The sequence below is a fragment of the Pleurodeles waltl genome, chromosome 9 (genome assembly GCF_031143425.1).
Source record: "Pleurodeles waltl isolate 20211129_DDA chromosome 9, aPleWal1.hap1.20221129, whole genome shotgun sequence".
NCBI lineage: Eukaryota > Metazoa > Chordata > Amphibia > Caudata > Salamandridae > Pleurodeles > Pleurodeles waltl.
The window spans coordinates 1,131,096,714-1,131,168,802 of record NC_090448.1 but is presented as its reverse complement, the minus strand read 5'-3'; positions in this window follow the sequence as shown (position 1 = coordinate 1,131,168,802).

Genomic DNA, 72,089 nt, shown 5'->3' with positions numbered 1-72,089 from the left:
AGCCCTGCTCGGCTACAAGTCGCGGGAGGCCTCGGTTAAAAAGTTACCTTCTGACTTAGTCTTTATTTTGAAGTTTTTCTTCACCGGGACGAACCTGCCAGTTGAATCCGACCTCCTGGAGCCCTTGTCCGGATACGCGATGTGGGTTTCCTCGGTGGAGACTTTTACCTTTGGACTTAGTCGTTTTTTCGAGATGAAAATCCTTCGACCGGGGTAAACCTGGATCTTGATCCGACGTCCATGGAGCCCTTCTCGGATACGATGGCTGGGAGGTCCCGGTCAACTTTTTACGTTCGGACTTAGGCCCATATTTATACTTTTTGACGCTAAACTGCGCTAACGCAGTTTAGCGTAAAAAAATTTAGCGCCGTCTAACGCCATTCGGAAGCGCCATGCGGGCGCCGTATTTATGGAATGGCGTTAGCCGGCGCTAGCAGACCGGCGCTGCCTGGTGTGCGTGGAAAAAAAACACGTAGACCAGGCAGCGCCGGCGTAGGGGGAAAATGGCGTTAGGGCGTCTTAAAATGGGGCAAGTCAGGTTGAGGCAAAAAAATCGCCTCAACCCGATTTGCGCAATTTTTTTCGACGCCCAGACGCCATTTAAATGACTCCTGTCTTAGTAAAGACAGGAGTCATGCCCCCTTGCCCAATGGCCATGCCCAGGGGACTTATGTCCCCTGGGCATGGTCATTGGGCATAGTGGCATGTAGGGGGGCACAAATAAGGCCCCCCTATGCCACCACATTTTTTTTAAAAAAATAAAAAATTATACTTACCTGAACTTACCTGAATGTCCCTGGGATGGGTCCCTCCATCCTTGGGTGTCCTCCTGGGGTGGGCAAGGGTGGCAGGGGGGTCCCTGGGGGCATGGGAGGGCACCTGTGGGCTCATTTTGAGCCCACAGGCCCCTTAACGCCTACCCTGACCCAGGCGTTAAAAAGTGGCGCAAATGCGGGGTTTTTTGACCCGACAACTCCCGGGCGTGATTTTTGCCCGGGAGTATAAATACGACGCATTTGCGTCGCCGTCATTTTTTTAGACGGGAACGCCTTCCTTGCATCTCATTAACGCAAGGAAGGCGTTCACGCAAAAAAATGACGCTATTTGCCCATACTTTGGTGCTAGACGCGTCTAACGCCAAAGTATAAATATGGCGTTAGTTTTGCGCCGAATTTGCGTCGAAAAAAACGACGCTAATTCGGCGCAAACGGAGTATAAATACGGGCCTTAGTCTCTTTTTTGGATGTTTTTCTTTACCGGGACGAACCACGAAGTCAGGCCGGGTCGCGGTTGAGGCAAGCCGGCTAGAATTTCCGCGTCGGGTCAGTCACTTTATGGAGCTTTTTTTCAAAAATTCTCCAATCTTTTCCAAACTTCTGGGGCTTCACCCAGATGTTCTTTTAAGGTTCTTTTGGGGTCCACAGCTCACCCCAAGGGTCCAGAAGTTCTGTGATGGTCCTTGGGGGGTGCGGACTTCAACTCCCAGAATGCACCTGGCGCAAACTCCTTTTTGGCCACTGGACAGTGGTCAGCTGGTCGCTTTCTTCAGGAGTTGGTGCAGGGGACTCTGGTTTAGAAATTTTTCACCTGTAGCAAACAGGGAGTCCCTCCTTGAACCAGTTGAAGCCAGGCAAAGTCCTTCTTGTGGTGAAGCCCAAGTGTGCAGCTGGTGCAGTCCTTCTGAGTGCAGAGTCCAGGTGCAGGCCAGGGGTCCAGCAGGGCAGTCCTTCTTCTTCTTTAGTTCCTTTCTTGTTGAATTCTGGAGGGGATCTGTGGCGTGGGTGCAGGTCTGCCAGTTTTATCCTTGCTCCTGCGTGAAAAGCAGGGGGGCCCTGGTTCTCCAATCAGGGACAGGGTCGTCCCCCTGTGATGACCACTTCCTGGGAAGTGTGGCAAAAATCCATCCCAGAAGGCAACAGTCTCTAAAAATCCAAAATGGATGAATCTGATTTTTGGAGGAGAGATCTGGCTGAGCCCACCCCCTGGTGTGGCTAAAAATCATAAACACACCCCTCTCCTGCCCTCTCCTAATCTAATCAAGGGGGCACCTAGCTGTCTGGGGTTGCAGGATGTGGGGGTGTTGTTGGGTGCTCCAGATGTCCTTCTCTGCCTTTGAAGACCAGTTTGGCAGCCCTCCCCCTTCCTGCCTCACCATCTGCTGAGGGGAGATTCTCTCCCCCAAGCACATTCCTTTGTGTGAAGCCAGGCCACTTCACACCTCATTAAAGTAGCCTGGCAGAAGCTGCTGCAGGCTGGCCAATCAGAGCACAGCAGCAAAAACAATGCAGAGCTGAAATTGGCAACTTTTTAGGTAAAGTCTAAACTTTTTACCTGGACAAGTTATATTAAATCCAACAACTGGAAGTTGTGGGATTTATTACAACAATCAATTTGATACCAAATTCTTGGTATGTAACATTTAAGGAGACTTTAAAATTTTAAATAAAGTCTGCCCATTCTAGCCTATGAAGGCCATTTACTTCCATGAGGGAAAAACGAATTTGGCTGTTTTTACCTCACCAGGGCTTATAAATCTATTTTTATAAAGTCCCTGCTTATAGTTACATGGCACCCAGCCCTAGGGGCACATAGGGCACACCTTAGGGGTGACTTATATGTAAAAATAAGGTAGTTTAAGACTTTGGAAGTACCTTTAATTCCAAAGTCGAATTTGCATATAACTTTAATTTAAAAGCAGCCAGCAAGGCAGGCTTGCTTTTAAAATGACACTGGGCACCTCAGCAATGCACCTAGGTGTGCACCACCTATGCTGTGGTCCCTAAACCTACATGCCCTACCATATACTAGGGACTTATAGGTAGGTTAACTTAGCCAATTATAATTAGCCTAATTTGCATATCCATTTTACACAGAGCACAGGCCCTGGGACTGGTTAGCAGTACCCAGGGCACCATCAGAGTCAGGAAAACAATCCTGTCAATGCGTGCATGTACGAATGCAACATTGAACCCCTCAGGGCCGACCTGGCTGCCTACCATTGTGATGTTGCTGCTATTCTTAAGAATCAGCAGATCCTCCTTGCAGCAGTACTGCCCTTAAGACCTTCACAGGTAGCAGCGACCGGGATGTCTGACTCCACGTCTTCTAACACTGAGGTGTGTGTTGCCCCTTCACAACCACCACCACCAAAAAAAGAGGAGGCAACACACACATCAGAAGAAGAAGATATGGAACAGATTACCTTCACACGGAAAAGTACCCGAAAGCACTAGTCCCTGCCACATGGCCAACTATTACCAAGGTCCAGCGTTTTGTAACATGCCAGTCTTACAACAACTGTACTCAATGACTGTTCTGCAAACCACTGTTTATCTTGTCATCCTGCCCAGTGATTGTCTCTCACTTACTCATTGGCAAATCCTGTCCCTCTGCACTGTCTGACACATCACCCCAGCATGCCAAAAGCATTTTCCTTTACCACTTGTGTAGGATCACAATGGAAGATGTCACTATAATGGACTCACAATCATGGACAATGTACATATAGCACTACAGCACTTTTCAGTAAGTAGCACTTACACAACAAATTTGTCTCTGTGTAATGTGACACATCAACTGTGCAGTAGATAACTGAAATGTGCCTCCTGTCAAATTACGTAGCTTGTCAATACAACTGTCCTGAAATTATGTAGTCAGATAACTTTGCACAGTGGCCTGGATTGCATCATACTCTGCTCTTCCGGAGGGTAATATCTGATGAAGAGAGAAAACATACACCATCATGCTGTGTTGGACAGAATAATGCTTCCTCAAGGGATATCTAAGTCATCAAATAGAGGCAGCTAAATGTTGTCACCATGCAATACTAACACATATAACACTGCCCACAAATATAAGCAAACACTCCAAAAAATGCATAAATGAAGGTGTCTGAGTTTCCATCGAAATAAGTGATCATGCTGAACAGTGTCACAAATGATGTCTGTGAGTCATGAAGACGATACTACAAGATTGCTTACGACTACTCACCTATAAAGGTTTCCTTGAATATCACACTGCAGTCAGACCAAAAACAGTTCCCCAAAACCAAATCTGGAAGCACTGTTTGTGACTTTGAAAACATACTGACTGAAAAAAACACGTTGGGATCCATATTAACTGTGATTGGTGGTTGCAATGAATGGTGGAATCTTTGCAAGGTAGCTCTGGGGTAGCTGCCAATCTTACAGCTCAGTTGGGATTTGTTTGTTGCATAGGACACAAATGTAATAGAACAAAATTCATGTACACGTATGCCAAGGCCCTGATCAACAAGCATTTAACACATACTCTAAAGGGTTCACTATATATTTATTAAATAGTAATAACAGTAGAGGAAACTCGGGGAAAAGTCTTACCTACCCTAATCTACCCTAACTACCCACAACTGTCCCTAACTAACCTAAGCTAAACTTACTTATCACATGTAACGAAACGTTCTAAACATCAACCCCCCACCCCCCTTATAAGACGGGACACATGGAGGACAACAGATACTAACCTAAACACAATATCCTATACTAAACAAATATATATATTTTTGTATTTTTTTATATATATATATATTTTTTGTAAACACACAAGAACCCCAACATAGCCGGACACTTACCCACCCACACACTCAAAAGGAAAAAAATAGAAATAATCAGGAGCCCCCACCCCCCCCACTAACACTAACTAAACTAACAGCCTATACTAACCTAACACTAAGGCCCCTAAGCCCGCTAAGTATAAGAACAAGGAAAGAGGAGGGAGGGGAGGGAACCATGTCCATTTTAAAAGTCTAGAGGTTGGCCCTCCGGAGGGTCCGCTTTATGGACCGCACACGCCTGTTCAATGGCGAACATCCCGCTGCAGGTGACTAATTTTCCTTAGGACACGGTCCATTTTGCGTTCCATTTCCTGAAAAGCTGCAGGGTCAACTGTAGCAGCTGGGGCGGTCTGGGTACCAGCTGAGGACGTGTGTGGGCATGTAGAGTCTATGCCTGTGGGCTGCCCTGAAGGTGTTCCACTGCTAGGGCCTGGAGCAACTGCAGACGTTGTTGGGACAACAGTCCCAGCTGTGGGTGGTGCCACCTGGGTGGAAATGGTCGTTGTGCTGGTGGTGGCTGTGGTGGGCAAAGTAGGGCCACCCTGTGGGAAAGCCCTCCATGCTCCGGAGGCCCGTTCATTCCGGTATCTTCGGGCCATCCGTCTGAACCCCGACTCTACCAGCAGGATATGCTGGTAACGCATTGCCCGCCTCTGGAACTCACGGACCTGGATGAGTGTCATGTTTGCAGCTGTGGAAACAAAGGCAAAACATTTACATTAGGAACTGTATTGTGTGAAATGGCACAAGAAGTAAATCAGACAGTTCATCTACTGTACTTGTAACAGCTCCTATCATCATATAGATCATTGAATGTCCCTGAGGAAGTAAATGGCAGGCCAGCCTACAAAGGTCGTATCACAACATAGCACATCCAAACCCTACAAGATGGGTAACAACTGGCATTAATTTGGCATCAGAGTTCTGACAGTTGTCAGCTAACAATTATGCAGCACATCCTGCGCCAATGCCAGGGCTACAAATGTCAGTGTACGGGATGGAAATCTAGGGCCACATGATCTGCAAGTTGTAAATGGACTTGCTAGTATAGTACTCATGTGCTATACCTGAGTGTGTATACTAGGTTCCGACCAAACATTCACTGATTTACATGTCTGTGTAACATACTTGTATCATCAGTCCTAGGTACACGATTCACAAACCCATGCCTGTGTTTGAGGGTGGTGGGGAGGATAAACAACTAACAATTTCAAACAACATGGACACCCAGGAAGCTATAGAAAGCTGGACATGTGTTTGGCTCAACACACACACCACAGGTAAGGTCTATCAACAAATAGGAGACAGAAAACCCTTGACCAATCCCAGCGCCATACATGTCTGGAAATGCAGACCTTTGTCCACATCATCTACTTCCATTAAGGCTTGACTTACAACAGACACAGAGTTGCAAGAACATCAATGGTCATGATTTGCATGCACGCCTAGGCCATTGCACTCAAGTGCCACATACTTGTAGCCCTACATGTGGAGCTGCATGCTGCTAGGAAGTTCACCCTATAGTTTCATAAGTACTTTGGTGAATAGGGAAGCAGAAGTCTGTGGGTAAGCATTTTGCAGCCCCATTCTGGGAGAATGTGGGTCTGACAGGCAGACTAAATCTGAGATTAGTTCCAGTGCGACTCTTGTTGATACAAGTGTTATCCACATGACTCACCCCAGTTCACATTGCAGGGCCTACAGGAATGACCTAGAATCCCTATATAAGACAATAGGATAAGCATTGGCAAACTCCAAAATGCTTAGAAAATTAAATCCCACTCATGGAACAAGACAAATGATGGGCCAGCGCATCATACCTTGCTATGTGTTCAACACATATGAGTCCATCACACATCACTAGCAAACACAACACATAACAGACATATCAACACTTACTGGAGTTGTCGGGGTCCTGAAGTGAATCCACCTCACCCGCAGTGTAGGGTGCAGGTCCACCTGTAAGGCATGGAAGGAAGAAATGTGCTCAAAATCTGTGCACTGACCAACAATTCCAAAGACATTAATTATGTGTAAGTTGACATAAGTAAGTAAATCCACTCAGACATGATGATACTGCACCCGATATAGCACGGCTAACATGTACATAGCATGGGTCTCCTGTGACAATTACACACATATCTGCACACATGCAGTGGCCCTAACTATCATGTGGTGGCAAACATGCCCCGTCATTAGTGAGCAGACATAATAATGGCGTGTATTCGTCTCATCATGTGCATCCAAGAGAGACATCCAAAGCCTGGTTACTTGAGAACTGCATTACCAGTCAAACAGCCTATGTGGCCATGACCCATTTATGACACATAGGTACAATGTACACAGGGGCAGTGACTTTTGTAAGCCCTCATGTTGTTACAGGTTCTTCATTTGATGTGGCCCAGCTATGGTGATTTGCACGAACCATAGAGATATGAACCCATGTGCATACCTTTGGCCTGCCATCCCTAAACGAAAGGTGGAACACCAAATACCAGTGTAGGATGTTAGCTGAGGGCACCTTACACCTTTTCCCTATGTTTCCAAATCCAGATCTGACATGTATCCAAAATGATGAAGGACCACAATAATCCCTAACATTCATAGAACTTCCAAAAACGCTTTCCTTACACACTCACCAGACACACATGAGACATATGCCTGGGCCACATTGCTATCATCAATTGACGTGAAGCCAGCACTCAATTTCTGCATCACGTAGTGTTTAGAAAGTCAGTCCAGCCATTGCGTCAACAAAGGTTGCCAATATTTTAGAAAATCTATACTTCATTGCCAAATGTGACCTATATAGACATGATTGGCTCCTAATTTGTGTTGCTGTCTGACACAAAGGCGGCACCAAATAACATTAAGCAAAAGTATTCTGTAAGTTTGCAGAGCACGTGCTTCCTGACAGCTAGCAATTGTGGTCCTCCACATAGTCCATCAATGACCCTGTATGTTTCCGAAGCATTCCACACAATCAGCAACTTAGCCAGCAGATATTGTACAAATCATCTGATGTCACTGCAGAGCTTTTAATTGTGCACATTTACATGATTTGTACTCACCAACAGGGCTATCAATCACTATTCCCAGGTGGTCCATCAGATCTTGCTCCCTGGTGATGAGGTCAGCCCAGTGGTGCTTCAGCTGGTGGTCATTCCTCTGGCTCCCATACACGCGCTGCAAGTGATGCAGGAACTTTCCCCACCGGAGTCGTCACGCCTCGGTGTGATACCCCTGTATCACCCTGCCTCCTGCCTCGATTATCAGTGGGAGCAAATGGCACACCAGCCATATAAACCCCCCAAGCTCCTCCTCACCCATCCTGCCAAGACGTGGCCTACCTAACATCTCAGCACTGAAAACGGGAATAGGGGATAAAGAAGAACAAAGGAGAAAAGGGGGAAAGTAGAAGTACAAAAAAGTAAACTTAACAACTAAAAGAGCCAAACTATCCCCAAACTAGCACTACCCACAACAGACTCCCTCAAACAACAAATACAATACAATACTGGACAATTGTACACAAAACACACTCAGACAGTATACAACAACAATATTTATTTTGCAAACTAACAAGTAATGGAGCACACAGGAGACAAAAGCACAATTTGACTGGACAACACCCAGAACACAGCCACACAGTCTAGAAGAATCACAGCCGGAAAAGTGAAAGTGAAAGTACACCCACTGTACATAATCTGTAAACAGGATATCATATTACATCACTTCCTGCATAAAATGGCCGCCGTTTTTATCGTTATGCGTCATATTTTTTCACTCATACAGTATGTGCGTCATTTATTCTGACACCCAGGAGTAAAAATTAGGCCGCATCCATATATTTGTAAATAGTCTTGACACTTAACCAATTTTCTGGGCATTATGCGTTGTTTTTCGGGCATAAGCGTCATTTTTTTGACTCTTGTGCGTCATTTTTTGACGCGTATGGGTCAAAATTTCAGGGCAAAACTGGTTTTGGGTATTTTTTCCATTTTTTTGTAATGTTACATTTGGGACACAACTGAGATAGGCTGATTGCACCCACTTTGGTGTTGATGGGGTATGTTCACATGTGAGACATCATACTGCTGCGGACCATGACCCGCTACCCCCTTAACAGGATTCTCATGCTTGGCTGACGCACTAGATGGCCATGTGTGTGGCCTACATATATGTATTGCACAATTTGGGCATGTTTGGCATCAGGAGAGGATAGCAAGGTGACGCACATGAGTACAATACCTCAATGCCTATGGCTCAATGTGTGTGCAGTGGCTACTAATGTATTAGTCGACCCAGTGTGTGTGTGCATCACAAGATGCATTATTGAAACTATGCTTGTATGAATGTGAAGTCAATGTGTCTAAACCTTAGATGCAAGGCATTGTGGAAATGAGAGAGGACATGTGTTAGTCATACACATAGCAACATCTGTTGTATGCACTCTCAAGATTTTGGGTAACTTAGACACCACAAATGACAAAGCATGGACCGGATAGATGGCAGACGCTTGTTCATGTCAATGGTCCACAAGTTGGCCATCCCATGTCCTAGAATTTTGGTAACTGCTTCCTAGGCACTTGTTAGTGAACCAACAGTGAGTCAGGCACATGCATAGACGAAGTGGGTACCATGTCATTGGCCTAGACAGCCAAAGGTGAACCACAAATGTAATATGACGCCACAGTTGTGGTCAAATGACTGAGCCACAACTCCAGTGGCAGTGGTGGACTAGCAGATGAGGCAGCACGTGTCCACATATTTCCAGTGATCAATTGCACAGAGGTGTCTTGTTCATGTGTGTGGTCCAATGTTGATCCTGTATATTTTTAGGGGTGTATGTTGTCACAGTTACATCCAGGTCTCATCGTTAGTCAGTGGCAGCTATTCCTGTATCTACTGAGTAACCTTCGGAGATCAATGTGAGTAAAGTGGATGAGGACATGAGAACCTACATGGGGATGGTCCCACTGTGTCACTGAAGCTGTGTAATGAGACTGTCAAGAGGGAAACATTGGTGTGCTGAGTGAGATAATGTCTCAGGTGTCATGTTCCGGCAGGTGTTATTACAACAGTTGTACACAGGTTGGCCTGTGAAGTTCCCACTGCATCTGGGAACATCATAGCCTCTGTGTTGATGAATGTAGCAGCTATTCAGCATGCACAGGCCATCAATATGTTGAGAGCAATGTGATTCAGCATGTGAACTGTCAGGGTCCTAATATTTGTGGACTTTTCATGGACATTATCAGAGGTAGCTGGTTCTGCAGGAGGCACCATACCCAATCCCTGCATAAGGCCCTGGTACACTGTCACACTTTGTATTTCATGCAGACATGAGACCCAGACAAGGGATGGGCCATGATTTTGGTATTCAAAGACAATTTTACTAATATGGTAAATTAAAAAGCAGATGATGCTGTACAATGTATTTGGGTATGCATTGATGAAGCACATGACAAAATACCCTCTGAGGAATGAGAGGTTTGCTAAAGCAAGTGTGGTACATAAGTAGCCACAAGGAACCTTTAGGGTGACGCACAGACAGGTGCCAGTCAGGCTGACAGGATGCAGGGTCAATCTGGATCAAGCAATTTCACAAGGTACGTGTTGGAAAATGGGTTATTGGTAGGGCAGGTAGGTACCTACACCTAGCAACAAGCCACTAACCTCCACATAGGTACAGTTAGGTCTCAGTAAATTAATCCCAGCTCTACCCTTGGTAGCTTGGCATAAACGTCAAGGCTTAACTTAGGAGACAAAGTGTAAAGCATTCAAATATCACAAAACAGTAATTAAATAAAACACAGGAAACAGTTTAAAAATCCAAAACCAATTTATAAAAATAGCTTATATTTTTATCTTTAAAATGACACAAAAACGATTAAAATCGGTTCAGGGGAACCGGAGATATGAATTTTTAAAGTATTATTATTTTCTAGCGCTTAGAAACAAAAAGCGCCAATCGGGTCATCTGGTTGCACCAGGACCGGGGCAAAGTCAAACTTTCAGGCCGACCGCGATGGAGCCCTGCTCGGCTACAAGTCGCGGGAGGCCTCGGTTAAAAAGTTACCTTCTGACTTAGTCTTTATTTTGAAGTTTTTCTTCACCGGGACGAACCTGCCAGTTGAATCCGACCTCCTGGAGCCCTTGTCCGGATACGCGATGTGGGTTTCCTCGGTGGAGACTTTTACCTTTGGACTTAGTCGTTTTTTCGAGATGAAAATCCTTCGACCGGGGTAAACCTGGATCTTGATCCGACGTCCATGGAGCCCTTCTCGGATACGATGGCTGGGAGGTCCCGGTCAACTTTTTACGTTCGGACTTAGGCCCATATTTATACTTTTTGACGCTAAACTGCGCTAACGCAGTTTAGCGTAAAAAAATTTAGCGCCGTCTAACGCCATTCGGAAGCGCCATGCGGGCGCCGTATTTATGGAATGGCGTTAGCCGGCGCTAGCAGACCGGCGCTGCCTGGTGTGCGTGGAAAAAAAACACGTAGACCAGGCAGCGCCGGCGTAGGGGGAAAATGGCGTTAGGGCGTCTTAAAATGGGGCAAGTCAGGTTGAGGCAAAAAAATCGCCTCAACCCGATTTGCGCAATTTTTTTCGACGCCCAGACGCCATTTAAATGACTCCTGTCTTAGTAAAGACAGGAGTCATGCCCCCTTGCCCAATGGCCATGCCCAGGGGACTTATGTCCCCTGGGCATGGTCATTGGGCATAGTGGCATGTAGGGGGGCACAAATAAGGCCCCCCTATGCCACCAATTTTTTTTAAAAAAAATAAAAAATTATACTTACCTGAACTTACCTGAATGTCCCTGGGATGGGTCCCTCCATCCTTGGGTGTCCTCCTGGGGTGGGCAAGGGTGGCAGGGGGGTCCCTGGGGGCATGGGAGGGCACCTGTGGGCTCATTTTGAGCCCACAGGCCCCTTAACGCCTACCCTGACCCAGGCGTTAAAAAGTGGCGCAAATGCGGGGTTTTTTGACCCGACAACTCCCGGGCGTGATTTTTGCCCGGGAGTATAAATACGACGCATTTGCGTCGCCGTCATTTTTTTAGACGGGAACGCCTTCCTTGCATCTCATTAACGCAAGGAAGGCGTTCACGCAAAAAAATGACGCTATTTGCCCATACTTTGGCGCTAGACGCGTCTAACGCCAAAGTATAAATATGGCGTTAGTTTTGCGCCGAATTTGCGTCGAAAAAAACGACGCTAATTCGGCGCAAACGGAGTATAAATACGGGCCTTAGTCTCTTTTTTGGATGTTTTTCTTTACCGGGACGAACCACGAAGTCAGGCCGGGTCGCGGTTGAGGCAAGCCGGCTAGAATTTCCGCGTCGGGTCAGTCACTTTATGGAGCTTTTTTTCAAAAATTCTCCAATCTTTTCCAAACTTCTGGGGCTTCACCCAGATGTTCTTTTAAGGTTCTTTTGGGGTCCACAGCTCACCCCAAGGGTCCAGAAGTTCTGTGATGGTCCTTGGGGGGTGCGGACTTCAACTCCCAGAATGCACCTGGCGCAAACTCCTTTTTGGCCACTGGACAGTGGTCAGCTGGTCGCTTTCTTCAGGAGTTGGTGCAGGGGACTCTGGTTTAGAAATTTTTCACCTGTAGCAAACAGGGAGTCCCTCCTTGAACCAGTTGAAGCCAGGCAAAGTCCTTCTTGTGGTGAAGCCCAAGTGTGCAGCTGGTGCAGTCCTTCTGAGTGCAGAGTCCAGGTGCAGGCCAGGGGTCCAGCAGGGCAGTCCTTCTTCTTCTTTAGTTCCTTTCTTGTTGAATTCTGGAGGGGATCTGTGGCGTGGGTGCAGGTCTGCCAGTTTTATCCTTGCTCCTGCGTGAAAAGCAGGGGGGCCCTGGTTCTCCAATCAGGGACAGGGTCGTCCCCCTGTGATGACCACTTCCTGGGAAGTGTGGCAAAAATCCATCCCAGAAGGCAACAGTCTCTAAAAATCCAAAATGGATGAATCTGATTTTTGGAGGAGAGATCTGGCTGAGCCCACCCCCTGGTGTGGCTAAAAATCATAAACACACCCCTCTCCTGCCCTCTCCTAATCTAATCAAGGGGGCACCTAGCTGTCTGGGGTTGCAGGATGTGGGGGTGTTGTTGGGTGCTCCAGATGTCCTTCTCTGCCTTTGAAGACCAGTTTGGCAGCCCTCCCCCTTCCTGCCTCACCATCTGCTGAGGGGAGATTCTCTCCCCCAAGCACATTCCTTTGTGTGAAGCCAGGCCACTTCACACCTCATTAAAGTAGCCTGGCAGAAGCTGCTGCAGGCTGGCCAATCAGAGCACAGCAGCAAAAACAATGCAGAGCTGAAATTGGCAACTTTTTAGGTAAAGTCTAAACTTTTTACCTGGACAAGTTATATTAAATCCAACAACTGGAAGTTGTGGGATTTATTACAACAATCAATTTGATACCAAATTCTTGGTATGTAACATTTAAGGAGACTTTAAAATTTTAAATAAAGTCTGCCCATTCTAGCCTATGAAGGCCATTTACTTCCATGAGGGAAAAACGAATTTGGCTGTTTTTACCTCACCAGGGCTTATAAATCTATTTTTATAAAGTCCCTGCTTATAGTTACATGGCACCCAGCCCTAGGGGCACATAGGGCACACCTTAGGGGTGACTTATATGTAAAAATAAGGTAGTTTAAGACTTTGGAAGTACCTTTAATTCCAAAGTCGAATTTGCATATAACTTTAATTTAAAAGCAGCCAGCAAGGCAGGCTTGCTTTTAAAATGACACTGGGCACCTCAGCAATGCACCTAGGTGTGCACCACCTATGCTGTGGTCCCTAAACCTACATGCCCTACCATATACTAGGGACTTATAGGTAGGTTAACTTAGCCAATTATAATTAGCCTAATTTGCATATCCATTTTACACAGAGCACAGGCCCTGGGACTGGTTAGCAGTACCCAGGGCACCATCAGAGTCAGGAAAACACCAGCATAAAGTGGAAAATGGGGGCAAAAAGTTATGGGGCCTCTGCAATCAGCCCTAGTTTCTCACACAACCCCCCCCCAGCCCACACGCCCAGGAGACTCATCCCAACCCTGGGAGAGTCTTCCTGGCTTGTTAGGCGAGGAAGACAGTGAAGAAAACTGGCTGTCCCTTTGCAGGGCCTACTCTGCCTTATATCCTCCTGTCAGGGTCACTCCCTCTGGGTAGTGAAGCCATCCCAACAGTAAAAGGACCCAACTCAAACTGAAACTTCCCTCTAGGGGGGTCTTCCTCCTCTCTCTCTGCCAACTTGGGTAGTGAGGTGCCCACCTCCCCTACTCCTAACTTTGCTAGGGCAACACCTAGCTTACCCAAAGAGGTCACCCAACACTTGAGCAACCCCACCATGACCAACAGGGTCAGGGGGCCTACTTTGCTATTGGCCCTGGGGTCTGCCTCCCAGGCCAAGTACAGTGCTGCCAGGAAGGCTAGCACCCAGCAGAGGCTACTGACAGCTGTCAGTACCCAGAACCACACCCTAAGCTCTCCACTGATAGGTGGCTGAGCTGCTTTAGGGGCATCTTTGGGGTCCTGGCACCCCTCTTGCTGTCAAGAGTGGGGGGCTACCACCTCCTGTGGCAGACACCCTCCTTCCACTCTCCCTTCTGTCAGTGCAGGGGCAACACCTTGCATCTGGACAGCTGCCTGACTATTCAGGACTTCCTTGGGGTCAGGGGAGGCCTCACCAGTGCCAACTCTGGGCTCCCCCCCTACTGGGGCAGAAGGCCTTTGGCTCCCTGGAACTCTCTTTAAGAGTGGCCTACCCTTCCTTTTCTTCTTTCCTTTTCTTGGGGACCCCTGTCTCCTAACTGTAGGGACTGACTCCCCAGGACTTTGGGTTGGGGGGGCGCCCTGGGCGACCACCCCATCTGTGACCAGACTCACCTCTGGGAGGTCATTGCCCAGGATACAATCTAGGGGGAGGTCAGCACTGACTACCACCCTAATCCAGTCAAGGATACCCTCCCTCTCTAGGGGCACTATGGCTACAGGTTTGGAGGTGACCTCCCCTGTGGCTATCCTGACTTTCTTTGTCTTTCCTGGGACATAAATGTCTGGGGTCACTAACCGGTCACTCACTATAGTGTGACTGGCACCGGTGTCTCTCAGGCCAGTGGTAGGGTTCCCATTCACTTGAATGTGGTGGAAGTGCCTACTCCCACCCTCAGGGATCACCAGCTTACCATCTGGTCCTGTCTCCCAGCACAATGCTAGGAGGACTTCATCATCTGAGGAGTCCTCCTCTATGGCTACACTGGACAGCCCAGTGCTAACCACCTTCTTTGGACAGGCTGCATCTCCTCTGAAGTGACCTGTCTGCTGACAGTCAAAGCAAGCCCTACTGTCCAAGAGCTTTTTTAACCCTGGGTCTCCCTGTCTCTGATTGTCAGAGTGGGAGTGGGATTTACTCTCCTCCTTCTTAGGGTTCTGGGGGACAGAGGGAGTCTCTGTGGTGGGCTTACCACCTCCCTCCTTAGGTTTTTGGGGACCTGTCCCCCCCTTCTTGGAGTCTCCCCCCTGGGACTTGACAACCACCCTGGTTCTCAACCACTCATCAGCTGCCTCCCCTAGCTCTCTAGGGTTGGTCTGCTTAGAGTCCACTAGATGCTGGTGTAACCTTTCTTGGGTACAATTGGTCAAGATGTGCTCTCTCATGATCAGATTGTATAACCCCTCATAAGTATCTACCTTGTTACCAATAATCCAGCCCTCTAGTGCCTTTAGTGAAATGTCCACAAAGTCAACCCAAGACTGGGTACTGACCTTCTGGGTGTCCCTGAACTTCATTCTATATTGCTCTGGGGTCAGACCAAACTTCTTGGCTAAGCACCTCTTCATACTAGGGTATGAATCTGCCTCCTCCCCCCTTAAGGTCAGAAGCCTATCCCTCCCTGAGTTGGGGACCAACTCCCACAAAAGGGAACCCCAGTATTGAGGCCTAACCCTTCTCATTTGGAGTGCCCTCTCAAAGGCCCCCAGCCACTTATCTATGTCATCCCCCTCTACATAAGCAGGAACCACCCCCTTGGGTAATCTGGGGCAAGCTTCCCCACCCATGGACAACTCAGCTTCTTTATCGCTGTTTCCATCTCTTTTCTCTTTGTATGCCCACTTTTTCTTTTCTAGGGCCAGCTTCTCTGCTTCCAAAGCTATGTATGCTAGCTGGGCCTCCAGCTCTCTTTCTCTGATGGATGGGTTCTCTCCTCCTGAAGGGACCCCCTTCCTACCACTAGCTTTGGGTCTGCCCCTAGTGACTGTATCTACTGAGGACCGTTCTTCCTCTTCCTCACTTAGGCTCGGATGCCTTCCCTCCCCTGAGTGGTTAGAGTTAGCATCTTCCCCTTTTTCTTCCTCCTCTGGAGCTTCCTCTGTCTCTACCTCTTGGGCCTCAGCCCATGCTGTCAGGGATTTAATCAGGATTTGCTTCATGAGATCAGTGGTTGCAGGCAACCCTCTCTCAATACACAACCCCCTAAGCTGGACTACTGTCAGTGTGGGTAGGCTAGCCAGATCAAGCTCCATGGTTCCCTAGTTTTGTGTCAACAAAAACTTTTTGCAAAAATTGGTAACAAGAATTTAGAAAAATTACAAAAAATCAATAATTGAAATTAATCCAAATTAATAAAAAAAAAAAAAAAAAAAAAATTAAAAACAATTTTTGCACTAGGACAATTTAAAGGATTTTTAATTTGTTTTATCTAAAACTGTAACGTGATATTGAACACAAGTACAGGATCCCGTCGCTGCTTCCAATTATGTTGGAAAATGGGTTATTGGTAGGGCAGGTAGGTACCTACACCTAGCAACAAGCCACTAACCTCCACATAGGTACAGTTAGGTCTCAGTAAATTAATCCCAGCTCTACCCTTGGTAGCTTGGCATCGAGCGTCAAGGCTTAACTTAGGAGACAAAGTGTAAAGCATTCAAATATCACAAAACAGTAATGAAATAAAACACAGGAAACAGTTTAAAAATCCAAAACCAATTTATAAAAATAGCTTATATTTTTATCTTTAAAATGACACAAAAACGATTAAAATCGGTTCAGGGGAACCGGAGATATGAATTTTTAAAGTATTATTATTTTCTAGCGCTTAGAAACAAAAAGCGCCAATCGGGTCATCTGGTTGCACCAGGACCGGGGCAAAGTCAAACTTTCAGGCCGACCGCGATGGAGCCCTGCTCGGCTACAAGTCGCGTGAGGCCTCGGTTAAAAAGTTACCTTCTGACTTACTCTTTATTTTGAAGTTTTTCTTCACCGGGACGAACCTGCCAGTTGAATCCGACCTCCTGGAACCCTTGTCCGGATACGCGAAGTCGGTTTCCTCGGTGGTGATTTTTACCTTCGGACTTAGTCGTTTTTTCGAGATGAAAATCCTTCGACCGGGGTAAACCTGGATCTTGATCCGACGTCCATGGAGCCCTTCTCGGATACGATGGCTGGGAGGTCCCGGTCAACTTTTTACGTTCGGACTTAGTCTCTTTTTTGGATGTTTTTCTTTACCGGGACGAACCACGAAGTCAGGCCGGGTCGCGGTTGAGGCAAGCCGGCTAGAATTTCCGCGTCGGGTCGGTCACTTTATGGAGCTTTTTTTTTAAAATTCTCCAATCTTTTCCAAACTTCTGGGGCTTCACCCAGATGTTCTTTTAAGGTTCTTTTGGGGTCCACAGCTCACCCCAAGGGTCCAGAAGTTCTGTGATGGTCCTTGGGGGGTGCGGACTTCAACTCCCAGAATGCACCTGGCGCAAACTCCTTTTTGGCCACTGGACAGTGGTCAGCTGGTCGCTTTCTTCAGGAGTTGGTGCAGGGGACTCTGGTTTAGAAATTTTTCACCTGTAGCAAACAGGGAGTCCCTCCTTGAACCAGTTGAAGCCAGGCAAAGTCCTTCTTGTGGTGAAGCCCAAGTGTGCAGCTGGTGCAGTCCTTCTGAGTGCAGAGTCCAGGTGCAGGCCAGGGGTCCAGCAGGGCAGTCCTTCTTCTTCTTTAGTTCCTTTCTTGTTGAATTCTGGAGGGGATCTGTGGCGTGGGTGCAGGTCTGCCAGTTTTATCCTTGCTCCTGGGTGAAAAGCAGGGGGGCCCTGGTTCTCCAATCAGGGACAGGGTCGTCCCCCTGTGATGACCACTTCCTGGGAAGTGTGGCAAAAATCCATCCCAGAAGGCAACAGTCTCTAAAAATCCAAAATGGATGAATCTGATTTTTGGAGGAGAGATCTGGCTGAGCCCACCCACTGGTGTGGCTAAAAATCATAAACACACCCCTCTCCTGCCCTCTCCTAATCTAATCAAGGGGGCACCTAGCTGTCTGGGGTTGCAGGATGTGGGGGTGTTGTTGGGTGCTCCAGATGTCCTTCTCTGCCTTTGAAGACCAGTTTGGCAGCCCTCCCCCTTCCTGCCTCACCATCTGCTGAGGGGAGATTCTCTCCCCCAAGCACATTCCTTTGTGTGAAGCCAGGCCACTTCACACCTCATTAAAGTAGCTTGGCAGAAGCTGCTGCAGGCTGGCCAATCAGAGCACAGCAGCAAAAACAATGCAGAGCTGAAATTGGCAACTTTTTAGGTAAAGTCTAAACTTTTTACCTGGACAAGTTATATTAAATCCAACAACTGGAAGTTGTGGGATTTATTACAACAATCAATTTGATACCAAATTCTTGGTATGTAACATTTAAGGAGACTTTAAAATTTTAAATAAAGTCTGCCCATTCTAGCCTATGAAGGCCATTTACTTCCATGAGGGAAAAACGAATTTGGCTGTTTTTACCTCACCAGGGCTTATAAATCTATTTTTATAAAGTCCCTGCTTATAGTTACATGGCACCCAGCCCTAGGGGCACATAGGGCACACCTTAGGGGTGACTTATATGTAAAAATAAGGTAGTTTAAGACTTTGGAAGTACCTTTAATTCCAAAGTCGAATTTGCATTTAACTTTAATTTAAAAGCAGCCAGCAAGGCAGGCTTGCTTTTAAAATGACACTGGGCACCTCAGCAATGCACCTAGGTGTGCACCACCTATGCTGTGGTCCCTAAACCTACATGCCCTACCATATACTAGGGACTTATAGGTAGGTTAACTTAGCCAATTATAATTAGCCTAATTTGCATATCCATTTTACACAGAGCACAGGCCCTGGGACTGGTTAGCAGTACCCAGGGCACCACCAGAGTCAGGAAAACACCAGCATAAAGTGGAAAATGGGGGCAAAAAGTTATGGGGCCTCTGCAATCAGCCCTAGTTTCTCACAGTACGTAATCAGTGGTTTGACTAAGACTGGTCGGAGGAAGAACAAGACAGTTGACATGGAAAACTGTGTATGTCCTGTGTTTTTGAAGGTGACACATAAACCCAAGGGCTGTGTTACAGGGCTTAATTATTAGCAATGGATAACGGTGTATTTGACAAAATGGAAACTTCTATGCTGTTCCAGGCATCAGCAGGGGCAGTGCATGTTCTAATGGGTGGTGTGCATGGAGGTGATCACAGGTGTGTGCTGCATCAGTTTCTCACAAGTCCTGTATGTGAGATTTTAATTCAAATGGCCAACAGTACCTTTCACACGGGAAGCAATCTACAGGTGATACCAGGGCTTAGAAACTACAAGCCAGTGTATTAATTGACCTGACGTCCATGCAGTCAGATGTACTATGACAATGGCATAACACAGGAAAGGGTGTAGCACACAGGATTAGTATTGTTTGTCTGTGTGTGTAGAGGAGGGAATATATGGGTACACATATTACCATTCCAGGGATCTCTTCAGACAGGTGGGGTGAGACAAGGAGCATGGGTGTGTCAGGAGTTAGGAAATGGGCTGACATGTACATGGAATGTCATGTGCGCAATGCTTGTCATAGGTGTGGCACTTGTGCTGTCTATGTTCTGCTTATATGGAACTCTAGTCACAGATAGTCCTTGCAAAGATCGGTGCAGTTGGACTTACTGCTGTCAAGGGTCTGGTCATACATTCCTGTTACCAATGCAATAGCACATCAACTGCCTCGTGTATGAGGCTTGTTTTCCCCTTATTGAGTGATGGTGTCTTAGTTGTGTGCCATATGGTGCGTTGAACCATGTTGTCCACATGTATGTGTGAAATAGGTATGGTCCTCTGCTATTGCCCTTCAAAGGTGAAATGTACAGGATATATCACATTTACAGTGTGTGTGTATGTGACTGTTGTATGATACGCATCAAAATTGCTCTTGGATTTTCTGTGCCCTGATCGGTACAACAGCAATGCTCCATGAGGCTACACTCTTAATCTGATAGTTAGATATAAAGGTGAGCAGAAATGATTGGCCATACCATGATATGGTGATTATTATCGGTGTTTATTTACATTAGTTAATACAGTGGTGATGGTGATTATTTTTTTAAAGAAATTGTTCACGATATGTTGGCGTCTACGCAATACAGCAGCCGTGTTTTGTTGTTCCCCCTCATGTTGCAGGCCACCTTCCTCCTCTTCCTCCTCTTCAGGCATGTGTGGCTCTGGTTCCAAGAGGGGAATGTTCCTTCTTATGCAAATGTTGTGCAGGATGGCACATGTTAGAATGATCTTATAGACCATTTCAGGGGAATATAGGAGGCTGCCACCAGTGATGTTGAGGCACCTGAATCTCGACTTGAGGATGCCGAAGGTCCTCTCGACTATGCTGTGTGTCTTCCTATGTGTGTCATTGTAGGCACGCTCTGCTGCAGTGCTTGGGTTGCCAAATGGTGTCATTATCCATGGCTGGATCCCATAACCCTAATCAGCTGAAAAAGAAAATGAATGGGATCATGTTGATGTAGCTTGCCCCATTGAAATCACCTTGCATGGCAGTAGTTGTCTTGTGTTGTCTGTGACTCTTTTGCATTATAGTGTTCCTTCTTAGGCTTGTAGGATGTACCATCTGCATTGTGTTGTTTCCTTGGCTGAATGAGTGTTTGGCTGCTGACCTGTTGTCAGCAGTATGTTTTGGGATTTGCAGTACAGTATGCACTCCCTAGCATTGTGACTTGTGATACAGGTGTCCCTGTATCTTCACTGGGGTTGAGATGATAGTTCCATACACAGATTAATTTTGACAGTGTTGTTAACACGTTCACATCAATATACCCTGGACATCCCATACCTTTAGACTTATGCAATGGATTAATTTGAACATCAGTGAGACACTTACATTTGACAAGGTGACAATTAGGCAAACCACTCCAAACGTTGTGATCAGTGACGTCTTAACATTAGACTGTACACTATTTTCAGATGTGTGACAGGTTCAATGCAGACCTATGAAACATGGCTAGCGATGTCACGACCTCAGTGTGTTCCTGTCGACATGTTGCTGTCGTGGTGTATGTGTTGTGTGTCTTAGAGGGTTGCTGTGCAATGTGTATATAAGTAGGTTTCTGTACTTACCAACAAGTAGTCGGAAGATGAATGAGTCATGGACACTCCCAGGGTATTTTGCCACGATGTTGGTGATCAATCCTTGGTGATCGACAATGGCCTGCACATTGATGGAATGTGTGTGATTCCTGTTGCGGTAGAGGTGTTCAGTTGCAGCAGGTGGCACAAGTCGTACATGTGTGCAATCGATGGCACCAAGAACGTGTGGGAAGCCACTAATGAGGTAAAACCCCTGTTTTGTCTCCTGCCGCTTCTGCAGTGTGTTTGGGAAGCTGATGTGGCGGGGTGTGAGTCCAATGATGGCATCCAGTACTTTGGGCAAAAGGCAGAAAATTATGGCTGTGATATTCCGGAAACCAGGGCACCAGTTGTTTGAAAGGAGCCACTTGCCAGCATGTGAACTACATCTAGCAGCTTGGTTTCTCTTGGGATGGTGCAGGGTGTCAGCAAGGTGGGCGCCAACTGTGGCCCTATGTTTCGCAGCAGCTGCTGAATGGCCTGCCAGTTCAACCTGTACCTCTGGATGACGTCATGTTCCCTGAGGCCATGAAGGGTTGTTCTGGTGCGGAATATCCTCTCCTGCCTTCTGCGCTGCCTTTGGGGTCCCTGCTGGTGTTGTGGAAGCTGCTGTTGTTGTTGCTGGGCTCTGCGTCTGCGTGCACGCTTGATGAGAAGCACCTTCATGTCTCCCTTTTGCTGCTCTGCTGCTCTGATGTTGCTTCTGTGTGTTCTGATTAAATACAGGTGTGTTTGCCCCATTTTAACGCCTGACCTGACCCAGGTGTTCATTTTTGATGCAAATCGGGCTGTGCGTCATTTTCCGGCTCCGCCTCCCGGGCGTGCAGCATTTTTGCCCGGAAGCATAAATACGAAGCACAGTCATTTAAGTCATTTTTTGGACAGGAACGCCTACCTTGCATATGATTAACGCAAGGTGGGTTGCCGCATCCAGAAAATTACGCACACTGCGGGATTTTGACGTCCGCAGGCTCGGGCGTCAAAGTTTAAATATGGTGCAAGGTTAAACTGAATGTGCGTTGAAAATTTTTACGTACATTCGATGCAGACAGAGTATAAATATGCCCCTTAACCTTCAGACAAAAGGTGATACAAAAATAGCAAAAATATATTATCTAGATACCAGTGAAATACCATGAAGCGTACTCACAAAGATAAAATGTATCTCTTTTACACCTGCCAGGAATTCCCAAAGAGTGAGGAATGTTTCAAAGTGTGGTTTGCCATGAAACCCCACAAACGTGTCTCTTTGTGAACAATTTGTAAATCAGTCTAAAAACATCTAAAATGGGAATCATATGGGTCTATTTAGGAAATATAGATGTTCAATTAGTACAGTTGGAAGGAACTGCTCTCTCATTTTACTTTTACTAATAAGGAGTTGGATATTTCAGGGATGATTCACAAAGGCATGGAAGATTATGCAAAAGAGTACCCCTCTAGAGCTGCTTCCGGTACTCACAAATGTGATATGGATTGGTGCCAACAAGTTCAGGTTGAAGAAGAGATCTACATCTGCACTCATCCTATTCTTTATCTTAATCGTGCAATATAACATGACATAGGAGTGACTGGGATGAATTGTGCTTAATCATTCAAGTGGAATTAGGAATATGGCCTTAAACTAAAGGTTTATTTTAGATGCTGGGAGTAGCAGAAAATGTTCAGCGAAAAAAGGCATCGTTAAGGCTTTCATTAGCAAAACGTAGGTCAACCCAGGCCAATACAGTGATGCTCGATCTGTGGAGGATGTGTCCTCTGAAAAAGAATTCCTTTCATTTATAGCAGAACCTGTACTGCAGATCAGATCACTATAGGGGGAGCAGGGTGAATCAATTCTTCTACGTTTAACCACGCTTTGATAGGCTTGATCTATGCTGGCTTTGGGTGGAAACAGGCAATGCCTGTGATTAAAGTTGGGTACAGAGTCCTCACACTGAAATAGCATCTATGCTAATTAGTTTACATCATTATGTCATTATAGCTATCCGGAGCTAAGCTTCCACCAATTTTCAATGACTCAATCTTCTGAAGTCTTGTGGTAACTTCATTTGTTTGTGTCAACAGGTGATTTTGATGAGGAACTCTTACCATAAAGAAAGTTCTCAGCATCAGACTCTGTGCTGTGAGACCTGAAGCCAAAATAGGAGTTGTGGTCCTTGTATTGAGCTCACATATTAGTCAGAGTTATTCTTTATGGTGTATAGGACACTCTCAGAGTTGTTGCTGGTAGGGTAGAGTTTGATAGCTATCGTTCCAGGTGTTCTTAAATATTCTTCAATAATATCCAGATTTGGACTTTCTCTGGACTGTGATTCCAAATGAAATAGTTTCACCCAATATTAGAGCCAAACACCATTTGAAGCAAACATGGTGTCCACCTGCATTTCTAAAATGGCACCATATGGGCCTCTTCTTATGCACATCTGTATGGCCAATATACCAATTAAATTAAATGCACACATGCCAGTGCACATGACCTATGCTTTGTGTTATGTATTACGTTTAATGCAACCAAAGCGTTTAATGTGGGCTGACCAACATGGGAATGACACTTATAACAACTAATGACTGAAGGAAGCTGATACTACCTCTGGCTAATATCATTATTTGTGTGTGTGTGTGTGTGTGTGTGTGCGTGTGTGGTAGAAGCTGTAGTAAGACAGCCATAGCTGTCTCTAGATAGACCTAAAACTCAAGAGACAGAGCAGTAATAACATAATTCAAATTAGTTGCATTATCTACCAAGTTGTTTTTCTAGTAGGACCAACATGCAGCACAGGATGGAGAAAAGAGCCTCAAAGCACTGTGCACAAATGCTAGTTTGGTGATTCGTCCCAAGGAGGCAGCATGGCAGAGTTTTCTCATGCTGGAGTCTCTTTGGCATCTTCAGTCTAGTAGACCGCTCAAGATGGCCAGGATGATGAAAGAGTACTTACGAGATGGCTGGAAAGAGAGCTCCCCTGGAGGGGAGGTGTCTCTGCTGTGGAAAAAGCATTTGAGTTGTGAGAGACATAATATGAAGCAACAGCTTTGAAAACTAAACCAGGAGAAGCACGAAAATGATCCCAGATTCCTTGTGAAAACACAGCCAAGTCATGAGGCATGCTCTTTTTGCCATGGAAGCAGCTGTGGGCCCTGGGAAAGAGAGGAAGAGGTTCAAACGTCAGAAGTGGGCCATAAAAATGATGGTTCAGCACTATGTTAAGGTTACAGACTTACAAAAACTATTCAAACTACTCAGGACTTTGAGGAAATCCTCAGGAGCAATGCAAAATCACAGCTCCCTTTCCTATCTCTCTGAACCCTCGCACAGCAAACACAGGGCATCAGTTATCCAGGGGGTGGAAATGGGATGAGAGACAGCAAAAGGGGGAGAGAGAAGAAGCGCTGCCACTGCCAGTTGCATCAGGGGTCATGCTGCAATTGGTAGTCACTAGGCCTGGGGGGAGCTTGCAGAGTTCTGCTACATGGAATTCTGCAGAGTGCCCAAAAAAGACAACTTTGCAAACAGATGACCAAACACAACTCTATTCGTTCACAGAGTTAGGCCAATTGGTGCAAGTAGCGCGCTTCACATTGCGAAGCAAGTGCAAAATGCCCCATGCAGTAGCATGCGCATGAGGCCATCATGTTTTTCCTATTCTGTGCATGGTGCTGGGCCTACTTTTTAATCCAATATCTATTTTAGCAATCCTACTTTATCTCACTTGCCCGCCCCTGTTTTACATTTATTTCATTAGTGTGAGTACTTGTTTGTGTATTTTACGTTTTTGCCTCTTTTTTTGATTGTCTGAGACTTTTTGTTTCTTTTTTCTTTTCCCCTAACATCCTAATTTCTTCCTCTCTATTCCATCTTTTTCCTGTCATTTTTTTCATTCCCATCCAGTGCCATGGTAGAGTGTGGGAGAGGTGGCACCAGTGCAGAGGGGTGCACCAGCTAACTGCACACTCTGTGGTCACCAGTGCTGCCAGGGGAGCGGCCCGTACCATTTTCAGTGAGGAGAAGGTGGGCACACTTTTTTTGTGCAGCGCAATCTCCCCTCCATGCTGGCAGCAGATGGCAGGCCCGGGAGCGGGTTCGGCCTGTAGGAGCATCAGCTGCTCTGGGGGTGGGTGGGCCATTGCGTGCACAGATGTACTGGGTTTCAGTGCACCTAGCAGCAGCTGCCCCACTGCTGGGCCAACATCCTCGAACTGGGAGCAGACCTCCTCGGCCTTCTGGGAATCCAGGGTGTACATCTTGGTGAGTACTAGTAATTACTGATTTTGTCAGTTCCTAGAATGTGATTTTTTCCAATAGGATGCTCCCTGAGAGGATCTTGTGGCACAGTGACATTATTCGTACCACTGGTTCCACCCCAATGCGTGAATTCCCTATGCAATCCCAGAACTTTAACTGGCTGCCCCTGTCCCTTTGCGTGCCCTCCTGCCTCGGGGAGTCCCCTTGCACTGCAGAGATATTCAGATTCTCTCTACCACCAGCTGGGCGGGCGCAGACTGGTCTGCTTGCTTCAGGGCGACGCACTATACTCTCCAGCACTGACACTGATAAATAACTCTTTTTTGCCTATCACACAAGAAAACCCCACAGTTGCTCAATCTCCAGACACTCGATGATGTCGTTCCCAATGACCACATATTCTCGGACACAATGGATGCATGCTTCACAAATGACACTCACCTGCAACACTGTGATTTGTAGCTTACAGAGGGCTTTGCGTGCACATTACCCCACTTATCCACTGGCTCCGGTTGATTTCTCCCCTCTCACTTTGGTCACTACAGTGGATTCCGGAGCACGATTGGTTTCCAAACTATACTGTGCATGTATTGACATCCTCCCTATCTCTGACGTAAGAATCTGAGAGTCCTGGGAAACAGACCTGGGACCACCCCATCCCAGACAATCTGGGTTGCGTGCTGCGCACACAGTCATTTTGTCTCCTTCAACCATCATCATAAATTAATTCATTTCAAATTCTTGAGGAGAGATTACATTACACCAAGTGACACGGCCCGCATCAATCAAACCTTTCCCCCACCTGCCTCAAATACCATGTTGACTTTCCACACATGACTTGTCCAAATAGCAGGCGCATTTGGTGTGATGAATTTGACCAACTGTCAAGTATTGTGGGATTGCCCCTGGAGATTTACCAAAAACTATTAGGCACAGCTATTTCACTTTTACTGGCCAAATGTGAGCTAGCGCTTCTATGGGGCACCAAACATACGCCTTCCGCTACCAAATGGCTAACAAGCCTCACATATTGTGATAACACCAGTGAACTTTATGCATCACTACAACCTGTAACATCTAGACTTTGGGGTACTTGGCAGCCATTGAGGGATTGCTAACGCACTCTGGACACTACTCCTCTGACCTCACAGTCCTCCACAAAGGCATGATCTGCCTGTAACCCTGCCTTCATTCTTAAAAAATTTGCTTCAATGTGCTTGCTGTGCCATTTCTCTATGATAGTATCCGTGTTCTTGTTCTGCATTGCCATACGCCTTATGCCATGAGCCTGTCTACCGTGTTTCCACTATTAAAAGGTAGATCTGTGTTCTGGAACAATGATTATCCACTTGCACATGGATCAGTTTAGCTGTACTTGAATTCCTATGTGTTTTTTGAAAATGATAAAGTGATAAAAAAAGAACCATTTCTGTACAGACATTTTGTTTTATGTCTCCACGAAAAAAAACTCTTCCAAATCATGGAAATGAAGATTATTACATGTAGCATAAGTTAAAAAATTATTTATCTCAGAATTTAAAAAATAGCATGCTGCTCACACTCAGAGGTAAGTTAAATTCACATAATGTCACAAATATCATGTGATCCAATTTGAGCGAGCCAAGTCCTTAGTGCTACCTAGTTGTGCTCCTTGCTGTAGGCACTCACTTGGGCTGATTAGTCAAAAAGTCATGCATACTCCTCTGTCCTCCTGTCACTAAGAAAGTAGTACTGTGGTAGTAGTAGTAATATCAGTTAGCATTCTCTGTGTCTTTCTTTTTATGTAACTTGTACAGTCCCAAGCAATCTCACAGTGATGTGCAGTATGAATCTATACATTGAAAAGGGAAACTGACTAAGTTGGCCCATCAAAGGGGGTTGCAAAGCAAACATCATTCATTGCAATGCATTAGTATCTCCAAATTTAGTTTAGAAAATTTGGAATAGGGCTTAGATGAGGTTTCAGAAATTAGGCATAGATCTACTAATATCGGCAATCTGATTTAGAAAAGTACAATGTCAATATGTTGCTGTATTGCCCGTCAAAATGTTTTCTAGGAGATTAACCGTACTGCTAATCTATTTTTGTTATCTTCTTTATTTCGTACATCGGCATACAAGGGCAAGAAGTGGGCATCAGAGGGTCGGGCCGAGATGGCTGCCACCACCTGCACCGTGACCACGGCTGATGGCTCTGCTGACCTCAGTAAGATCTTATTAATATTATTTATTTCTCCCCATTAGAATAATTTTTCCTTCTTTTGTTTACTCTGTGACTTTTTTTAATCTGTAGCTTTCTTCTGCTTGGTTATTAAGCTTTCCCTTTCCCCAAACTTATATACTCTGTGGACTGGTACTATAAGACTAAGACAATAGACTAGGTACTCATCCATGATGATTGCAGAGTTTGCAGACCCAAGCAAGCTATTCTACACTTGTTTGTTGAGAACGCTTTCTATTTCTTGCTCATGCTCAAATGACAAGAGAGTGGCCATGGTTATGATGACCCCCCAATGTTGTATTGTGTGCATTTTTCAGTGTCTCAGCAGTTTCGATGGTAGTGCAGCGTGGCAGGAAAGTAGCATGAGAACGGGCCCATTACATTTGCCAACCAAAACCATATATTCTTCATTGACCAATGTATTCTACCCCTCCATTACGGTTGGCTTGATTACTGACGTTTTTAACATTGTCAACAACAAAAGCCCAAAGTGATATTTTAGATGGGAGAGAAGATACTGTGAACTGAACTGTAGTCATGTATCATGGTTGTATTTTGTTCAAAAAATTCAAATGGGAGGTCTAACTGGCACCTAAAATGTGTGATGTTTTTTCTAGCCGCACAGACCACCAGTGCCAAGGCCACCATCAGTGTGCCACGACGCAGCAGCAGCTGAAGGGGGGATCTCTGCGGCAGTATCGAGGTGCTGGGGTAAATCATTTTGCTTGGCTATTGACAATTACTAGTATACCCACTGTATTTGTTAGGTGAGGCAGATCTCACCTACATTCATCCATGATCTCCCTGCTTAGGGCATTGAACGACCAATTGGCCATGATCCCACCTAACTGCAGCATGGTTAAATTTGGCACTGCATTGTTGGCTGTGCAGTGTGTGTCTGCTCCTGTTAATGCAGCATTTACAAAGCTTTCAATGGATTGCAAACTGAAACAAAAACAAGGTGTCTTTCCCTACCCTTCCAGTACCCGCTCACTCACTTCATAGTACAGTACTCCTTTATGCGTTCTTAAGTTCTGTTGAAGCCTACCAAAAGCTTTGACATTTTTGTTTTGCCATGTGCCACATGTTATGGTACAAGTGGTTCATATGGCTTCCATAATGGACATATGACTGTTCAGATTTTTCCCTTTTGAGATTTCAGTTTTAACTACACTGACTGACTAAGCCTAAGCTTATCATCATCATTAGTGTCTTTCCCTCCCCAATATTCCATAGCAAAACCTCTACTTTACCTACCTGGCCTTGTCCCTGTACCTTACCCTGCTGCAGCAGGCTATGCGCCTGATTTAGAGTTTGGTGAATGGGGTTACTCCATCACAAACATGACGTATATCCCGCCTGCTGTACTGTGATTCCATAATATCCTATAGAAATCGTAATAAGGAGGACAGGATATCCGGCACGTTTGTGATTGAGTGACCCGTCTGCCAAACTTTAAATCAGGCCCTGTGCCAAGTTTCCATCCCTTACTGCCAAGTGAATGGTTTGATTGCAAAAATTTGTGTTTGAGGGAGAGACCAGAAAGTAAAGTGGTATTAAGTGTCGGTGATTTTGTGTTTTGCAGGTGGGATACTCTGTGATAAACATGTCCAATAAAATCTTTATATCCCATTCCTTCCCTGTACTGCAGCGCATAATGTTTCCTACCGTCTACTTACGGCAGAAAGGATATCTATTATCCGCATGTTATACATGATGTGTGCGACGCATTATTCATCTGCCTCTTTGGAGTCAGGGGGAAATTGTAAGGCATTTGGAGAAAAACAGGGCCATTGGTATCAAAGATAATTGTTTTGTACATGGCAGCAACCCCAGCTGCAGACTGCAGAGAGCAGTATATTTTTACCCGATGTATTAGTTAACCAGCCTCCAGTCATTTAGAAAAACAAGAATATAGAATACTTGTACTCCATGGTGGATGATGCCTTACTCACTAATCAGAGTTTTTTTCTTTTTTCTACAGTCTGCGTGGTTTACTTTTTTTAGGAACTCCTTTACAAGGAAACAAAATCACTTTTTTTTAGTTATTATGCTGCCTCGCGCACATGTTGGCAAAATCATGTTCTTTTGACTTTCCTATTTACATCAAAAATTCCAATGGCCCTATGGGACCAGCAATGTACTTACGTATACTGTGCTACTAAATCATTTTAAACAAATGTTTGCACAGAGCATTCTATACATTTTGTCATTTTGTTTCTTTCTTGACACCACCACCACCAATCCGTCAGGAGAAAGTGGCCCAGCTCCAGCAGCAGAGGTTGGAGGCCACAAGGGCCCAGTACCAATGGCTGGTGGACAAGGAGGGTGAAGCACATGCCCCTGCTTCAGGCCCCAGTTCCTCCAGCCAACTGCCAGTACCTCCAGTCTCCAGGCCACGCTAGCACCTCTGGCAAGTTGGAGCTGCTTGTACCACAGTTGCCGCTCCCCCCCCTTCAGACTGGCTACTCTTTCACCAAGTACTGTGTGAGCAGGGGCACTTTGGGCCATAGGATGGCACGCTGTGAGGCCCAGATGTAGTACCTGCAGACCCTAATAAAGAATGGCACCTTCTAACCCTTTTCTAAATTTTTTTTTGTTTTGGTGGGAGGGAGTTTTGTTGTGGGTCTAGAGGATGGCAATTTGGGCAGGCCATCCTTTCTTCGAACTTTTGGACATTATATTTATTTTGGACATTGGTTAGATATGGGGAGAGATATTGTTGAAGGAGGGGTGGCTGTTGTGGGTGAAAAGGGTAGGTTTTGTTTTTGATGTTTTGTAAAGGGAAAAACTTTCTAACCTACTTTATGTTTGAAGAATTTTTTGTGTTTTACTTCAACTTTGCACTGATGCCTTTTCGTGCAGCCATTCGTTTTAATCTACTTCTCAAACTGTATGCCAGTTAGTTATAGTTAATGATACCCTTGTGCTACTACACTTTGTAACGATATTTACCATTAGGAGGGAAAACTGCTCTTCTCTATATTGCCTACAGAAGCCTAGAAAAACAATTACTTATCTCATATGCTGTAGAAGTTAGTTACTTACTATCTAAACTAGTTCAGTTCACTCCATGATTCTCTTACCTGAGTAGATGAAGTGATGGCTAGCCTTTTCCCCCTCTATCAATCTTCCAACACCTTACTGGTGGCTTTCTCAAGGTGCCTTTTTTACATTAGGTTAGAGTGCTACCAGGGAATGCATCACAACAAGTGAGGTCCCACTCCCACCTAGGTTATCTCCAACTGTAGGATTAATCAAAAGGATTATCTGTATCCGGCAACTAAATTGAAAGAAAAGCACAGGGCTAGTGGGTTATACATATACATTTGCATTATAACTTTACAAAGACTGAGGACAAACTACTACCACCATGATTCATCAAACAATACCACATATTATAACAAAAACTAGCAATAGTAAATTTTTCTGAGCAATGGTGACCATGGAATTTAATGAAAAACAAAGTTACAAAATCCTTAAATCAGGAAAAAAGTTTTTAAAATCGGTACTCTGGAGTCGACAAGATTAAGCGTTTACGCATAACAAAGGCCTGAATGATGATGTTGATGAATGACATTCTTATTCCTGGTTGGGTAAGTGGGGCTGGTGTGGGCCATTGCTCATGTAATATGTAATAGAAGATCCCGCAGTGAGTTGGTGCCGCATTTAACCACATCCGCCCCACCAAGTGTGTGATCTATTTGGTGTAAATTAAGTCACAGCTCAATAAACTGCACAGCCCAGGGGAAGAGGGTTAAGGGATTGATGACTGGATGGCAAGGAGGATTTGGGGAAGGTGTGACAAAGACAAACACAACACAATAACAATATTCAGGGCGATGAGCAGCACATAATCAGCAATCTGTTATGGCAGAAAACAAAGGACTGAGTATGACAGTTCAGTTAAATGCATTGCAAACAGTGCTTCTGTCACAGAGACCCAAATTATTAGATATATAAATGTTCCGTCATCTAGGTTTGAAAAAATCAAATTATGGAGGAGTGCATCGAACCCACCAAGTTCTAAAAAAATATGATTGTTAAAAGAAAAATGATACTGTGTTGCCAAGTTGGGGGTACATATGCATTCTCCTTGGAAATGTCTGCCACTCTGAGGTGCCTGTCTGAACCGGTCCAGTAGTTAAAGAGGAGTGTTGTGGTCAGCTTCCACCTTTTGTTCGTGCAGGAGAGGAGAAGGCCTGCAGATTGTAAAACAGAAACTTTACTGTATCAAGGGGAAGGACAAAAGGAAGGTAAGCTTCATGAGGAGTGTACCAAGAAAACCCAGAGTCAGAACAAATACAAGAGAAGTTTCACCTTTGCCAGCAGTGCAGCACACACACTCAGCAGCATTTCCCAAATCAACCCACCTCTCTCCATTCCACACAGCTGAGTACTAGGCCTCAGAGTCGTCATCATCACGATTTCACTTTTAAGTTAATAACTTCCTTCTTCTAGCTGTTGATGTAGTCCCACCCTGAGTCCTTCCATCTTCCTCTTGACTCTGAGTAACTCCATCTCTGTCCTGACCCGAACAAAATAGACTTGTAGTGGACTGCTGTTGAAGAACAAGGAGAGAAACGGAATTGTAGTATTTTGTATAGATTTGTGTTTGTTAACTAAAGTGACTAGTCTGGTCTCTGAGGAACCCTGGTGGACCCTGCCGAAAATGTTTCGCTAAGTTTGAACCAGCTATTTACCTTCAGGAAAAATGATCACTCATCAGGCACCAAACATTGCAATTCATTGAAGTCAAGTTATTAGTTGAAAACTCTTGCTCACTGTCTGCCATCACATACGTCACCAATCATCGCTTACAATCACTCAATAATATATCATCACCCATTGGTACAATAGTTATAGTTACCTCTTCCAATCCAAGCATGGTGGTAAGTACACAATTGTATCTTTGATACAAGCAACACATTGGAATTTGGTATTGTCAGTCTTGTAAATCAATGATCTTCTGGGGCAGCCCTACTAAGTGATACAAAAAATGATAGGACTGTGAGGGAGGCAGGTGTTGTCTCCAATGTCCTGAAGAAATTGTGGAGGCTTCTTAACTGCATACTGGTCCAACTCCAATCCGGCCATACCTGTGACTAAAAAATGGTGGGGCAGCATAAATCAGACACAAACATATTGGCTCACTAGCTACTTTTTTGTGCAAAGAAAAAAGTTCAACTATAAATAATTAAAAAGTTCCATGGTGGCACTGGTATACTCAGTCAGGGAAGGAGAGTTTGTCCTCAAACTTAAGTGGTTCGCCCAAAGGTTGGTCAGCTAACACACTTGATTCTGACTAATCATCCTTCTCCTTCTCCTGTACTGTTTCAGTAACGGTGTAATTGTGTGGTATGAAATGTTTGTTCATTTTGATCATGGTCAATCTTTCCGGATTTTGAAGTGAGAGAGTGGTCCTTCTCACTGTGACAACTGTGCCAGCTGTGCTGAACAGACTCTGCAGACACACTGACTATGGGACAAGCCAGATACTTTACTGCCAACCTGCTGAGCTGTGGCCATTGGCGAATCTTCTCATACCAATCCACCAATGCATTTTGATCCACAGACACCTTTTTTGGGTCATCCATCTACTCCTGGAACATCTTCTGGATGGTCATTGATGCTGCCACTTGCTCGACCTCTTTTGTCTTTGCCTCTGACCTGATCTTAAGACCTGCCACTTGAAACCAGGCCACTATACAGGTTGGGTCTGATTCTTCTATTGTTGTTGCTGCCTGTCTTCTTGTTGCTGGTGTTGGCTGCTGTGAGACAAGTATGCCCTCTCTGGAAGTTGAGGGCGGCATCCCAGAACTGTGGAGTGGGACTCTTAAGTTCCAGCCATTCTTCATCCACGTCTGAAAGCTTGCTCAACAATCCACCTCTTCTATTTTGAAACATCCCCTTCAGAAAAACAAAATGAAAATGGGCAGAATTTTTTTGTACAGTGGATCACGTAGTGTGGCACAGATGTACTCTTTGGACAACATGTTGTCGTTTTGCAGTCTTGCATTACAAGTCAAACGAAGGATTAAGCTCTCAACCATGGCATTTGCTTCTCGGTTTTTGTTTGTGACTGTGAACCTTTCAGATACCTTCTTCAGCTGCTCCTGTAGCAGATGCAACAACCTACTGTCCTCCTTCCTAACTTCCCATAGGAAAACCTTAAAAGGGAGTACCATCTGTGTCATGCATTTGAATGGGCCCCATTTATCAGCATCCATGATCATAGCTTTCCCAATTGCATCCTCGCCTCCTTGAATGACATACTCATTGATCTGTCTATACTGCTCAAACAGAAATTACATGTAATAGGTCAAATTCCAACATGTTGGCACTTACTGTATCAGGGCTTTAACTGGTACTCTAGTAGCATGCTGAATAAATCACAACTGCTTCGGGGCTTTAAAAGAATGGCTGAGTGATCAGTCTGTTGCTTACTATGTCTTCTGTTTTGAGAAACTCCTGCCCAACCAGGTTGCTGCAATGTGTCAAACACAGGACCCTGAAATAGCCACCATCTGCCATGGCCTTGACTTTATGACCTCCATTGTCTGTGGCAACAAATCCAATTTGGAGACCTCCGGGTAACAACCATTCAGACACCTTGCTGTTAAATTCATCCAAGTTATTTGCAGGTGTATGTTATTTCTCCAGGGCGAACATGGGTACTGTTGCATGCCACTGAATGCTCTTAAAACATTCTTCAGGGATAAGAGATGCAGATAGCTGTTGACTTAAGCCCACAAAAGAAATCCAGTGTGCAGTGATGCACATGTAATCATTCGTCTGACAACTGGTCCACATGTCTGTCAGCAGGTAGATAGTGTGAACAGCAGCTTACTGTTATGCTTGTCCAACAAGTTGCAGCACATTGGGAAGCAGCGTTGGAATAGCAACTTTGACAAAATTCCAACTTTTAACCTTTGATTTCGGGCAGATGGCTGCCAAAAAAGTCTAAAAATCCAACTCCTTCCACAAAATAAAAAAGGAGGAGGTCCAGCCCTAACACTTTTGCCAGCTACTCATTGTACAAATGTGCTCTTGGGTGGTTGCGGTTGTAGGACCCCTCCAGCCTAAACCTGCCTGTAAGTAGCTTAGATTTTCTTCTCATCTGGGGTTACTGACGCTGGTGGCTTTCAAGAAGTAGGTGGTTGTAGACCCACTGTGTGTCTTGAGGCAGTTACTGTATTCCATGGTGTCTCCAGCTGACTCTGACTCTTGTGACATTTTGAGGTCACTGAGGCCTCTTCTTCTTCATGACCTCTCACTGTGATTGGAGTTGTAGCTGATGTTTCCTGGCTCTTCTCATCTTCACCACAACCAAGTTCAGCAATTTTTTTGAAGTGCTCCTCCCACCTGATTGTGTAATGTTTTTTCATATGGGTCATTTGGCTTCCAGTACCATAATGTGAACAGGCTTACCTCAACGAACACTTGTGTTGCAAATGGAGCATATTGCAATGTTCTTCTACTATTTGCTAAGCCTAAAAAAGTTCCAAACTAGGGAGGAGTACTTTCTTGGCGGGTTAGTGCCAATGCCTGAAGAAGAAGGTAGGTGTGTGTGTGTCATTGATTCCCTCTCTGCAGTGCATATTTCTACTGAGGTAGGGTTTGGTGCAGATCTCAGCTGGGGCTTTACAAATATGAGAACTGGTGGTGCTACTTGTGCCACATCCTCTGAGCAGGTTTAATAAGAGGAGTACTGTCGGACTCCTCTGTCCCTGCTTCCACAATGACTAGCTCATTGTCATCATCCTCCTCATCCTCCTCTTCCATAATTCTAAGGCTTTCAGGCATATTTTTTTTCCCTTGCCTCTCCTGGTATTTCCCAGACTCTACCAGGATCCACCCCATGTCCACATTACCATCATCAGAAGTGATGCTGAAATAAGATGGTGGAGTACCCTTCCTTTTTCTTGCTGGACCTCTTGGTGGTTCTTGCTCGGCAGGAAGCTCAACCTCTTTTACTGCTCCGACTTCAGGAAGATTGGCTATTGCTGGCTGCGGCTGCTGTCCACTTTGCTCTGTTTCCTGAAACGATTGGCTACTACTTTTGGGAAAGGGACAAATCCAGTTGAACGTCACTGCTCGTCGGGTTTGCAATGAGCGCTGATAGACATGGGCTTGGGCTTCGGTTGGGGTGGTGCTGTTGGTGCAGGAGTGCTGCTCTCAGGTTCCTCCCCAGAGGCTGGCGCAGCAGGCACACGTATCCAAAAAAAGGGAGTGGCGGAAAGCTGCTTCTTCTCACTGGCCACTTTATTGGCAGCATCTCTTTTTTGGGACCACCATTAAAGCTCCTAGTTGGCAGTGGCTGTAAGCTGCATAAGCGGAAGGGATTGGAGGACTGACGTCACATGTTTTTTGTACAGGCCGTCTTTTTGGCAGTACTGTAAGTGATGTCTCTCTTCTCTTGTGCACCTAAATGGAAACAAGCAAGGAAAACATTTAGTGAGAAAGTGGCATTGTTGTAGTTTAAATTAGTACAGACACAGAAATATAGTTTAGTGTGGTTGGTTACTTAGGTTAATAATTAACAACAATTCATCCAGCGATTTTAAAGTCAAAGTACAACACCATACCATATAATTTCATCTCCAATCAGGACCACACAGCATACAGATATATACCTCTTTGGTTTATGTGCATCTATTCTGAAGGAGAACCTGTGACAGTCAGGTAGGTGCATGGGTAAGTGGAATACATTTGGAAAAAATGAAGGTTAGAGAGTGCCAATGGCAGGCAAGGTAGTCCAGGGGAAAATGGAATAATCATTAAAAAAATGAATAATGCGGATGTGCCTACAGTGCACCTACTCTATGGCAGGCAAGCTGCCCAGGAGGACATGGAATTATACATAAAAAATTAATGCTGCTGTGCACCTATGGTGGACGGATCAAGCCACAATGCAAAACCAAAGAAGAATATAAAAAAATTAAAATAAAATAACACATTTAAAAAAAACTATTAAGTAAAAAGTAAAAAAAACAATTAAAATAAAAACATTTAAATAAACAAATGATAATGAATTGGTGATGTTTGTATGGGAGTATGAGAAACCTATTCTGGGGAAAGAGGTGCAGATGAAAAATGCAAAAAAAGGCAGGTAATATAAAGCAGTGTTCATCATCATATTCATAATATGCATATACTAAAATGATACTCAAGTATATTATTGAACTGATGATATCACATCCATGCAAGCCTATTAGAAAAGCACAATGGCTGAATACACAAAATGGCTATCAGCCACATGGTCAAACAACAACAATGAGCAAGGAGGCATCAAAAACAAAGAACACGTGTAAGCCTATGGCAAAAGCACACTGGATGGAGGCACAAAATGACCTCCAGCCACATAGTCAAACAACAACATAGAACAAGAAGGCATGGAGAACAAAAATCAGGTGGAAGCCTATGGCAAAGACACACTGGATGGGCACTGGCTGGGTACACAAAATGGCCTCCGACCACATCCTCATGAGGCATCAAACATAGCCCCACAAATACATTTTTGCAGAAAAAAACATGAAATACAATCAATAGCCAACCTTCCAACGTTTTTAATTTAATTCAGTACCATCCCTGCCCTAAATGATGTTTCAAAAAACTTGTACCACATAAAGAGTTGTTTCATTCACTGATGACTAGTACTGGGCCTACTGGATGGATGGCCCGTTGGAAGACTGGGCCACATAGTCAAATAAATGAATATTGCAAATGTAACAGACATGGTGAAAAGGTACTGAACTGTGCAACATTTTCCCTTTACAAAAAAGGTGAACAATAAAAAGCAATAAAATACAGAGGCCCCAATTGAAACTCCAGGCCACCCACCACAATGAAATTTAAAAGTCAAACACAAGTACAAAGAAATACTGATGCATCCCGTATCAAACAAACAACACCATTGTACAGTAGTTTGTGAACTTACTTGTGTGACATCACAAAAACAAAGCCCTTAACTCCAAAGGTTTATACCCAGCAGACAAAGAAAGTGAGACTTCCACCTCAAAATTGGAGTGAAAAGTGACCAGGAGGTGGACAAAGACCTGGGAGGAGCCTGATGGACAGGAACAGGAAGGTGGAATTTTTGGGCCACTTTCTTCCGTCCTGATGGGAAAAAAAGGCTTCTTGCACTAAAAAGCAACTTGAAAGGTCTGTTGGAGACGAAAATCCACTTGAAAATATATTTTCGAGTAGATTTACCTGCTTCTCAAGTAGAGAATCTACTCGAGGTGTTCTTACTCTCATGAGCAGCACTATAATGGTGTTGTCGCAGCTGGGAGCCGCACGAACAGGTGCGGAATCTTGTGCATGGTTGCTATTGGCCTGAGAACATAGTGCCGTCAAAACAAATTTTCAATGCATGAAGAAAAAAAGAATTCCACGGGTGCGCCGGATGGGAGAATTTGGAACTCCATGCTAATCCACATAGTACAGGGTGTCCGGATTCTGAAAAACCTGCTAGCGGGGCAGAGTTTACTGCCCAGGCCTGTTAGTGACTTGAAATATTGAGATTCTTGAGGTCCAGTACTGTGGACTCTTGCTGATATACTGCTATACTGCTTTGGTGCTATGCTGCATAAACAGATAAGGGCTTGTGAGTAGGGGCTGATTCAAAATTACACAACTAAACGTTAACATATACAATTCAGTAACCACCCATGTGTCCTCGAGTCTTGCTTTCCATACCTGCTCTTATGTTGTAATGGAAATTGTAAATTTTATCTATATAGTGCTTACTACCCCTGACGAAGCACTAAAGTGCTTACAGTTTTGAGAATGAGTTGTGAAGTATGATTCAGGATCAAATCATCTCAATACAAATATAGATGAAAGAATAGTTAGTAATACCAACTCTGTCTATCATACTTTTTATGCCTGTATTAGTGTCAGCACATACCTGTTCCATCACCTGTAATCTCCAATCTTCACTTATCTGATCTGAGCTGAACTCAGATTCATTTTTCAGCTGTACGAGCATTTAAAGGCATGAGTGTTAAGGGTAGTATCATCAAATGCCCCCAAGTATTGAAAACATGTCTTCTATGATTTACTGCAATGTTTACTGTTCCTAATGTATGATAAAATATGTACACATAATACTGACAAAATAGTTAGATATCCATCTGGAGCTTGCACATATATAATCCAAATGGCGGCCTGCCAGATGCTCTTTGTTGGCAGCCTATGCGAAGTAGTGAGCTGTCATGGAGGCATAATGTAGTTAAGCCTCTGCACCTGCATCTCACCTCAATAATATGCTGTCTTATCTTTTCTTGTCAGAAGCCAGAAGCCATGCAAGAATAAATTCTGGAACTCCAAGATGCTGACTAAACTGAATGGTTGCAGGACATGAGGGCAATGAGATGACGCTCATAACTATGTGGGATCCTTTAAGAGTAATGCCTGGTAGTGGCTTAAATACCAAGTCATGCCACAAATGGTGCTAATCTCATGAGGATGGAAGTTCTCATGAGAATGATGGCCATTCTCAAGAAACCACCTCCATCTGATGTTCATGGTGCAGAAGCCACTGCAGTCATTTCCACCTCCTCTGGCCCAAAAAAAGACCCAAGACCTCTGCAAGGTATGAAGTCAGATAGTTCCTGTCAATATAATTAGGATAAGTGGAAGTTGAGGATATACATTGACTCTGAAGCGGGGTTGACTAGGATGCAAGGTTAGAGTCAAGGTGTGGTTGGTGCGAGGAGGTGCAGGACAGCTGGAAGAAAGGACAGGGAAGTGGAAGCAGTGTGCCTGACAAGAGTGCTAAGTTGGTAGACACTCAAGGGATGATCACCCTCAGGAACAATGTACCCGGAGCTCTGACCCTCCTAGGAATAATGAAAATTTGCACTGCAGACACTCATTGTGGCTGTCGGAGATTACTTTGACTGCTCAGCAGACAGTCAACTCTCACAATTTTCTGAAGAAATTGCTTTCCAAATTGGCATTATTTCAGTTTGAATCATCCCTGTAATTCAAGGTCATTTACATTTTCTAGAAGAGTTAAGGTGGGGGAGCATAAACCAGGGCCATGAAGGGAAGAATGTGTTCCATCAAAATGTCTACCTGGAGACAACATCCCTCATCCTGTGGTTGTGGCTTAAGGTAAACCTGTGTGGACACACACATATGCAGGACGAATTAAAGTTTCACTTACAAACACACTGAATGTCAAACCCTGATTGTAAAACAATGATGCAGTAAGCTGAAATTTCCTCAAATATTACATTTTACACAATTCGGAGAGCACAATATTTGCAATGTATTGTATAGTATTTTGTGTAGCACGTTTCTAACTATGGCTATATGTACAGAATTTAGGGATTGTGAGTTCCTAATTGCAATTCTTTGTGAATCGGAATTGGGAAATCACAATTCCTAATATGCAAAAATGTACAAGTTAGTAATAACGATGTCTAATGGTGTCAAAATAGATCTACCTCATTAATATTAATGAGGTAGGTAGCGATTCGCAACAGGTTAGGAACTGCTGCCATCACAGGATTGGTGGCCTGCTGATATCTGTAATTGTATTTTAATAAAGCAAGCGTTTAAAGGCATGGGCAAAGTGGTCTCTGATCCAGGGCCCCAGCCTCTCTGGGGGTCCCTGAGATAGCTATCTCTCCTCTACAGAGTCTTGCCCCTGAAGACCAAGAATAATTCTTAAACAGATTGTTTTAAATACCGATTTTCTTTAATTTATGTTTAATGTGGGTGATTTGCAAGAGACTTTTACAGACATTGTGCAGAGAAATATTGCTTTTAAGTTTCATACTACATCCAGAAAAAAATATTAGATCTAAGCAGGACCTCACGAATAAGAAATGGGAAGGTGTCATGGAGATTAATTGCAGTAATATTAGTGAGCTGCTGCTGTGTGAAAATAAAATACTGAAAACATCCATCACGATTCCTGAATATTAGATGTAAACACATTTAGAATTCAGACAAGAATGATTGTGCCTGGTCAGCGACATGGCCAAAGAGGACATGAAAGAGCTGACTTTCAATCATAGTTTCAAAGGTGTTTGCAAAAAGGGCCCCTCAAATATGTTTGGCCCAGGGCCCACACAATCCTTAAGATGTCCCTGGAGATACGTTTGAAAAAATAAAATGAAACATTACATTTTCCTTTATTAAAGAGCAGGTACTGGTCCCCGGGACCACTGCCTGCTCTTAAAAAACATCTGTTTCAACATTCATAAAGGAGTGGTCACCACCACCCTTGAGGTGTTGCTAAAAAAATTAATGTTGCAAACATAATTCGGTTGCAAAACATTCATACATAGCACTGCAATTCGGTATTTAGAAAGGACTCCCTATACATGCCCCTTCCAAATATCAAATGGTAAAAGACAAATTGTGATTTGGTAACATGTTACCAAATTGCAATTTGTGCTCTGTACATATGGAAAAGCATTTTTGCTGTCGGTAACTGCTTGCTGGCGACTCGCTTTTGTACATATGCCCCTAAGTGAATAAAGGCTGGCGGGCACAAGAGAAGCAGACAGGCAATATTAAAAATATGAAATGATGTTTTACACATTGTCAAAGCAACTTTAAGATTTAGTGCTGCCGTGCCTCGTCAATCATTGCATTTTCTGTTGTCCGATTTAGCAGGGGAAACAATATGTTAAGCATGTATTGCAGTCTCAATTTTGAAACGACTGCAATTGACTAAGTGACATACTCATTTTAATTGCACTCATCTGTGTCAGAGTCACTGCAATCATTTTCATTGTGGTATTGGCAACAAAATGAGTCTGTAGAGAAAACAAATGAAAGCTTATCAGTGACAGAGTGTGTGCTATACACATGCCTTTGACATAAAAACATAAGGTAAACTTCCTTGTGTGATCACCTGGAATGTGCAGATTGTGTTTCTGCAGGGCATGGGCACTGGATTCATGTTTCAAATTTCAAATTCAAGTTTATTTTGTTCATGAGCTCATGAGAGATAAAAAATGATAATCCTTTTAATCTTAATACAAAAGCCATTTAAATACAAATTCAATACATTAATTAAAATGATTTAAAAAGTTACACACATGATGACAATTTGCATTAGTAGAATGAGACACAATAAAGGACAAGGAATCTATTGCAATTCTTATGTAAGTCTTGATAAACATTGCGCATATGCAAAGCTGGGCAGACAAAGAAAACAAACTAAATTCTTGTTTTCTGTCATTTGATGAGGGACCCAAACACAGATGGATGATATTATCTCTGTCTCAGTATACGTTTTGTAGTAGAAACCCTTCTATTGATCCACTTCTAATTTGGAAAATTAAATTTTATATGTGGAACTGGATGAAGGTGTAACACATCGCATGGAACCAATGTAATTATGGGTGCTCTAGGCTACCCCAAAAGAGTACTGAAGAATACAAAAAAAGTGATGAGTGGAATGCTTGAATTAATCTTAGATACAGGTAATTACTCTGGGCAACACCCCGGACCATTGTTACTTTAAAGAGCATGCCATCTCAGTTGGGATCCAAACATATGCATATCAGACTCAAACCTGCTCCAATAAGAACAGTCCAGCCCAAACTGCTAGATCAGGTCCTCCTGGGACCACAACACAAGCAATCCAAGACCTGTTTCAGTCTGGGTATAGTTTATGTCAGTGTGAGGCCCTAAGTGCGAAAAGTAAGCCCATTTGTGGGTCCCATGTTTACTGTCAAATGAAACCAAGATTCACCCAACTAGACCAAAACTGGGCTTGGTTTGCTTGGATCCAGTTCGGAAAGGACCTGTCTTGGCAATTCGGACTGGACTATTCCGATTGGAGCAGGACCAAGAATGATTTGCTTTTGTCTTGGTCTAATTGGAGGCGGCATGATCGGCAAATAAACAATGGAGTGGGATGTAGCCTGAGTAATTACCAATGGCTGAGATTACGTCGAGCATTCCACCCATCACTGTTTCTTCTGCAGTACAACCATCTAAGTGTGATGGGAATGTCCAGATTTTAGTGCCATGCTCACTGTGCCACTGAGACCAAGCTTTCACATGACTGAAGAGCCACAACTATGGCTTAACCAGACTTAGATTGCATGTGTTCTGATTTGGAGAGGACCTGGTTTGGTAATTTGGGTTGACTGCTCCTATTGCAGCAGGACCAAGACTTATTTGCATGAGGATGGGCTTAATCTGAGGTGGCATAGTGGGCAAAGTAAATTATGAATTGTGTGCATCAAGGAGTATTTACTGGTGGCTGACATTAATTAAAGCATTCCACTCATCACTTTTGTATTTATTTCAATACAACACTCTAAGTGTGACGGATATGCCTGGACTGGGTTCTCTGCTCACTATGCCACTGGAACCAAGCTGCAACTGACTGGTTGCAAGAGACTGGTCCTATTATAGCAAGACCAAAACTGATTTGCATATTCTGGGTCTAATCCGAGGTGGTGTGGTGGGAGTAAAACAATGGATTGGGATGTGGTTCAAGCAATTATCAGTGATTGAGACTAATTGAAACATTTCACCAATCACTTTTTTGTTTGCTTCAGTTCACTACCTCAAAATATTAGACATAAGTTATTGAGTAACATATTTACCTGGCACAAGATAGTGAGGCTCATCTTTCGAAGTTTTCTTCTTGCCTTTCTTTTAATATGAGCTGCATGCTTGCAAAAATCTTTAAACAATATTATGTTCTCTATGGGCACAGCCAAAAGCTGTAGTCGTCCTTTCTCTAAATGAGCCTTAGTCAGATTGGTTAAAATTATTGTAGGGGTTGCAAGAAGTGCACAAGGATTGCAGGGGTTGCAAGTGGATACATTTGCAATCTGTGAGATGCTATCCAACCAATCCAACTTTTTATAATTTCCGTCAGAGTGGCAGGTTATTTTCCACTTCTGTTGATGCCACGGAGATCAAAGGTTTTATCGTATTAAACAGCCCATTCAAAGTAGTCACACCCCCAGTCTCCTTTTGAAGTCCCTTTTAATTCAACCGGTGCAAAGTCCAGAATGAATCGTGTCTTGTCAGACTTCTGTGGAATGCACAGGAGATCTGTAGGTAGTTCTCAATTAAAACAAGACAATGAAAGCAAAGAAAGCATCTTGTCAAGAGCAACTAATTCTAGAGAGGGCCACCAACAATTAATAAGTGCCTGTGAACTCTTGCTCGCAGGAGTGGACAGTGAAACAGAAGAGGGCTAACCCACGTATTAGGTTATAGAGGACCTGACACATGTTCTGTTCTGTAGGTAGTTTGAGCTTATCAGGAGGGTACTCATGGGAATAACTCAGGCCTCTGCAGGCACTGTGGTGTGGGAGAGGGGCAACCAATCAGTGGCCATCATTCAGCCCAAGTCCAATACAGTAGACTCAGGAGTCCCTCTTCATATTCTGCAGGCTGGGCCCAATCACCTTGCATTATGCCATGGAGGCTCTTGGTTATTTTTTCATAAAGGAGGAAAATCCCAGACTTTTATGTTTGCACTTGGTATACATAAAACACACATATTTGGCTGATGGTAAACACATGGGGAGACAAGAGAGAGAAATAGTTATAGAGAAGTCAGCAAACCAAAAACCTTCATTTGATATAGGTTTCTGAGGTAGCCATCTTGGACCATCTCTTAATTGTATTGAGGGCATTCTGCTCATCTACTACATAATGTACCAGCAGCTCCAACCACAAAATTAGTGGAAATGGAGAGCGGTACAGGTGCAGCTGCAAAACTGGTTTATAAATAAGCAAAACTGAAGTAGTAGGTGGTTCCTGAAATATATTGAGCAGGGATGGGCAAACAGAGCAGGGCTTGCCAAGTCTCTGGCTTGAGCTCAGTTGAGCTATTGGTATAGCACCAGAATGGAGAAGCAAAGCTGAGCAGTTTCTGGAGCTATGGCATCCTCCTCAGTTGTGCATCATTGGGGGCCTGTGTAGGGCATGAGCTTGGAGGCCAAAAAGTCCATCTCTAGCTACCTCGCTCATGCAAAGCCTGAGGGGAACTACTTTTCCATGAGCCAAAGGACTTTCGGAAAAGACTTACCAAAGGCCCAGAACCTCTTTGGATGTTCTGCTTCTAGAGCCAGCTTTGTAATGGGGACTTGGCTTGTCCGGGTAGGGTATGATTTGTAGAGGGGAAGAGAGGAACATGAAAAGAGCTGCTTGTTTTTGAACATGTTAGAAATGTTGAATGACTACTGAATGGTCAATGCTGTGTGTAAAAGATTCAAGGAGCAAAGATGTTGCTACATATCATTGTGATGCAGTACTTATTTAGGTGACACATTTGAGAACCAATGAGACTACTGTAGGAAAGTAGCCTCTTTCTAGCATGGTTACCCCCACTTATGGCCTGTTTGTGAGTGTGTGTCAGTGTGTTTTTACTGTATCACTGGGATCCTGCTAGCCGGGACCCCAGTGCTCATAGATAAAAACCTATATGTCAGTGTGTTTTGCCTGTCTCACTTGGATCCTGCTAGCCAGGACCCCAGTGCTCATAGTTTGTGGTCTAATGTGTATGCCTGTGTAGTGCCTAACTCTGTCACTGAGGCTCTGTTAATCAGAACCTCAGTGCTTATGCTCTCTCTGCTTTTAAAATTTGTCACTGTTGGCCAGTGACTTCATTTACCAATTTCAATTGGCACACTGGACCCCCCTTATGAGTCCCTAGTATATGGTACCTAGGTACCCAGGGCATTGGGGATCCAGGAGATCCATATGGGCTGCAGAATTTATTTTGCCGCCCATAGCGAGCTCGGACAAACCCTTACACAGGACTGCCACTGCAGCCTGCGTGAAATAGTGCACACACTATTTCACAGCCATTTTCACTCCACTTAAGTAACTTATAAGTCACTCATATGTCTAACCTTCACTTGCTGAAGGTTAGGTGCAAAGTTACTGAGTGTGAGGGCACCCTTGCACTAGCAAAGGTGCCCCCACATAGTTCAGGGCCATTTTTGCAGACTTTGTGAGTGCGGGGACGCCATTACACATGTGCACTACATATAGGCCAGTATCTATATGTAGCTTCACAATGGTAACTCCGAATATGGCCATGTAACATGTCTAAGATCATGGAATTGTCCCCTCATTCCAAATGAGCCAATTCCATGCATCCTGGGGGCTCCACCATAGACCCCCAGTACTGCCAAACCAGCTCTCTGAGACTTGTACTGCAGGTACAGCTGCTGCCACCTCACAGACAGGGTTGTGCCCTCCTGGGGTCTGGGCAGCCCAGTCCCAGGAAGGCACAACAAAGCATTTCCTCTGAGCGCAGGGTGTTACACCCTCTCCCTATGGAAATAGGTGTTACAGGCTGGGGAGGGGTAGCCTCCCCAGCCTCTGGAAATGCTTTGAAGGGCACAGATGGTGCCCTCCTTGCATAAACCAGTCTACACTGGTTCAGGGACCCCTTCTCCCCTGCTTTGGTGGGAAACTGGACAAAGGAAAGGGGAGTGACCACTCCCCTGTCCATCACCACCCCAGGGGTGGTGCCCAGAGCTCCTCCAGGATATCCCAGACTTCAGCCATCTTGCTTTGCAAGGTGTGGGGGCACTCTGGAGGACTCTGAGTGGCCAGTGCCAGCAGCTGACATCAGAGACCCCTCCTGATAGGTCCATACCTGATAAGGTAGCCAATCCCCCTCTCAGGGCTATTTAGGGTCTCTCCTGTGGGTTCTCTTCAGATTCAGCTTGCAAGTTTCCTTCAGGAATCCTCTGCAACAACTTCAGCATCCTCTGACCTCGGATCGACCGCAGCCTGCTCCATGAAATGCTGTAACTGGACAGGGTGACAAAGTGGGACAGTGGCTTGACAATCAGGGTGGTCTCATTTCTTGGCGGGGGTCTTGGCATCGTGCTCTGTCTTGTTCCTGGATCTCAGGGACCGTTTGCGGGGTGGTTCGCCGTCTGCAGGGGTGGGGTGCTGGTGTGGTGGTCCTGTTGCAGTGCCTCCTGTCAACTAGCGCCGGCGGAGGTGGTAGGCAGTTCATCGTCCATGCTAGTGTCAGGGGCACCTTGTAGTGCCACAGTGTCCCTCCTGGTATTGAGTATTTCCTTCAGCACCCCTACGATGGTGCCTAGGGCGGAACTGATGGTTCTGAATTCCTCCCTGAACCCCAAATACTGTTCCTCCTGCATGCGCTGGGTCTCCTGAAACTTGGCCAGGACCGTTGCCATCGTCTCCTGGGAGTGGTGGTATGCTCCCATGATGGAGGAGAGGGCCTCGTGGAGAGTGGGTTCCCTTGGCCTGTCCACCCCCTGTCGCAAAGCAGCCCTCCCATTTCCCCTGTGTTCCTGGGCCTCCGTCCCCTGGACCGTGTGCCCACTACCACTGCCCCCAGGTCCCTGTTGTTGTTGGGGTGGTGGGTTATCCTGGGTTCCCTGTAGTGGTGGACACACAGCTGATTGACGTGTCCTGGGGACGGAGGTATGGGCCCGCTGGGTGGGTGCTGTGCTGGTGTTACCAGAGGGGGGAAGGTCTGTGGTGGCCTGTGCCTGTGTGAGGGGAACCGACTGTCCCGATGCCCACGATGGTCCGGGCTGATCATCTAGATCCAGGTGGACAGAGGTGCTGTCATCACTGTGGGCCTCTTCTGTGGGTGGAGTGGAGATGTCTGGACCCTCCTGTCTGGTGACGTTGGGTAGTGGTCCTGCAGGGGTGGAAAAGCATGATTATTGCATCTGTGTGTGTCATGGTGTGCAATGGGTGGGTGACCGTGTATCCCAGTGCTGGCATTCCTGTGTGGGGGCTTGTGTGATGATGGTTTAGGGGGGTGTCTGGGTATGTGCAGTGGGCATGCTTTAGTGATGGGTGTCCATGCGTTGTTGTTGCATGCAGGGCTTGGTGTTGGGATGTGTGGTTTGTGATATTGGTACATTTGTGAGGAGTTGGAGTGATAGGGGTGGGGGCGAGGGTGGGGGTATGTGATAGCATGCAGGTAGGGTGGGGGATATGGTTGTTAAAGGTTTGACTTACCAGAGTCCATTCCTCCACCGACTCCTGCGAGGCCCTCAGGATGCAGAATCGCCAAGACCTGCTCCTCCCATGTTGTTAGTTGTGGGAGAGGAGGTGGGGGTCACCCGCCAGTCCGCTGAACCGCCTGGTGGTGTCTTGAGACCACGGAACGCACCTTCCCCCTTCCTGATGTCGTCCCGATTTCTTGGGTGTTGTCCCACTGCGTTGACCCTGTCGACTATTCTTCGCCATAGCTCCATCTTCCTTGCAATTGAGGTGTACTGCACCTGTGCTCCAAATAGCTGTGGCTTTACCCGGACGATTTCCTCCACCATGACCCTGAGCTCCTCCTCCGAAAACCTGGGGTGTCTTTGCCGTGCCATGGGGTGGTGTAGGTGATGTGTGGGGTGGTGTGTGTGGTGATAAGTGTGGTGATATGTAGTGGTGTGTGGTGTTTTGTGCGAGGAAGTTGTGTGGCTGGTGGTGTCTCTCTCGGGCCTTCTCTCTGTAATAGTGATCGTAGGGGTTTGTGGGTGATGTGGGTGTGTGTTTTATATTGCAATGGGTGTGTGGGAGTGGTGTGTGTATGTGTATCAGGTGTGTGTATTTCGAATTGTCCAATGTGGCGGTGTTTTGTAGCAGTGTGTGTATTTTGAGCGCGGCGGTGTGTACCGCCAATGGTATACCGCGGTTGAAAGACCGCCGCGTGGATTCGTGTGTCGTTATAGTGTGGGCGTATTTCTGTTGGCGTGACGATGTCGGTTTTGTTTTCGCCAGTTTATCACTGACCTTTGGTGTGGCAGACTTTTGTGGGTGTCTGAATTTTGTCGGATTCCGAGATGTGGGTCATATTAGCTGTGGCGGAATTCCGCGGCCGCGGTGGTGTGTTGGCGGTCTTCTGCACGGCGGTAAGCACCTTTTACAGCCAATGTTGTAATGACCCCCTTTATCTCTGCAAAGAACTCCTTGTGTGGTGAAAAATCGATGCACAGCCTGCTGGAATCGACGCACAGCCTGCATTGCAGTGAGAAAATCACTGCATGGCAAACCGGAATGACGCAGCCCGGCTCCCTGAGTGGAGATCAACGCAGCACAAATGTTGCGACCAGAACTTTGACGCACGGCCCACTGACACATAGCCGAGCAGGAGCGACTCAGCCTGCCTTCCTGCGACAAGAATAAACGCAGTGCTTGCCGCGTGACAAAACTTTCCCCGCATCACCCACCAGATCCGCACGCCCAGGATTTCTCTGCATCATCCTGCAAAATGTCCAAATACCCCGCAACCCGAAGAAGATCCAAGTCCGCACGCCGGAAATCAAGGCAAGGTCCTTGCTGCTTGGAAAATATCTACGCATTGTCTGTGAGCACCCGGAGAAACCGATGCACACCTCCCAGTTTTCCACGCATCTCCTCCTCTGCAGTCCCTTGCGGATAATTTAGACAAAACCAGGTAGTTTGCATTTGCAAGAGACACTTATTGCTTTTAAGAACTTAAGACTCTTTTTATCATTTTCTAAAATGCTATTTCAATGTGTACTTATCAAATCTTGATCGTTCTGACCTTCATTTAATCAGATAAATATTCTATATTTTTCTAAACCTGTGAGGTGTATTTTTGTGGTGTTTATACTGTGTTATTGCATGATTTATTGCACAAATACTTTACACATTGGCTTCTAAATTAAGCCTGACTGCTCAGTGCCAAGCTACCAGAGGGTGGGCACAGGATAATTTGGATTGTATGTAACTTACCTTGACTAGAGTGAGGGTCCTTGCTTGGACAGGGGGTATCCTGACTGCCAACCAAAGACCCCATTTCTAACAATTACCATCAACAACACCTCCACGCTACACTGGACTGACCACCACTGCATTCATTTCTCCATCACCACACAGACTGTCCACCTCCACACACTCCGCTCCCCATGCAGGAAATGAAACCAGATCACAGAGGAACAGCTCACTAACACCCTCAACAAATCTCTTCCTCCCCTCGGCACAGACCCAAATATCTCAGCAGTGAACTTCAACCAATAAATCTCTGAATGCAGCAACACCTTAGCACCACTCTAAAAGACCTCAGCAAAACACAACCTCAAGAAGGCCAGCTGCTTCTCCCTCACACTCCAGAACTCCAGGTGCACCTGCTGACTGCTAGTAAAAGATGGACAAACAGCAAGTTCCCGGAAGACCTCATGGCCTTCAAATCTGCCATTAAATCCCACCACCACCTCATCAGATCCACCAGGAAAGCTGCCCTGCAGGACCGTATCAGCACCACTGCACACAACACCAAATAGCTCTTTGCCATGGTCAAAGACTTTTCCACACCCCAAACGGTAAACATCCCTCCATCTCAGGACCTCTGTGACAGACTAGCCACCCTCTTCCATCGAAAAATTAAAGACATCTACAATAGCTTCGGACCCCAAGCCCCTCCGAGCCCACCAACAACCCTCCAGTTTGGACCTTTGAAACCCCTTATAAATCCTGCACTGCTGGACCACCCTCACTACTGACGAGACCCACTCAATCATGAGCGGCATTCACTCTGGAGCCCCTACTGAACCCTGTTCTCACCACATTTTCAACAAAGCCAACACCTCCATCGCACCAAAGCTCCGCTATACTCTCGACTGTTCCATGCAGATGGCTACTTTCCCCGAGAACTGGAAGCATGCCAAGATCTGCCTGCTCCTGAAGAAACCCACAGACGGCTCCCTGGACCTCAAGAACTACCGCCCCATCTCTCTGTTGCCCTTCCCAGTCAAGGTCATCGAAAAGGCCATCAACGCACAGCTCCGAAAACACATGGAGGACAGCAGCATCCTGGACATCTCCAAATCAGGTTTCAGGAGCAACCACAGTACGGAGACCGCCCTCCTCACTGCCACAGATGACATCCGCTCACTCGTTGACCGCGGCCAAACAGCAGCCCTCATCCTACTGGACCTATTGGCCACCTTCGACATGGTCTCGCATTACACCCTCTGCTCCAGACTTCACGTAGCTGGCATCTGCAGAAAGGCCCTACAATGGATACACTCCTTACTGATGGGCAGAACACAGAGAGTCAGACTCCAGCCTTACTTGTCAGAACCGATGAAGATCAGCTGTGGAGTTTCACAGGGCTCCTCCCTGAGCCCCACACTCTTCAACATTTACATGGCCCCCCTTGCATCCATCGTCAGGAACCATGGACTGAACATTGTCTCCTATGCTGACTACACCCAGCTGATCATCTCACTGACCCACAACTGCCAAGAAAAATTTCCACAACGGGATGGAAGCTGTCGCCACCTGGATGACGGAGAGCTGCCTCAACTCTGACAAGACCGAGAACCTCATCATGGGACCCTCCACATCAGCCTGGGACGACTCCTGGTGGCTTGCTACCCACGGCACACACCCCCACCCCAACACACGATGCACGCAACCTCAGCTTCATCCTGGATTCATCGTTCACCATGACCTGCCAAGTCAGCTCACTTGAATCCTCCTGTTTTCACACACTCCAGCTTCTCTGAAAGATCTTCATATGGATCCCAAATGACTGCCACAAAATTGTAACCCACGCCCTGGTCACAAGTAGGCTTGTCTATGGCAATGCCCTCTATGCCGGCACCTCCCAGAAGAACCTGAAGAAACTGCAGCCCATCCAAAATACCTCCTCCAGACTCATCCTGGAAGCCCCCCATCGCGAACACATCACTAGACACATAAGAGACCTCCATTGGCTTCCCCTCGAGAAAAGGATCAACTTCAAACTCCTCGTCCACGCATACAAGGCTCTCCACAACCTAGGACCCACCTACCTCAACTACTGCATCACCTTCTACACCCCCGTCAGACTGCTCCACTCCGCTCAGCAGGCACTAGCCACCGTACCCCGCATACGGAAGGCCTTGGCTGAAGCAAGCTTCTTTGCTTACCTCACGGCAAAGAACTGGAACACCTTGCCTCTTCGTCTCAGGAAGCCACCATTGTTGCCTCATTTCAGGAAGGACCTTAAGGCCTGGCTCTTTGACAGAAGCACAGAGGACCGATCGTCAGTGTCTTGATACCTTTACGCATGAGTAATTGCGCTCTATAAAGTATGATTGATTGATTGATATGTGTATATAATCTGTATATATTTCAATGAAGTGCAAATGGACTTTGGGCCTCATTACGACTTTGGCGGTCGGAATTATCTGACTGCCAAAGCTGTGGGGAGGAGGCTGCTTTCATACTGGCGGCCTTCCCCCAGTCATATTACAATGTTTCCATTGGGCTGACAGGTGGAGACATCGTATTACAAACACTCCGCCAGTCCGATCGGCGGAATCAGTGCTACAGCATTGGCCTAGGCTCCCTTAAGGGAGCCTAGGCCAGTGCCGTGGCACAACATCACCCTCGGAATGCACACTTTCTGCAGTGCAGGCAGTGCACATTCCAAGGGTGCTGGCAGCGGTGTCCCTGTACTGTCCATGCCATGGGCATAGGCAGTGCAGGATTGCCTCTGTGGCCCCCAGCACTAGCTTTATGCCAGCCTTTTCATGGTGGGGACCCCGTCAAGAAAAGGCTGGCAGGAAGAGGTCTTGTGATCAGCATGGCTGTGCTGACCTTTGCACCACTGTTGCTGACCACGAATCCGACCTCCACCACTCCATCGGGAACCATGTTCCTGGCGGATGGATTATCAGACATAATTAGAACAGATCCTGGCGATGAAAACAAAGACGTTCTCTTGATAAACAGTCAAAATGTCAGGACCATACTTTCTCTGACTTAGGTTTTCCGAACATTGCTGGCCTTAACAATTCTTGCTCACCCTTGCTCTTCTGTCTGAGGATTTGAGAACATTAGCATACCAAGCATTTGCAATGCAATAGGTCTCGCTTTTGTGAGAGTTAGAGCTATTGGAATTGTAAATGATAACGCCTTTTACCTATGTGTTTTGTAATGTAGTGGATGTATGTGGTGTGCAGTGGAATTATGTGCGTTGTACTGGAATTGTTAGTTGTTCATTTGTGTGGTTTGTAATTGTGTGTTGTGTAGTGTATTCGTGTTGTAGAATTATGCGGCATAGTGACTATATAGTGGTGTGCGCTGTAGAGAATATATAGAATGGACGAATTAGAGGTATAGGTAGTTGGTGCAGGTAGTTGTTATTGACACTGAGAGAGAAGAGCAGAAATTGTGTGTGAGAAAAAGAGAAAGAAGGGGAGAGAAGGCCACAGATGCTTAAAGAGGGAATTTTTGTGTTTGTAGAAGACACCCTTAGAAGAGTAGGAAAGTGTGTGTTTGAGGGATGGAAACATTGAAAAGGGACGGAAAAGAAACAGTGCGTGAAGGTCTGAAGTTAACCATATTAGTGAGGTGGGGACAGTGCATGAGAGAGCAAGATAGATAGGTGAGAGAGTATAAGAGAGAGAGGGAAAAGTGGAAGGGGCTTATGGAGGGGGGAGAAGAGGATCAGTGCACAGCGTTAGGAGGTATAGGAAGGTAGTGTGTGTTAGGAGGTAATACATAGGAGATAGATAATGTGATGGACCGATGAGAGGAGTAGTGGTATTGTGAGATGGGATGGGTTAGTGGCATTGTGAGAGAGAGAAATAAGAGGGGCAAGTTGGTGTATGGGGAGGAGATGACAGTGTTGGTAGAAGGGAAAGTTAGAAATGTGCTGTATTTGTATTGTTTGTTGTGGAAATGTCTGGTGCGGAACTGTGTGGGTAGTAAATCAATTGTATTTAGTGTATTGGAATTCTATATCAGGACCGGAGGCTCCGATTCTGCTTTCTCTTTCTTTACTGACTTAAAACAGCAGCCAATTAAATACAAGTAAAAGAAAAGACTACACATCCCAAGATGCCATAACATCCTATCACATGGTCCAATCACTATCCATGTCCTCTGTAATAAGTCCTTTGACCCTCGATGTCACTTCCTCTTTCTTTGCTGCTTCGCAGCAGATAAGTACACGATTTATTTCTCTCCGATATTTTCTGGTTATATATATTGATTTTATACTGTTTTCGTAATTATTTGAGCGTCGCGATTCAGCGCGCTATTGTTGAAGGTTATGTAGCGATTGTACGCGGTCGAATTTCTGGCTTTTGCCGTAAAATTTTGATGCCCGATTTTTCAGTGGAGCGGAGCTGCTTTTGCAGTCTCCTTTCTATTTCCGCGAGCGCGCGTGCGCTTCCACGAGCCGATTCTCTCTTTCACTTTTGAATCGAGATCGGCTTCGTGGATTTGCAGCGCGAGTGCACCGGGGACCCCCAAACCTCTCTAGCTTGCTCCCTGACGCCCAGCAGTCTCTGAACTGACTGGGTTGTAAAATTAAACTAGGCTGCAGCCTAGAGTGCCTTCAGGCAGCTCCCTCCACATTCTAAATAAGGGCTTTTTCACTCCTAGCCTGAATTTTGGGGTTTTTGCATCCCCCCCTTTTATAATTCCTGGCCTACAAGTTATTTTGGCTTGTTAAAGGTATTTTACCATAAAACTCTCCCAGCATGGCTCAATGGGATGACCAGGATACAGAATATTATACGGAGGAGTTGGGCAACCAACTAGAGGTAGATCTAGTGGAAGCCCTTGACACCAGGGTCCAACAATCGGTAAATGACGCCCTGGTCAGAGCTTTGGGTCCCTTTTCGGGACAACTATTTGACTATGCCCGTTGGCAGGGTTGGATGCAAGGGCAACAACAACAACCCCTAACTGAACCTAAGAAGGTTAAGGACAAATCTAAAAATATAGAATCTGGAGCCAGGATTAGCGATGTTCATGCAGACGCATTTGATAGACTACGCAAAAAACGTAGTGGGGAGCATAACTATAGCTCTAAGAAGGATGCCTCCTTCTCCCCTTCTTCCTCGGATAAGAATTCCTCTTCTGATGACTCCGATGACTCGGATTCCCCGATTCCTAGCAAAAAAGTTAAGAAAGCACCCCCTCCTTGCCAGGTCTTTGACTTCAACCCCACAGAAATAATACACCCCAGGGCTTCCAATTGGGTCCCACCACCCGAAGTGGCTCAATATGTCCAAACTAATTTAAGAAAGAGCTTCGATAAAGAAGTCAGATCGCGATTAAAAGCTGAATGCCCCAGACCGGACCTAGAAGGCAAAGTATCTGACACTCCAGAGATAGACCCTACCATGGTCACTTTTATGAAAAAATTAGCGAAAGATCCCAAAAAAGGCCTGGATCGATTCTGGCGTAGTTGCCAAGACAAATTACTGGATCTGTCTGGTCCGCTGACCAAGATCTTGGAGATGGCCTATGTGGCCAAAGAATCAGGCTCCCCTGTGAACACGGATGTCCTTATCGGTTGGGCACAAAGATCCATCTGTCTTTTAGGTAATTCTAATTGCGCTATTTCTGCAGAACGCAGAAAGTCTGTACTAATGCGCATAGATCCAAAATTGTCGGATCTTGCATCCTCGGAAGTGGGCCCTTCGGCGGAAGGTCTACTCTTCGGATCATCCTTTATTAAAGACTTGGCCAAGTTCTGCTCTACTTTTTCTTCCCTTGACAAAGCCCAAATGTCACTCAAGAAGGTTTTCAAAAGAGGCCTTTTTGTTAGGGCCGGTCGTTATGGAGGACGTATGCCCGGCCGCGGCTCCTACACTAGTCCCACAAACTATTATCCGAGAGGCAGAGGTGGTTGGTATGGGGAACAAGACTCTACCTTCTACCCCACCCGCCCCAGAGGAGGACGTCCTCGATTCCGCAGGGGCCACCGCAGAGGACAGCAAGGAGCCATAGAAGACTCAAACTTCACAGGTGAGCATCATTCATTACTCTCAGGTAAAGCTTGGGGGCAGAGTAGCATTATGCTTGGATCATTGGAAACGGATCTCTGGAGATCCATGGGTTCTTCAAACGGTAAAAGGGTTTCGACTAGAGTTCATGCGTACCCCCTCTCAACTCTCCCCTCCAACACAGATGTGTTTTTCCTTAACAAATCAAAATTTTATAGACAAAGAAGTGCAGGCTCTCATAGACAAGGGAGCAGTCCAGTTTACTTCCCCTCATCCTTACGGTTTCCTCAGTCCTATTTTCGTTGTAGACAAGAAAGGAGGAGGTCACCGGTTAGTCTTGAACCTCAAAGAATTCAATCAGTGGATCCTCTACAGGCATTTCAAGATGGAGGGCATCCACCTGCTAAGAGATATTCTCCTCAAAGGAGATTGGATGGTAAGGCTGGACTTAAAAGATGTCTATCTGTTGATTCCAATTTTTCCCCCTCACAGGAGATTCCTACAATTCCAATGGAAAGGGCATTGTTTAGAGTTCCGTGCCCTTCCGTTCGGTCTGTCGTCAGCCCCTTGGTGCTTCACGAAACTCCTGAGGCCAGTGATGGAATGGCTCCGAGCCAGGGGAGTCAGATTAATAATATATCTGGACGACATTCTACTGATGGCCCAATCCCCTCAAGTCCTTCTAGATCACTTACATTGGACCATCAGTCTTCTGCAAGATTTAGGTTTCATTATCAATGCGCAGAAGTCACTGTTGAAACCCTCTCAGGTGATAGAGTTCCTGGGGGTCCAGATAAATTCTATTCTATGTCTACTTCTTCTTCCCTCTCAAAAGATTCGCAACATCAAGAGGGAATTGAGATCGACTCTTTCCAGTTGCACGGTCTCCTTGAGGAAGATAGCCAGAATAGTGGGCTTGTTAGCTTCGTCTATTCAGGCGATCTTCCCTGCACCCCTACATTATCGAGCACTACAGAGGCTCAAGATCAGACATCTACAACAAGGTCTGAGTTATTCGGAACAGATCCCATTGACTGTTGAAGTGAAATAGGAGATTTAATGGTGGCTTCATCATATGGAAGCTTGGAATGGCAGAACGATTTTCGGCTCTCATCCAGAAGTGGTAATAGAATCCGATGCCAGCAGATGGGGCTGGGGGACACGTTGCAACTCCCTAGTGACGGGGGACAGATGGTTGGAATGGGAACAATCCCTTCATATCAATTGCCTGGAACTTCTAGCGGGATCTTTTGCCATAAAGAGTCTCTCTCCGCAGAAGACAGATTGTTGCATACTCCTGCGCATGGACAATGTGTCAGCAGTGAGGTATGTCAACAAATTAGGGGGCACGAAGTCTCAGATTCTGGCAGAGATTGCAAAGGATTTTTGGCATTTTTGGCTCACTCAACGTCTAGTAGTCATAGCAGAATACCTTCCTGGAGACCAGAACATCGTAGCGGACTGGAACTCCAGATACCTGTCGGATTCCAGCGACTGGAAATTGGACCCTCTGATATTTTCCCAGATAATCAGAGAATGGGGCAGTTGCGAAGTGGATCTTTTTGCATCACGTCTCAATTGTCAAATTCCAAAATTCTACAGTTGGCTTCCAGACCCTTGTGCGATAAAGACAGATGCTTTTCTTCAGGATTGGTCCCAGTTTCGAGGGTATGCATTCCCTCCATTTCTGATGATTGCCAGGGTCTTGTCTCAGGTCCGGAGACAGAAGACAGAGATTATTCTGGTGACCCCCTTTTGGAGAGCACAGCCTTGGTTCCCCATAGCTCTTAATTTAGCTTGTGCCTCTCCTCTTCTAATTCCTCCTTGTCAGAATCTTCTATTGAGTCTGGAGTGCCATCAACATCCACTGATCTTGTCAGGGAAGTTGACTCTACTAGCCTGGTTAGTCTCAGGTCTAGATGGAGTGCCCCACATGTTTCGAAGCAAGCTGCGGACTTCATTAAACAGGCCTGAGCCAGTAGCACCCATAAGAGATATGACTCAGCCTGGCGCAGATGGTCTAGTTGGTGTGATGGAAGGGGCGCCAATCCATTGGAGGCGCATCTTGGTCTGATTGTTAACTTTTTAGCAGAACTAGCTAGTTCTGGTCTGGCTTATCGGACGGTTAATAACTTTAGATCAGCTATTTCAGCTCGACATTCTTTTATAGAAGGTAAACCTATTGGAGAACATCCGTTAATTTGCAAGCTTTTGAGAGGTATTCGTCTCACTAAACCTCCTAAACCTCAATATTCTGCTTTATGGGATGTTAACATTGTTCTAAAATTCTTAGATTCTTGGCCTTCTAACAGGTATTTGTCCCGTAAACAGATTTTGGCTGAGCTGACAATGCTCTTATGTCTTATATCTTGCAACAGAGTTTCAGATGTCAGAGCTCTGGATTTAGCTGGTAGAACTTTTTCTCCAGAGGATGTCACTTTTACCATGACAAGAAGGACTAAAACAAATTACAGGTCGGTATCATATCCAATATACACTGAAAATTCAAAGCTATGTGTAGTTCAATGTTTAAAGGATTATGAGGCGGTGACGGAAGAATTTAGGCAAGATGTTAAACGTCAATTATTAATTGTGTTACAAAAACCTTTTAAACCAGTTACCTCAGCCACTTTGGCTAGATGGATGAGATGGTTGATGAGTGAAGCAGGTATTGATACCTCTGTATTTGGAGCCCATTCGGCTAGAGGAGCTATGGCTTCTAAATCTTTTGCCTTGGGTTCATGGTTGGAAGACATTATGAAGGCAGCAGATTGGTCTTCAGAAAATACTTTTCGTAAGTTTTATCACAAGCCTGTATTGGATGTAGCTACTGTGGTAATAGAACAGCTTTAAACTAGCATAATCGGAGCCTCCGGTCCTGACATAGAATAAAAAACATTCTAGCTATCGCGTCAAGAATTTTCAATTCTATTAAGGACACAGAGGCGAGGATTATCCCACCCTTTGTCTTAAAAAACCACAATGAATAAGGAATATCAATTATTGTGAATATTTTGATTATTGTTATTACCCCTCCCATTTTAGTGTCAATAACAGAAACATAAAGTTTATTTGAGACATTCTCAATTGCGTTGAGATATTACATGCCTGTTTGTTGTTAAAGGTTCTAATCAGAAGAATTCCTGAAATTCTTATCGTTATGGGAAAAAGATTGGTTGTAATTTTTTACCTCTGTTGAGGCTCCAGTGTTGAGTTATCCAGGAGAAGGAGATCCAGGAAAAGAAGATGTCCATATCTCCAGGCTTCGGGATGGCGTAAGAAGTTTCGTTTTCAAGTTGATCTTATCTGTTCTGACCAAAGAAAGAGGAAGTGACATCGAGGGTCAAAGGACTTATTACAGAGGACATGGATAGTGATTGGACCATCTGATAGGATGTTATGGCATCTTGGGATGTGTAGTCTTTTCTTTTACTTGTATTTGATTGGCTGCTGTTTTAAGTCAGTAAAGAAAGAGAAAGCATAATCCTCGCCTCCGTGTCCTTAATAGAATTGAAAATTCTTGACGCGATAGCTAGAATTTTTTCTATTATGTACTGTGAAAATGTGTGTTACATAGCTAAGTACGTGTAAATATGTGGAATGGTAGTGTGTGTAGTGGCAAGCTGTGGAGTTTATTTATGTGGTGTGCTGGTCATTTTGTAGTATGATGTGGAAATATGTTGTGCACATTCATAGTAAGTATGTGGTGTGCGTGTAACAAGCCGTGCGAGGATACAACCTGAATAGCCAGTTTCGTGCAAAGGGTGGAATTATAACCAGGGCAACTGGAATTATGCGGACCAAGAGGGCCAAATTATGCAACTGGGCTGAATAAGTTATGCATTAAGAAAAGGCAGATTATGCAGCATAATGTGGCACATTTTGATATGGTATTACTACATTATTTAGTCATTTTAAAACTTGGCAACACTGTCTGGGCCTTGGTTGCACCTCATTAGTACCAATTTAATGTCCAAGTATAACAATACACAACAGAAAGGTAATCTGTTCAGCTTTGTGAAGGGCCTTCCACAATGCAACAGTACATTTTTATTAACTTTTGAACTGCTTGAGCTAGAAACAATTTTTTTGTTAAAATCTGCAGATTATGCATCACATGATGGATTATGTGGCAAAAGCGGCAAATCTCTAATTATGCGAAAATCACCACAGCTGCACAATCGCAAAATTCAAGGGGCCCTGATTATAACCCAAGGGGCAGCCTGCCTCAGAAGAATGCACAGCAGCTACCTCTGCATTATGCAAACACATGTAACTTTACATTTTGAGGCCAGTGACATGCCGCTGTCTGGGAAGTAAGCCTGTGTACTTGCGACACAATGCCTACTTAATCCCAGGCATCACAACCACTTGGCCAAACTCTTGAATCTATTAATTTTTGTTTTTTGTCTCAGGAGCCTTTTTTCAACACATGCAGTGGGTTTAAAAAAGAGCATATTAATGGAAGGGGTGAGAAAGCAATCTTGTCTTTGACAAACCACAGATCACTAAGGGCTCAGAACAATACTTTGATGTTAGCAAGAAAACACATATTGGGCACGGTATGTCTTCCTTCATGCCAGGCAGCCAGAGTATAAACTGCATATTGGTCGTAGGTCCCATGCTCGTCTAGGTACTCTTAAGGTGCAGTAATTTAATAAGAGTGACTGGAAGTTTGTCGGCCCTTAATCAGGAGAGTCACACGCAGTCTCTAACATTCCTCATGAAACAAAAGCATGCTGCAGACAAAAAACAAAATAGAAAAAAAACGCAACACAAACAGCAACATTGTCTTCAAAAGTTACAATCGATTTTGCCTGCCTGTGGCCCTGTATTTAAATGCATCCCACACATAATCCCGTTTGGGTTTCCAGATCCAGGCAAATCAGATTTTGAAAAATAAACAGCAAGGACCTCGTTCTGTGGTAAACTCCAGCATTAAATGCACCACGGTCTGCTGCTTTTTAAAAATCTAACATAAAAGAAGGATCATAAAAGACTTGCTTTGATGTCGGTATGCATTTGCCCTCAGCTTTTCCTGTAGGAGAACAAACTGTTTACATGAAAAAGACGGGTACATGTTTGAAGCTTACAGTTGTAGGCAGAAAAGCAGAAGCACACCATCAGACTGACAGTGGGGTGCCCTACCTTTGCAGTGAATCCCGGCTGTGGCAGTGGACACACAGCTGCCCTTGCGTCCTCTGCCCGGTGTATAGAGACAGCAACAAGTTGTGCCTGGGAGTGACCCAAAGGGCTGCGGGTGCCCTAAAAAAACATAAAGCTTAAAGCACGGAGCCACCAGTTCTTTGCGTAGACAATTGACTAGTAGCCGCAGCCACGAAGAAAAACTGGGATCAGGCAGGGCTGACACATCACTCTCTGTTTCTTTTGTTTTTCTTTTATGTGCAATGAAACAAAAATTGCATAAGACAGAGTACCACGCCGAAACCACACTGCCGCCATGACCCATTGTTCCCGCCCTTCCCAACGGCATCCAATAATGTACGGAGCAAATTAAATACGGGAGAGGCTAAGAAAAAAGAAAAAAATAAAAAAAATAGCGCTTGATGTTAGAAGCAACCTTTTGGTGCAACCGCCACATAAACAAAACAAAACAAATGCAACCTGAAAACAAACATGAGCAGAGTCACGAGTGATTGTGTGCTTGTACAAATACATTTACACACACCTGCAATATAAATAAAAAACAGAAACACAAACTGATACAAGCGAAGACACACAAGCATAATAATCCCTTTCACAACAACAAAAAAGAAGTTCCACAATATCATGCTATACTACTAACCAGTGGAGGGATATTGTACTAGGTCGCTGCGCTCAGGGAGGGATAAACACTAAAGGAGGCATGCCGAATGCATGCCATAAACAAATATAAAGCAAGATAGCGAGAATGACAATGGAACCCACCAATCACAAGTGTGTGGGCAAGGTTTAAGCCCCTGTACTGATTACAACATTGTCTCACCTAGACAGCGCATGCACTGCCTGGGCTCGACCTAAAAAGAAGAGCTCTCGATTCTCTGCAGGTCAAGTGGAGAGTTCAAGCGTGGAAGGCCTTCTTGCAATACCAGCAACTGAGCGGATCTTGTGCCGCAGCCCTCCTAAGCAGTAAACAAGCATCCCTTCCTTCCCTCGTCAAGCTCTTCAGGGACCAGCAGTCAAGGGATTGAAGTGTGAAGTCATAATCTAATTGACATGTCATAAACTATACATGCGTTCCCCTCCCACACTCTCCTTTTTTCCTCATGGCACTGACAAAAAAAACAAGGAAGGGCCTGGGGAGTTGCTCTATTGCTCCAACCTGTGCTTAATTTGTAAAAAAAAAACACATAAGTGCCTGGGTAGTTGTCAGGAGGCCACTGCAGCATGCACCAGCCATTGCCCCTGCCCGCGCCAACAGTGACAGAACCAAGACAACTACTATCACACCCTACAAGTGTCATAATTCAAACTATTCCAGGCCCCCAAAGCTCTAAAAAATGGTTTGGGAAGCAGATAGTAGTCATTGCAATGTATATTGAAGTAATAAACAACTGTTGTTGTGTTCATCTTAAATTTGGACAAAATAAATGCCTGTGTTGCCAATTGCATGCCGGTGCAAGCAACAAAAAACACAAGCTCAAATTAAGCACAGGTTCCAACTCGGTATAATACTGAGTGGGGTGGGGCTGCATGATAATGGTCCTTCAACCCAAACTGCTGAGAAGAAAGTGCCAGCCTACCTACATCTGTCACTGTGGACTTTAGACCTGGGCAATGGGCAGAAATTGGTGACAGGACTGAACTGGGGACTAAAAGCAATCATGGAAAACGTGCTCAAACTAGCCCTACTCCTTTTGACTCCCCGCACAACCTCTCTCTTTCCATCCATTTATTCTTTCACTCCCCTTCTCTCGTCTCCCCATCTGATCACTTTCTTTCAACATCTCCCCTCACTTCCTCTCTTTTGAAGCCTAGACTAGCGCAATTCACCTTAGGGACCCGGGAAAGTAGCAGAGGCACCAGGAATGGTCTTAGGCGTTCAAAACCGCACTCAAAGGGATTCAGCCCACCAGAGAAATCCTGTGTGGAATAAAAGGTCTGTCCAACTCTGATTGGCAGCAGAGGAGAGCTCAGAAGAACATACAGGCAACATTGATAAGAAAGCAACTTAACATGATTTGCTTATGGTACATTGAATATTTCTTATACAATTTGAATCTTTCATTTCCTATGGGTGAAATGGGTTTTTGCACAAATCCTAGAACATTTAGCATATAGGTAGATAGAGAGAGCTTTCCCAGTGAGCCTCCGAGGATTTGTCCAGATAGTGAATAGGTGACTGGTGATACATATCAAACATAGTTTGATAGCAAAGAAAAAAAAAGGATAAGGGTTTCCTTGTTATGGCGTTCGCGTCAGTTAAGAAAAGTCAACATTTATCCGAGGATATTGAGAAGGAGAAACTTAATCACACCAGCAACAAAGAAATCAAATATTCAGGCATCAAGACTATGCAAAACAGGCAATAAAACAGAAGACACCACCAGGCAGGGACATATCCAGCAGAGTTTGTGAGTCAGAATCACTTTCCTCTTAGGGCACTAAGAAGTTTGTATATTTGTTAGACAGTATCTGCCCAGGTAAGTCCTGAATCCCAAAGTTTCAAGACACCACTAAAGGAGTGAGCTTCATGAATTATGCCATAGGAAACTAAGTGGCTGGGATGCCAATTCACACATCATTTTTCCTCTAGCAGATCTAGCTTGCCCATTAGTGCTGAGTTACTCATGAATTATGGTGCACCATTGATAAAAAACAATTATGTGAGTGGTTGTGTCTTATTATATGTTCAGGTTTTATCAATGTATTTCAACACCTGCTTATAGAGCTACCTTTAGACAATCTCTAAACATTTTCCTTTGTAGGTAACCATGTTTTATTCTTGGAAATTAAAAGTAAGCCTGTGTTAAGACGCAACTATCCACGTGAAATAGTTTGTTAATAGGGCCTGGGCATCCAGGAGTAATTCAAATGTATTGAAATAGTCAGATCTACTCAAGGAAAGGTGTTGCCAACTGGAACTCTAGTCACTTTCTTTTTTGTGGGCCTAAATCACAAAGCTTGCTTCCAAGACTAAAGGCCTGATTACTACCTTGGCGGATGGGCTACTCCGTAACAAAAGTTACGGGTATCCCGTCCGCTGCATTACAAGTTCCATAATATACTATGGAACTCATAAACGGCGGGCGGGATATCTGTCACTTTTGTGACGGTATAGCCCATCTGCCAATGTCGTAATCAGGCCCTAAGGGTGTCTTGCTCATGGAAAGACACAGGTTAATCACACCTAGAGTGCGAGTAAGATACACAAACTCACTGAGGAAGCATTATTAGGCAGCCCCATGGAGGTCAGGTAATTCCCGTAGGAACCCCATTGCCACACAGAGGGAGGTTTAGTTACTGGCACAAAAGATTACCTCATACTGCCCCGGAATTCAGCACATTTAGATTATATTCCAAATAATGTACTCAGTCGTGGTGTTTGTTCTTCAGGAGCTGAAAAGAGGCCAACATTGCCTTGGTAAGCTTGTGTCATTTGCACAGCGATCTCAGTTCATTTGTACAGGGAGCCCTCTTAAAATATAATACCTTCTGTTTGGCGCCGTTTTCTGTTGAAGAACATCATATCCTTTAAGTAGTTTGACCTTGTATTAAAATTGAGTCATGTTGAACATTTCATTTCTCCAGAATAGCACAGGGGAAGGTTCTTTGCCCGTTAGATTCGCTGCAGCGTTTGACGGCAGCAGATGCTAAGTGTCGGCACATTCCACGAAAATATGTGAAACAATTAATAAAATTCGTGGAATCTGCTGAATTTCTGACGAATTTGAGCTGGAAAATCTCAAAATCAGGGTTTGCATTACATTGTCCGCAAAATGTGAATGATGAAGCACAAGTCATGCTTCGCAGAAAACTGTGTGCGTTCATCAAAACATTAATTAGCGATCTTTTTTCGAAACTGTTTTTGTTTAGTGTTTTATGCGTCTGATTGGAGCTGCCTTCATCAGGTGGCCAACAGCAGAAGGCTTAAAGGGGCCATGATCCACTGTAAGGAAAAAAGCAGATCTCTTTTACCCAGTCCTGGGTCCGCGAGATATCTACAAACAATAAGCATCCTAGAATATTATTTTGTTAGATGGTGTGTGCCTAGGTTTTCTGAAGTACTCTGACATCATTTACTGGTGGCCCCTTTCTAACGCATCTGCAATATCACAGCGGAATGTTCAGAGTAGATGCGTTGCTGTGAAAGAGAGAAGATGCAAGAAAACTAAAGAATCCTTTAGGGTACCACGCCCTGAAGATTTGCCAGGTATCCTTGAAGGATTTAGAAACCAAGAACATTCAAGGGTACTATGGCCCTCATTATGGAATTGGTGGTAAATCCACTTACCGCAATGCAGACTGCCGCCAACATACCACTGCCGCAGCGGATATCTGCTAACCATATTCTGACACACACACACCAATCCATCACTATTCAGCAACACACACAAATCTACCAGCCTAAAGGACAGTGATAAACTGGGGGTAGCAAAACCCACACCGTTATGCCAACCGAACTATGCCCATCACATTATGACCCACGAATCACCACCGCGGACATTCAATGGCGGTAAACCATTGGCGGTACATACCGCTGCACTCAAAATACACACACACACAAACAAAACAGCACCACATTGGACAATTCAAACTACACACAACTGACACCCATACACACACCACACCCACACCACTATGAAACACACACCCACATTACCCACATCCCTTTACGACTACAAACAATTGCCACTAGAGAGAGACTGCAAGAGTACTCACACAACCAGCGCCACATACCACCATCACCTATACATCACCCACGCACCTTACATCACACAACCCAACACATTACCCTACACAGCCTCATCCATACTGCTGCACTCAAAATACACACACACACAAACAAAACAGCAGCACATTGGACAATTCAAACTACACACAACTGACACCCATACACACACCACACCCACACACCCACACCACTATAAAACACACACACACATTACCCACAACCCTTTATGACTACAAACAATTGCCACTAGAGAGAGACAGCAAGAGTACTCACACAACCAGAGCCACATACCACCATCACCTATACATCACCCACGCACCTTACATCACACAACCCAACACATTACCCTACACACCCTCACCCACCCCACTCACACTACACTCATGGCACCACAACAGCACCCAGGTTCTCTGAGGAGGAGCTAAGGGTCATAGTGAAGGAAATCATCTGGGTAGAGCCACAGCTATTTGGAGCACAGGTGCAGCAGATTTCCATTGCTAGGTAGCTCGAGCTATGGCAGAGGATCGTGGACAGGGTCAACGCAGTGGAACAGCACCCCAGAACAAGGGATGATATCAGGAAGCGGTGGAACGACCTATGGGGGAAGGTACGTTCCATTGCAGCAAGACACCAACTCGCTGTACAGAGGACTGGCAGTGGACCCCCACCTCCTACCCCACAACTAACAGCATGGGAGGAGCAAGTCTTGGCAATCATTCATTCTGAGGGCCTGGCAGGAGTAGCAGGAGGACTGGACTTTGGTAAGTCAACTCGTTACTACTATCAACCCCCTACCTGCATGCCATCACTTACCCTCACCCTCACTTCCATCACCCCACCACCTCCCACACACCCCACCATCACATATCGCTCATCCCAATGCCAAGCCCTGCATGCACTACCAATGCATGGACCCTTATCACTACAGCATGCACACTGGAGAGAATCAGCTAGCCAACCAAATAACAACTCACACAAGGCCAAGCTGCCAGGGCAATAAGAACCATAGAGGGCAACCCACCCATGCACAAGATGCCACACACAGAAACAATAACACTGCATTTACATCCCCACAGGTAGCCCAGCTAGTGTCACCAGAGAAGTGCTGCCAGCAACATCCAGTCCCCCCACAAAAGAGGCCCACAGTGATGACAGCAGCTCTGGTTGCCTGGATCTGGATGACCAACCTGGCCCATCAGTGACCTCCGACCGTCGGGTACCCAGGCACACTCTCATATCACCACAGAGCCCCCCACTCAGGAAACACCAGCACAGCACCCACCCAGCGGGCCCATACCTCTGTCCCCAGGAAACGTCAATCAGCAGTGTATCCAACACTGCAGGGACCCCAGGGCACACCACAATCCCAGGACAATCAGGGACCTGGGGTCAGTGGCAGTGGGCACACAGATAAGGGGACAGAGGCACAGGACAACAGGGAAGATGGGAGGAATGCTGTGCGACAGGGGGAGGACAGGCCCAGTGAACCGGCCCTCCAGGAGGCACTCACACGATCCTGGGAGCATACCAACATTCCCAGGATACGCTGGGCCAGATTCGGGACAAGATGCAGGAGAACATGTGGCTGCAGGAGGGACAGTACCTGAGGACCAGGGAGGACTTGAAGCCCATTAAAACCACCTTAGGCTCCATTGCAAGGGTGCTGGCAGACATGGCCAACAGTATGAGGGAGGCAGTGGCACACCACCGGGCCCCTGACACTTGCCTGACTACTGAACAGCCCTCCACCTCTGCTGCTGCTAGTGGACAGGAGGCCCCGCCACAGGACCATCAGGCCACCAGCACCCCTCCCCCCGCAGAAGGAGAACCACCCCGCAAACGTTCCCTGCGATCCAGGCAGAAGCCAGAGACTATTGCCAAGACCCCACCAGGAAATAAGACTCTCCTGATTGTTACTCTTGTGTTCCACTCTATCACCCTGTCCACCTTGAACTGCCATTGCTCCCCTTACTACGTCCCCTTGGACACTGCACCTGTGATACAAATAGACTGGACTCTAACCTGGACTTTCCTCCATCATCTCCCCAGCCCATTGCACTACCCCTTTTCTTCAGAGCACTGCAATAAACACACTTTGAAAAAATACAAGTATGGTGTATGTCAAATGATTTCAAAATGTATTCGTTTAACAAGGTTCAAACATTGCAATTCAACTGTACAGTAAGGTTTACATAGGAAAGACCTGTAGTTGGCTGCACTGAACACACCAGGAGCAATAGTGGGGCACCAACATCTGCAAAAAGAGATGCCAAAAGGTACAGTGAGTGGGCATAGAAGTAGGAATACACAGCCTGCCAGTGACAATGTCACATATCAAACTGTAAATGAAATGTGAAATAACACTGTCTTACCTGTGTGTCATTGGAAGTATTGACGAATGACTGCACTTCTGTTGTCCTCATCCTCATCCTCTGCCTCCTCATCTTCACTGGCCACATGGTCCACTGCTGCCGCACGGCCATCTCCAGCCTCCTCCACCTGCAGAAAAGGCACATGGCGGCGCAAGACAAGGTTGTGAAACATACAGCATGCCACGATGATCTGGCAGACCTTCTTGGGTGAGTAGCACAGGGATCCACCAGTTAGATGGAGGCAACAAAACCTGGCCTTCAGGAGGCCGAAGTTCCTTTCTATTATCCTTCTGTTCGCCCATGTGCCTCATTTTAACGTTCCTCTGCCTTTGTCCTGGGATTCCTCACAGGGGTCAGTAGCCATGAGAGGTTGGGGTAACCAGAGTCACCTGCAACTATAGAGAGACAACTGTTAGTCACACACTCACCCTTAGGGCCCACAACATACCCATACACCAACATCCACAGGGCTCACCTATTAGCCACACCCTGTGCCTCCGGAGTTGGGCTATCACATTTGGGATGCTGCTATTCCTGAGGGTAAAGGCATCATGCAAAGACCCAGGATACTTTGCATTGACGTGGGAGATGTACTGGTCCGCCAGGCACACTGGACATTCATGGAGTGAAAACTCTTTTGATTTCTGAACACCTGTTCATTCTGCCGGGGGGGGGACAAATGCAAGATGTGTTCAATCAATTGCCCCAATTATGCTGGGGATATGTCCCATTGCATAGAAGTCAGCTTTCACTGTGGTAAAATCCTCCATCTTTGGGAAAACGATGTAGCTGCACATGTGTTTAATCAAGGCAACCAACACTCTAGTCAGCCCTATTGAGAACATTGACTGTGACATTCCTGCTGCCAAGCCCACTGCCACTTGGAAAGAACCAGTTGCCAGGAAATGGAGCATAGATAGGACTTGCACATGAGGGGGGATCCCAGTGGGGTGACGGATAGCAGATATTAGGTCAGGATCCAACTGGGCACACAGCTCCGTGATTGTGGCCCTGTCAAGTCTATAGGTGAGGATAATGTGCCTGTCCTCCATTGTTCCCAAGTCCACCAGGGGTCTGTACATGGGGGGATGTCTCCATTTCCTATTCATCTTCAGCGGTTGCAATCTATGTGGCAAAAGAGTGAGCAGCTGGTCATTATCTGTACATTGTAACCACTACAGTTCAATGCATATTGTGATTTTTACATTATTTTGGTGTGATAGGTCCAAAATGTGAATATGTGTACTGTGACGCAGTTTGGATCCATGGCCTGCACCCCCCCCCTGAAATGGCGTCCCCCTGTCCAGTATGGAGGGACAGGTGGAAGTGAGTTAATTCCGCTGACGTTGTGCACCGTTGCGGGAGGCGTTCGAGCACCGCAGTTCAACTCCTCATTGGTTATCATTGGACCCCATGGGGTACAGTGGCCAATAGTGATGTACGCCGGTGGTGACGGTACGCACTGCCGCAGACGTGACTGCCATTTTCTACCTGTTCACTCACTTACTACCTGACCTTCAACAGGAGAGGACCTACGCTGCATGTGCTGCTGTGACCTATGTCTGGAACTGACCATGGCTCGTGTGACTGGGGAAAGGGCCCCTGCCTTCTCCTCAGCAGAGTTGGAGCGACTGGTGGATGGGGTCCTACCCCGGTACCGACTGCTGTGTGGGCCTCCAGACCAACAGGTGAATACACCATGAGTACGATGCATGGGGCGTGAATGCATGAAGTGCTGTTTGTGAAGGCCTCCTGTGTGGGGGGGTTGGTGGATGGGCCATGAGAAGCGTGCAGCCTATATGGTGGGCCATGTCTGTGCTAATGGGGATGGGAAGGGGCATGGTGGGCCATAAGTGTAACAGGCAGGACGGTCGGACTAATACCTTTCCCTGTGTGTATTTCCCTGCAGGTCAGCACCCATCAAGCGAAGGTTATATGGCGTGCTATCACCAAGGACGTGCGGACCCTGGGGGTATCCGGCAGGCAGAGCACCCACTGTCGGAATCGGTGGGAGGACCTGAGACGCTGGGCATGGAAGATGGCGGAGGCCCAGTTGGGGATGGCCTCCCAACGAGGAAGGGGTGCCCGTCGAACCCTGACCCCCCGTGATGGCCTGCATACTGGTGGTGGCCTATCCGGAGCTAGATGGGCGCTTGGGGGCATCACAGCAGCAACAAGGAGGTAAGTACAGTGCTCTTCATTACAACTTACTCCTGGTGGGGTGGTATCTGGGTGGGGGTGTGGGCCTTGTGGGTGCCAATAAGCCAGGCCTGACATTGCAGAGGAGATCCCATGCTGGGAAGGGTTCTGATGTGAAGGTCCTCCAACCGAGTTAGTGGGTCTCAGGTATGCTGCAATTGGCGTTAGGTGTCCCTATCCATGGGCTGGTGACGGTTATATGTTGAAACCACGAGTGCTTCAACCACCCATGGCTCAACAACGAGTTCAGAACAACGACCTCGTTGGTATTCTAATGCCTTTACCACGAATGCCTTTACAACTATTTTTTGTTGTAAAGGCATTCCTGGTAAAGGCATTAGTGATCAGCTTGCATGGTTCCAGCATGCGTCCCCCCTAACCACCACCCCTAAAAATTACTGTGACCCACCCACCCCTACAACTACCCCAAACCCCCACCCCCACAATTACCACAACCCCAACCCCCTCCCCTAAAACCTAAAGCACCCCAACCCACCCCTAAAACCTAAACCCTGACCCCCCTCCCCACCCCTAAACACCAATCACCCCGATCCCTCCACCCCACCCCCAAAAACAAAAAATACCCTGAATCCCCAAACCCGCCCCTAAAACCGAAAGCACCCCAACCCCCAACCCACCCCTAAAACCTAAACCCTGACCCCCCTCCCCCTAAACCCTAATGACCCTAAGCCCCCACCCCCAAAAACTAAAAATACCCGAGTCCCCACCCAACCCTAAAACCTAAAGCACCCCAACCCACCCCTAAAACCTAAACCCTGACCCCCCTCCCCCTAACCCTAATCACCAGAGCCCCCAACCCCACCCGACCCCCAAAAAAAGAGCCCCACTCCCAGCCCAACTTACCTCCTCCTTCACCGCGCCGACTCCCTTCTTCTGTACCTTAACCACGCATGTACTTGGTTCACACATGCGTGGTTAAGGCCCTAAAACCAGGAAGTCGTGGAAAACAAAACCTTTGTTTCGTTTTCGTTTTCCATGACTTCGTGGTTTAGGAGTCATTGTTCCGGGTGTTTCCCTCTGGTGACTAGCATTGTGACTGGTAGTGCATTGCCTAGTGCGTAGGGCTGTTCCCTGTGTGTGAGTGTGTTGTGTAGGCCAACGGTGGTGTTGGTGCCGCCATTGACCAAGTGTATCCTTTGTCTCTTCCACCCCCTTTTTGTTTTGTCACCCAGTCCTTATGTGCATTAGCATCATCCAGCGGAGGAGCAGAGGCACCGGCGACGGAGGGAGCTGCATCCCACAGGACCCAGGAGGCCGAATCCACCAACGGTGAGGGCCCCAGTGGGACGGCGGGCGAGGGGAGCACCACAGGGAAGACTGGAGGGGACAGTTCAGACATGGATACCTCCTCCGATGGAAGCTCCCTGTTGGTGGCGGACACCTGTGCCCACCCCAGCTACAGGTACAGCGGCCACCCCCGTACCAGCACCGCCCTCCCAGCAGCCCCTCAGTGAGTTTCCCGTGCCCGCTCACCCAGGAGGGTGGACATCTCCTTCGCCCCAGGCACCTCAGGCCCTGCCCAGTTAGCCCCGCTGCCCTGAGTGTGGAGGCTATTGACCTCCTGCGATCCATCTCTGTTGGGCAGTCAACCATTGTGAATGCCAGCCAGGGGCTGGCAGCCCAAATTGAACAGACAAATGCATTTCTGGATGGCATTCACACTGGCTTGGCGGCCCAACAGCGATCAATCCAGGCTCTGGCCTCCTCTCTAATGGCAGCCATTATCCTTGTTTCCACCCTCCAACTTCCTCCACCCAATCCCATTCCCCTCAACCACAAACTACCCCAAGCACACAGGCAGACGAGCAGGCACCCAAGACAACACACAAGAGTGGGCATGGCAAACACAAGCACCACACTTCATCCCACAGGCACTCACACAAACACCATCCAGATGCAGATATACCAACATTCACTGTCTCCACTGTGGCCCCCTCCTCCTCCTCGACCACCTCCCTCCCAGTAGCATCTTCACTCACACCTGCATGCACTACATCCTCATCCATTACCACCATCACCAGCACACCTATCAGTACACACCCCTCACTAGAAGTCACCAGCCCCACATCCATTCACACGGACCCTGTGTTTTCTCCCACTGTGTCTGTGCCACTCCTCCTAAAGTACACAAACGCAAGCACTCAGACACCCAACAGCCATCCACCTCTCAACAGCATCCAGCCCATGCACCTGCACCCAAACACGGCAGTCTGACACCTCCTACAACCACTCCCTCTTCCCCCACTCCCATACCATCTCCCTCTTCCTGCCCCAATGTCCCTAAGAAGCTTTTCCTCTCCACCTTTGCCCTCTTCCCTACCCCTCCTCCCTGTCCGTCACGTCAGGCCAGGGTGGTCAAAACCCAAGCAAGCACCTCAGCCACCCAGTACATGGGCACAGTAGTGTCCCTA